This window comes from Zonotrichia leucophrys, chromosome 4, assembly GCF_028769735.1.
Source record: "Zonotrichia leucophrys gambelii isolate GWCS_2022_RI chromosome 4, RI_Zleu_2.0, whole genome shotgun sequence".
In the NCBI taxonomy this organism is placed as follows: domain Eukaryota; kingdom Metazoa; phylum Chordata; class Aves; order Passeriformes; family Passerellidae; genus Zonotrichia; species Zonotrichia leucophrys.
The window spans coordinates 43,908,112-43,978,090 of record NC_088173.1 but is presented as its reverse complement, the minus strand read 5'-3'; the positions used below and the strand labels follow the sequence as shown (position 1 = coordinate 43,978,090).

The window sequence follows — 69,979 nt, the reverse complement described above, 5'->3', positions numbered from 1 at the left end:
GCTGCACTGCTGAGCCTGTAGGGGCTGCAGGGCTGGCTGGTCTCCTGGCAGGAATCTCCAGGAATCTCTACTGCCTCACAGTGTTCCACAGCACCTTTCACCTCAGCCTTAGCACCAAATGGGTTTTTCCTGTGAGATGCCAGCATGTCTTCATGTTAAGGAGTCCCTTTTAAGTATAGAGCAAGGAAGTTCAATAATAGGGAGGATTTTGACAACTCACTTAAAAATACAGGCCCTCCAAGCAGGTAACTGAGTGATAATTTTACAAATGTGAATAGGCCCCCTCTCTTTTGTTTAAATCCTCACCTGAGCAGAGCAACATGGTGACATTTCTAGAAGCTATATTAATGTCCAGAAAGGAGGAGTTGTGAGTTGTCTTTCACTGAAGGTATGAAACCCAAGGTAAACTTTGCTCCCTCTGTACTGAGGTGAAGCCTCTCCTTTGGTTCAGTCACAGCAGAGATGCTTTGACCTCCTGCATCTGCAAAGTGTGCAGCAAACCCCACCTACTTCATGCAACACGTTTGGCAGTAAGACAAATGGATCAGAAAGGTGTTTGCAGTACTTAAAAAACAAACAAAACAAGTTTTAATACCATGAAAGCACTCACAAGCAGATATTTTCTGGTTGGTGTAAAACAGTACATGGTCTGAAGAAAAATCTGGTGATAAAGAACAAAAATCAGAAATACAAATCCTGAATTTAGAAGAGATCATTCGGGGCGGGGGGATGATGGCCTGTGTAATGGTTTTTTTTCTTAAACTGTCAACTTGATGAATCATGAAATCATAGGAGGTACTCAGATTTCATTAAAAAAAACCCCAAAACAATATGACAGTGGAGCCAATACTGAACTTTCACTGCATGAAAACAGTGCTGGTCACTTGCTCTGTGTGTCTCCACCACAATATTGGAAAGTTTTGCTTCTTCCTTCCTTTTACTGCTTGGGGTCTAAAATGTAGATACATTCCTTCACTTTCAGTAGTTGTGTGGCGGCAGATCTGTGTGGCATATAAATGACCCACTTCCTGGCCCTGTTTGGCACGAAGGTTCTGTCCCACTTAGTGTCACAGGAGCAGGTCTGGAGGGGATTTTAGTACAGCAGTAGCTGCTCTCCACGTGCAGACTGCGAGAGGCACTGCTTGTGTCAGAGAGCATATCCATAACTTTGTTTATTTCCCAGCTCTGGAAAGCTCAGTTCCCAGCCGCGGGCACCTGCCTCGCCTCAGAGCTCGGACAGCTGTCCTGTCCCTGGGAGCGCCGTGAGGCAGCTTGGAGCACAGGGACTCGCCTCCCTGTGTGAAGCACTTTGCCGCCTATAAAACAGTGCTGTGTTTAGCTAGACCGCTGTAAAACCTTTAAGGGTTCGTGGAGGAAAGCTCTAGCTGAGAACACTGTGTGAACATGAAACACCAGATATTTCACGTGCGCTCGGAGTGTGAAACGTGACGGTTTAATCCTCTTTAAACTGAATAGTTCAAATGTTGGCACCTTGATTACTGTTTGTCGAGCGTTTCTTTCCTCACATCTCTCTCTTCTCATAACTCTTTCCTCTGTACAGTACGTGGATTTGCTTTAAAGCAATCCCATGAGGATAAAACAACTTCCTGCAAAAATATTGAAAATCCATTACAGAAAGTATTTATTAAGGCAAAAGAGAAGTAGAAAACTTCCTTTGTGTGGGTGTTGTTTTGGAAATGTCTCTTGCTGCTTCTGGATAAACTCTTTTCATTCTATATACCCAAACTGAGTGTCAGAAACAAACAGAAAAAAAATCTAATTTTATAGAAAGATGTCCTTTATGTATTAAAACTTTGAAAGAAATTGGTAATAGGGGATATCAAGTGTTCAGCAATTACTGCAGCAAATTGGCTTTTTGTCTTATGTGGGTATGTGAGGGTTATTTTCTATTTTGTAATAATTCAGTCAGTGCGAGCAAAACACTGTCAGAGAGGGGGTTTGCCCAATAAGCTCTTCTAATTCATTTTCCCCTCTTACTGCTTCATTGTTCTGCTGTTTTGCTTCTGGTCCCCTGACAGCCGTGAGAAACATCATTTTACACATTTAAGTAGCTGTGCAAACTTTCTATCTCAGTAAATCCTGTGTCTTAGTTTTGTACTGCTGACCCTCATGCAGTCTGGTTTAGGCACAGTTACTGAAACCACACAAAATGTTTATGACGAGCTAAAAACTAAGAAAACCCCAGGAGACAACTGGTTTGGGTTTGGGTTTGCATTTTTTCTAGGATGAAGTCATATCCCAGCTCCACATCTTAAAGCCAGGAGTAGTAATGAAAGGCTCTTTTGCTTTGCTTTATTATAAATATAAAATTATATATACAAAATTGCAGAAAGAGTTTGGCATGTTGTGAAATATCTTGGCATGGAAAATATGGATGTGTGGGGAAATAAAAAGCAAAGAAAAGGAGTGGAATCACTTGGAGCAGAGGGGTGGCACAAATCAGTCAGAAAGCAAGTGCACCCTCTGAAGGCTGCTTTGGTTCAGAGGGTCTGAGCAGCCCTGCAGGCTTTACGGTGACCTTGTGAAGAGAGACAAATTTTCATTCCTTTCAGTTTCTATCATCTCTTCTAATCAGGACAGAAACAAATGGAGCTGTGGAAAAAACTAAGCTGCTGATTTCCATCTTTAAAATGGAAACGAACTGAGGAGCCAGCTGGTGAAAATATTCAAGGTGCAAATAGCTGACATCAGCTGTGGTGAGTGACACCCAGCACAGCTCTCATTGACACTGAGGTCAAGAGTCTTTTATTGCAACACGAGATTCAGTCATCTGTACTGCAGCCAGCGTTGGTACCAAACAAAATATAAATTCCTTGTTGAGATGACAACCCCTGGCCCATTCAGTGAGGCAAAGTGGGGAAAACAAAGGCAAATGTGCTGGTAAGAGTCCTTGGTAGAAACCTGAAGGGAAGGAATTGCAAAGAGCTTCTGAGAGGCTCAGAAATGTTTGCATCTGACCTGGTAAATTGCTTTACATTAATAATAGTCTGTTTCCTTTCTGGAACAGAGCAGTCTCCTGTGTTTGTGCTGATGACCAGGCTCTGGCTTCATTTGATAGGGTAACGTGTTCCTGCTCACTGTGTGAGAGCCTTCTGAGATCCCTGGATTTGGCCTCCTGCAGTTGAGCTCTTTGCCTTCCCTTGTCCAGGTTCCTGGTCATTCCCAGCTCACCATCAGCCTAGTTACTTTCATTCTTACTTAGAAGCAAGGCCTGATCTTCCCCATACTTACTTCTGCAGTCCTAAAAATGTCTAAGGAGTTTATTTTCTAGAAATGCAGTGTGGCCTGTGCAGCCTTTTTAAGGAAGGCTGCCATCCCAGCTAATTTAATGAGTAAGTCTTACAAAGTTGTTCTCTTCCTTGAAAAAGTTACTCACGTGATTAAAACACGTGGCCTTTCTCAGCAGTTCCTAATCGTGGTATACGCTTCACAAAAGGCCTGCTGACAGTACTCAGAGATCTGGGGCGGGGCAGAGTGTTCCCTTCCTGAAAGCTAAACTTTGTTACAAGAAAACTAAAGTGCCCAAATGCCAACACTAATACTGCTTTGCTGCTTCTACAAATGCTTTTGAGATAAAAAGGACAAAAGGTGAAGGTCAAGCACAAGTGATTAGCCTGAATGGTATCCTACTTCCAGCAGCATACAAATTTCACTGTGGCATCCTTTGTTTAAGTACTTTTGAGAACTAAATGCATTACTTCGTAAAAAGTATACAAGTGTCACTGAAAAACTCGAGAGGCATTGATACATCCCGGAATTACTTGCAGCAAGTGAAAAGTCTTGGAAGAGCCACAGGCATTGAGGTTCAAGAAATAATTTTATTGCAAATCCTTTTACTGTTTGCAGAGGTAGATTTTACTGTTGAGAATTGTTCTATAAAATGAACAATGGCCTTTTCCCTCTCTCACTCCCTCCCTCCCTCCCTCCATGTATTTTTTGAGTTGTAGACAACTGCAGTAATATCTCTGGTCATTAGTCCTTACACTAAAAATTCTTAGTTCTTGATATAGACTTACAAGCTTCCAGAAAGGGGAAAAAGCTCCCTGGAACTGAGAGCCTGAAAGAAAAAATGGCTTTTGGGCCACAAGTGAACACTGTGTGCTGCTGCACGTGAAACCACACTGACTACAGATGTCACTGCTGGATGGCTCCTACCTTTAAAGTCCCACTTATAAATACAGTTATAAATACTTAGGCCCAAGTTCACATTAAATGGCACGAGGGTGTCTTGGGCACAAGATGGAAGTAACTTTCTGTCCTGGATAGGAGAGATGGTCCTGAGGGGAAGAACTATGCTGGATGTCTGTTCATTTCCTTTGATGTAAGGGCTGTTACATAGGAGAAATTTGTCAGTGTTTGTCAGGGTTTACTACTAGGAAGACAGGAATAATTAGTCCTAATCTACAGGAGAGAAAATTTAAACTAGACAGTGAGAAAACCTTTCCTGTAATTAGAATGTAAAGAATCAATAGAAGAAAACTCATTAAATGCAGTATCCCCATCAAAAAGGTGGTGAAAGCTTTAAATTTTTCCGTGTTCTATTGATTCTCTTTAAAGGCTTGATAGATAAGTGTTTGTTCAGAGCAGGTTGAAGTTGAATTGTAGGTGCACATAGTGGAGCTGACTATGTTCATCTGAACTCAGTATTTATACATATGCATTCATGACAAGGAAATGCTGTGACTCAGTGGAACTTGATGTAACCTGTAACAGAGATGTTATGAGCTTTAGATCTAATAGTTCCAGCCCACAATGTGCTGGCTGCTTTCTTTTACTCTCCTGTTCATCTGTGCTTGATTGGAATGGGCCTTCAAGCTGCTATAATGTGGAATTTACTGTAGACATTATTTCAAGTTTTGTTGCAAAGTCAATAAAACAGTACAGGTTAGCTTACAAAGCACATGAAAACTAGATTTAACAGTAAAAGAAAAAACTACTTGTGTGGCAGAAGGACCTGCATAGGGCCATTAATCTGGATTTGTGATAGGATATATTTGCGAAAAGGGACTGTGAACTAAACCCAGCAGGACTGTAAAATGTTTTCCAAGTTCACTTTTTAAGTTGACTAGGAAGTTGAAAGATGATTGAAACAATCTGACAAGCCTTCAAGACATACTTTTTTTCAGAGCATGCATTGGCTTTTCAATTGTGTTGGTTTTGCCTATAAAATTGTGTAATCGGTTTTAAAAAGATCCTTTCTGCATTTTTCCTGGGTTTTTTCTCAGTTTGCAATTGCAGTAACAATTTCCCTGCAGGACTCTGGCCTATCACTTCCTTCTAGCCTTTGATTAGTGTCTAGGAAATGCCTACACCTAGTCACTTCTGTTTAAACAGAGCTGTCACAAACCATAGTAATACTCACAACCTTTACGAATTCAGACTTGCAGTGTCCTTGAGAGGAGATGAGTAAAAGCAATCCAGTGAGCCTTGAACAAAACCTGGGCACTGCCCCTGTAAATGCAGTTGGTGCTGACAAGGCAGGAGCACTTGATGCTGCACCTGGCTGTCCAGGGTGAGGGGTTCATCATTCATGAGTGATTCCTACAGACTCCCCATCCAAGTGCACCACCAGAGGGACATCAGCACAGACAGAAGGGAAGGAGAGAGTCGGTGGAGGTTTGGTAGAGCTGACTGTCCTGTGGGAGCAAGGGCACGGTTTGAGGGACAGCCCAGCTGTGCACCGTGCCAAGTCCAGGGTTGGCAGTGAGTTCTGGCAGAGATGAGAACACGGTGCACATCAGCTGATGCCTCAGACATTTGCCACTGCCTGTAGTGATTAAACTCTGGGGGCTCACGTTCACTCCAGCGTAGCAGGACCAGTTCAGACATAGCTTAATTAAATCACTGCTGTGTGCACACCGCTCAAGCAGTTTCTAAACTGATGTAATTAAATCCACCAGGGCAGAGTCTTTATTCAAACTTCTGCTCAAGTGCTTCATCTGTGATCAAAGAGATCATTTCTCCCTGCTGCCTGTGTGCCCTGGGCATCCATGGAGTGTAGCAGGGCATTCATATTTATTTGTTGCTATCCTGCCCTGTATCAGACTCGACTGTTTAGAAAAAAAATCAGCCAAGTCCCACTTACAGATCTAAGGCAACCTTATCTGTTAAGCTACTATCTGTTAGCATTGCTGTATGAAACCCCAGTAAAAGGCTGGAGGAGGAAATCTGGTAAAGATTGGACTGAACAATGTTGATAAGGCCATGACCCTGATATTGACATGTAAAACATGAATAAGATAAAATTATTTATTTAGTCTGCTTTGTATTTTTATAAAAAAAAATATGGCTAATTAAACCCAAAAGACAATTTGAACTGCCTCTGGGAAAAAGATATAACTATACAACAGCAGATATACATAAATATACATAGGAACAGTTTTATCTATGTATGTAATACTGGACTAACCTGTAGAACCCTTTTCCACTAAGGTCATGGAGCTTAATAGCTCAGGTAGATGCAAAGGAGGAGACATCTACTTTGATAATAACAAGACTCACAATTACCTCAAGCATGCTGATTAATTATTCAGTCATTAAAGTGCAGTATTAACTTTAGTGCTTCATTCCAGGTGATGGAAAAGGTGTCCTTATTATTTCGATATCTGCTGTATACTTCTTCCTTTTTGGCATCTGGTGTGATGCACGTTCAGAGCCTGGATGAGTCAGTGTCAGTTACCAAATTATACTTCACATGGCAGTATAGTCTGATATTGTTATGTAAATCCTGTGGTTTACCTAAGAGCTCATCTATCTGCAGAACACATATCCGTGTGTGCTAGAATTTTTAAGCAGTATTAAGATGTAAACATTTTTTCAAAAAAATCCAGTCCATTTATTTAAAAGCAAAACCTGTTGTCTTCTGTTGAGGAAAATAATGGTTTTTTCTTAGCTTTCTCATGTTTGATACACTTTGGGAAATGAGGAAAAAATGTCTCAGTTATGCTTCATTTAGTTTGAATTTGTTGATTCAGTAAATGTCATTTCCAAAAGTGTTTTCAAGCCTCACTGTCATAATGAAGCCAGACACTTTGCAGTTAATAACTCTGGAGTTATCTGGAAATGAAAACACTGGCTGTGACCTAAGAAAGCAGGACCTTCCTGCATTTCCTCCTGGTTGTTTCCATCAGCAAGAAGTCCTTACTGACAGTAGCATCTGTGCTTAAATATCTTTTTTTGTAATGTGTGTTCAGCTGGGAATACATAATTCGATAGATAAGGTACCAAAATCTCTAGCTGGACTTATGCCAGCCTTAACTCCTTCTGAGAAGATTCTGCTTGCATTTGTGAACTCTCTGCTTTGCACATAAAATGCTTTAAGACATGGGAGAATACAGACCCTAGATCATCTTAACGTAGGCTTGCTACAGAAGGCACCTCTGTCTACCAGAAAATGTCTACGGCATTATAATGCACTTGATTTAACAACTGTGTGGCAAAAGTCACAGCTTCCTGGGGAAAAAGAAAATTAGAAGTCATGCTTCTAACTCCTGACGCTGGCCAGAAGGCCTGCTTGTACCACAGAATAGCAGAACTAGGTTTCAGTGCGGCTTGAAAACACAGAGGATCCAAGAGATGTGAGGGAACCCTTCCATTCCATATCCAAAGTGGTGCTGTGTTTGAGGGGCACACTGCCTTTTAAAATGAGGTGGTATCAGTGAGAGCCATCAGATGTCTGGAAACCGCATGGCCTGTGAGTGAACATGAAGTGGGAGGAGTTGTTTGTCCCAGAAAAGAGTCAGCCTATTAGTGACAAAAAATAGCAAATGGGAAGTCTGCACAGTCACCTTCCCTTTAACCAGGGCAGAGATAGGGGTACCTGAATCATACCAAATGAAATTTAAGTTAAACATCATGGGCAAGTTGTGTAGCTGCAAGGACAATTAAGCATTGAATGAGTGGCCAGGGCAGATTGGTGGTGTTTCCAGCACAATGAGGAGCAGCCTAGACAAAAGGTGCTCAAGAGCAAGCGTATTCGTTTTTAGTTATTCTCCAGGCAGTCTCTTTTCCCAGGGCTCTCCCACTGATTCCCTGTGGATTTAACTACTTTGTCAGCACCCCACCTACGCTAGCTACCTTCAGAGGGCCTGACAGGTTACACATCCTGTGCAATTCTGGGCAACTTGCTTGGGTTTGGAATTTACTGCTTCTGTGTAGGATTGGAACACAACCTTGCGTGCCTTGCCACTGAAATATTACCTGTCCACTGATAGTAGTTCACCTAATAAAGGTGCAGCCTGCTCCACATCATGTGGCTTGCCTAGAACCTAAACCAGCAACACCGGCACTGTCCTCCCGCTGCCACCTGATTTGATCAGGACAAGTGCACGCAGCATTCTGCAAGGGCTGAAAACCAGACTAGAATCCCGAGATTCTCAGAGCCTGAGTACACAGCCTTGCCCAAGGACAGCTTCCTCCTTGCTAAGTGAGCATTGCTGACAGTCTGTTGGTGGTTTTCAGTGTGTCTGTTTCCTGCCCTGGAAGCTGCCCCTTTTTTGTGTTCTGTGGTCTGGCTGTGTCCAGTGCCTGATGATGGCTTTACTGACAGCTGCTACCAAACGCAGTGGGAAGCACAAAAGAGAAAATGGGTGTGTGTTCCAACAGCTGCTATCCAAAAAGCCTGATGGAGCTTAATGCACAGCAAGCACTTTGTACCCAGCTAGAGACAGTCTTTTTTCAGCCACGTTGCCTGACTAAACAAAAATCATCCCCTCTCCACGTAGTCCAACTGTTTCATAACAGCGTCTGTTTCAGCAAAACCCCCGTCCCTCCAACTGGTAACAGACCCTTGTTAGCAATGCAAGGTGTAACGCTGCTGCTCAGCTCCTGGGGCCTGTTTGACCAAGGCCTTCTGACTTATTCCAGGATGGGTGAGAAGCTAACCACTTGCTGTCCTCTCCACTCACCAAGATAGGGAGAGCCAGGTTAGCCATGATTCCTTACTGACGTGGCATTTCTGTTCATGCTTCCATTCACACACGGAGGATTATGATAATTTATAGCTAAAGCTCATGCCAGGTCTGCCTGGCTCTGGCCCCAGAATATATGGAAGTTTTTCTTGAAGCTAATGTTGGTGATGCATTATCAGTGACTGACCATTCAAATATCCCAGTCCCACAGGGTTTTTCTGCTTCCTCTAGTCTCTCACTTGTCATTTGTTTCTCCTGAAGGTCCCATGTACCAGGAGCTCTAATCCTCTAGGAAAATCTAAGTTCTCCCTGTAATCAGGAGTACAATAGTGTATAATCTTTAAGGCAGACAGCATACTCCCCATGCAAAGAAAGCACTTGCATTTACCATGTGAAGCCTGCAAGACAAGTTTTCCTTTAGCCACCTGATAAGTAGAGAGCTTTAGCATGGCTGTCAGAATTCCCTAAAGCAGAGGCTATAAAGAAGTAGTATTTGGCAAGAGCTGCTGTCATCTGCAAGACTGCCTCTTTGATCCTCCTTACACTTGTGTAATCATGCCAACATCTCTGCAAAACAGAGCTGTTGCGTAAAGGTGATCTCTCTCACTTGCTTTTTTCCTCTGATGGAAGTTTTGCTTGCCAGCTTCTATTTCTGTACAGTAAGAAAAGCCCTGCATCTCCTTCTCTACAGCCTCTACCTTTGTATTGCAGCAATTACCCATGTTACAGGTATTTTATTGATTTCTCACTACATTTCCAGTACCATATTGTACTGCTCAATAACTGAAAAATAATTAATGAAGTCAGGTAGGAAACCTGGTCCTGAGGAGTCACCCATTGGCAAGAGCTGACTTGGCAATGCCAAAAGCTGTGGCAAAACTCCAGGCTGTCTCTTCCAGGGACTGGTATTCATGTACTGCCAGTACATTCACATACCTTTCAGAACACTATCATTGAAGACATTTGTCAGAAAACATTAATAAAAATTCAGGCGTGTTTCCCATGTGTCAGGATTAACAGTATAAAAGTACAGGTGGAATACAGAATCAAACAGAAATTACTGTTTTACTTGAGACCCTCTGTACATCGGATGAAAGCTGAGGGAGATAAAAATATAGGTACAGCTAGCATGCAAGCTTTTGCTTCCAATTATGATCAAACTACCAAATCCTTTTGCTGTTTATGCTTCACTAGACTGTTTCTGAAAGGAGCAAGCTGTGTCCAAGCTGCTGAACTGAACTTATCTAGAAAGCATGAAATCAGAGCTTCCTGACATGTGCCTTTACAGTTAACATCCACCACAAAATTAGTACTTTCTTTAAGAACATGTGTTTTAAAGTGGGAGCATCTTTGAAACCTTTGATTAGGTATTTATAGAATCAAAACCAAACAGAAATTGGACACTCAAAGCACTGCCTGTATTCTGTGTTAGTGTAGCAGCCGGTAGAACAGGTCTTGGTTGACAACCAGAGCTCCTGTAAACTGACATGATGTTTGTCTTTTAAAGAAAACCAACTGCTGCACTGTCATCTACTGCTGTGGGAATTATGCAGAGAATCCTGCATTTTACACAACTCTGGATTATGTCCTTTTTAGGGGCAGATGGAACCCTTGCATTACCAGTACTTTAGATAAAAGGTGCCATTTAGAAAAGATCCATTGCTGGGCTCCCTTTCCTTTGGGACCTGCAACACAGCTCCGTGTTTCTATGAAGCAGTTGCTGGAGTATTCTGAACCAGAATTGGAATGTGGGAGCAAGTCCAGTATTAATTGTAAACATGGCATGAATTCAGTGGCCAGGGGCAGCAGACCAGGGCAAAAAGTTATCAGTTTGCATTTGACCTTAAATATTGGGCTTCCACAAGTGTGTCTATTTAACAGGTTTGTCCCCTAGTGGCGTATCTTATTCTTTGAACAGTCATTTATACCAGCGCACAGAGACGAGAAGGTTTATCCAGATCAAAGTGGTAACATGCACTCACTTAACCCTTCTGTCCTGCATAGTCATCAGTCCTTTTCCTTCTCTTGTTCTCAGTTTACATCTAAGATGACATTTTGGACAAGAGAGCTGAAGAAAAGATCATTATTCTTTGCAGCACAAGGGCCAGATTTTCCATTGCTTTCCACCATGCCAGGGAAAGACAGTTGTCTTCACTGTGGCTCAGGAGGAGCACAGAGCAGCCCAAGTGCTTTGTGCCCCCTCTTTGAGCCAGCTACAAGGACAGCAGGAGATGGGGTGGCAGGCCAGGTGTATGAAACCTAAACAAATGCCATCAGCTCTGGGCAGTATCATGTACATGTGCCCTCTGAATGCCAAAAAATCAGTAAGCACATAGAAATTTTCTCAGGACACCTGAGCTGTAGGATGGTTTTCCCTCAGCCATTCACAGAAAGGGACACAGCCTTAAGTTGATCTGCTTGGTTCAGCAGCATTAGCAGGCTCCCTCACTACACAAGAGCTCATCTCATTTCTCAAGAGCTCATCTCTCTTGGAACCAACAAGAAAATTCCTTGAATGCCAGAAAAACTAACTCTTGCTCTTTCTTGCCCAGGCAGTGCCTTTGGATCCAAATACAGTTTTAGCAAAGTAATTGAAGTGATAAATCAGGTAAACTCTGCAGCAGAGTGACTTGGGGATCATGTTGGTTATTACTGAACTGCATTGCAGCGCACAGGAAAGCAGCAAGCAGACCTGCTCTTTCACCCCGTGCTGCAGGTAAAGAACAGCCCAAGCCATATTTGACTAGCAGGAACCTCTACAGCAAAATTTAAAACTTAATGTAATTGTATTGTTGGGATGCTCTTCACACCAGTGTTGCAGTGCCAGAGGGAGGGAAAGAGAAGTTTTCCATTTATTTTTGAAACTATGGAAAACATCCACCAACATTAAGGGTGAGATTTGAAGTGTTTAAAGAATATAGACTTTGTAAGCAGTGCTGCTCCCCAGTGATGTTTGACATCTCAGATGGGAATCCTAAGGCTTAGGCAGGATCAGTCTTTTCCTTCTCCTGACAAAACTGGTCCAAAACTCTGTTTCCATTTTTCTGTCCTGTGTTCTCATGTAATGATAATTTGCAAGCTGTGGATATTCAGCTTTACTGAAGGGACAAACAAAAAGCTTTCTGCCGCAAAACAGTTTAAGCAGTTGGGAGGGAGAGCTCAGGCCTCATCTCTTCTCTGCAGAACACAGCCTAACTAATCATACTTTTTATTTAGAGGCATTTCAGCATCAGTATATCCTTTGGTTTTGACCTATTAAGGGAGGATAATACACATGGTCTGTGCACTCAACATATTTCACCACTTTAATGAGCTAATACACATTATTACCAACATCATATTTCTTGTTTTAATACCTTGATCCTGACAGTCTGAAGTATGTCTTTAATAGCGCAGAAACAGTCCTGCTGTGAGGGGAATGAGGCAGGGCAAAGCAAGCCTGAAACACGTAAGCCTGCTCCAGCTCACCAGCACCTTGTGCCAGCAGAGCACTGCAAGCTGAGTGTCACACAGGGCTTGGTTTCAGACAGGTGGCGGAGCTGGGAAGACAGAAATCTTCCCAGCATAACTCCCATTAACCTCTGTACCCGTTTCCAAAGGGAACTGTCATTTCCCTGTCGGTAAGTTTTCATCCAGGCTGTTGCTGACAAGCCATCAAAGCATTTAGCCAATCCTGCTCACACAACCAGTTGTACAGTCACAGGGGAGAGGACAGGAGCTAGACCTGAGAAGGCTTTTGGCCTCCTGCTGTGCTTAGATTATGATTTAATGCTAAAAAAGTTGGCATGGCAACCAAATACTTGGCAACAAAAGGCCAAGGAATGGGTCCAGAAGAGGGCCAAGCAAAAAGCACTGCCCAGATCTTCCACGGGCAGATCTGTGCCCTGCATACCCATCTTGTCAGCGCTTCTGTAGCAGCCAGGGTTACAGCAGAAGAAGGCATTATTAATAAGCTAGGCAGGTCTGCAATAAGTGAATAGCAAATTTCTCCAAAACACTTGAAATGGACCCTGGCGCCTCATTCAGGCTCCTTTTTCTCCATCCACCAATTGCCACACGTTGCCAGGAGACGGTCTTGCTCCACAGGAGGACTCGCCACTGGCTGCCATTGTGCTGTTTCTTTGTGTCCCCCTCCTCCCCTGTCCTGCTCTTGCTCTCTCCAATAACAGAAGCCTGGCAGTGCTCTGTTTCTCAGTTCTGACACAATAACTTATTTTAATTTGAAAGTTTTCAAAAGCTTTTTGGTTTCTCTGCAGTGATTAACTGAGCAAAATCCCCAGTCTGCACAACTCCAGGCTTGCGACACGCAGGCTGGAAAAGGGACATGAGTGCCTTAGAGGGTAGGCCTGATCTAAAGGGGGATTTGCATGGTGAAGACCACTTGTTTGCTGCATGAGCACCTTGGTATTAAGTCCAAGTATTAAGTCCAGGGTATTAAGTTTGGATGCCTGGTTAGGGTATGCAAGTTTCGTTTAGTCTCACTTGTGCTGGGAACTTACTGTAGTCCATTAAAGCATGCCCTTGGCTATTTAAATGTTCCCAGAGTGTTTTTGATCATATTGGGCCTCAGAAACCTCTTTTGCCTTTGGATACCAGCAAACTTAGTCCCATGCACATCAGAAAAGAAGCCAATGAAGCAACATTCTTCAGCCTTCCTGAGGCACTTCCCTTACACCCCTAAGGAAACCTTTTGAGTATAGACTCAGTGTGGGCCAATACAGCGTCACCTTCCCAAGTCTGCTGCTGCCAGTGCCAGTCTCTTGCTTCAGAGAGCCAGGCTGCTAAACAGATAAGTGAAGTTAAAGGTTAATCAGTTCCAGGGTTGGTTTGCCAAATACTGTGAGCCAAGGATCAGTTTATGCTGCCATTTGGCATCATCTTCCGTGGTCAGAACAAACTGAAAGGTGGCAGCTGAGGAGGAGACTGCTGCTGTGACAGAGACCTGGGCGCTGAAAGGCTCCAACACAACAGCGTGGCCAGGGTGTAACTAGAGAACGCAGTACTTCAGCTTCCTCGAGGACCTTGGAAAGCAGACAGAAAATGAGCAGGGATTTTAACGTGCTCTTTGCGGGGACTTAATGACACAGCCTGTCCCTGTGCCTGTGGGGAGGGCAATTCCTTTGCCTGTTATTCTCAGTGCTGTATCCAGACTGAAGCATCATCCTTTCTCTACCTGGATGAGAAATCCTTCACTGTCTGCAAGTAAATTAAACTGAGTGTCCAATCCCTATCACTCCAATACTTTTTCTAATTCCAGCATTCCTTTTCTCGGTCCGATACTTCACCATCCTACCTCTTTTCCCTCATAATATCAGAGATTTCCAGATGCTCTTAAACAGACACACATCAGCTCTCCCCCTCCATATCATTTAACACAGACAAACCGACACAAAGAAAATAATTTTAATTAAGTGGACGGGCTAATTAGACTAATGTATTTCATTTCACCAGAATTTCGCTGTTCCATTTCCAATTCACTCCGGCACCATGGGACACATTCCCCTCGTTTTTCCTTCCCATTGCTAGGAGCAGTGACAAATGAGTTACATCTTGTTGCTCTTCTGAGACTCCACAGTTGAAAAGGACATTGGAAAATAAAGCATCAACCTCACTGTTTCCAGCTTTCACAATCTGAACAGAGGATCTGTCTTGTGATCCAAGAGCACAGGAGTGGATTGCCTATCAGCAATCCCAGCTCCTTGCCTTGCTAGCTGAAGATAAACGGTTGAGAGGTTCCCTTGTACAAAACGGAAGGGGAATTTCAGAGTACTGGGGCAGCAGTGTGACTCTCCAGGGTGCCAGGTGACACAGTGCAGCTGACCAGTGTTGCGGTGCACTTAAGCTGTGTGGGGAGCACCAAGCTGCTCATTTCATCGTCTCTCACCATGCAGTCCTAATGACCATATTAGTAAACCAAATTAGTGGTGCTTATAAGCCTCACTTATAGATGTTTTGTTTGGAGAGCTCCATGAGATAATTGTAGCTTGTCCTGGTTCATGTGAACTTGCTTTCCAGCTCTGCTTTTATGAACATGTGGAACTACAGACTGAGATCTTTCATATACACCAGAGACAGACCATAGGCCTGGCGCTAACAAACTGCAGATCCCTCGGTGTATGGAAGGGTTATGTTTGCCTGTCACTGCCTGCCCATCCCTCTCCCTTTGTCCTTGATTAAAGGTACAAGCCACACACTGACTGACCAGCACGTGGACAGCCAGCAAAGTAAGTGCAAGGAGGTTCACAAGCACACACACATACAGCTGAGGCTTTGTTCTGGTCCTGTTTACTCACAGGGTGAACAACTGGGCATTGTTTCTGTTTGACAAATTGTAACTGTCCAGCTAAAAGAGATCTAGTTCCAGCTGGTTAGAGCTGCTTGCATGTCTTACCTCCTCCCCCTCCCTCTCCCATAACTCACGAATCCATCTTACCTAGGGACAGAAAGAACAAGTGCTAAGCTCCTTGTTAGATTCCTTCCCACTTTGAATTGACCCTGGCCTCCTCAGGGTCCCTTCTCCGACTGGCAGCAGAGGTAGGGTCCTTATGAAACATGGCTCAAAAGGTCAACTCACACCTCCAGGTGTCCCAAAGACCTTAGGGTCCTGCACTTATGTTACAGTTAGGAGCAGTGAAGAGTGACCCTTTCACAGTCCCCACCAAGTGCTCTCAGCTTGCCAGACACTGAACAGCAGACACTTGATAGTGTTGGAGCACAGCCACAGGAACCTCAGAGCTATTTACTACCTAATTACTTTTTTGCCTTGTGTAGCACCTGATGCAGAAGAGACTGACTGCCCACTGCACAACAGCAATGTCATGTACAACTCTTGATCCCAGTCTGAGAAAATGAGTATCAGAGCACTCTATTGTCAGAACAAAGCCACTCATTTTCTGTTTGACAAAGTAAGGCCAGAATGCCACTAAGTGCTGGATTTAAATCCTCTTTCCATCAAGTAAATTATGTTACCTTTTTCAAGACAACTTATACTACTACTTTAGAAGGACATTGAGGCTCGAGCAGAGCAGAAGAAACAGCTGTCTCAAGGACTGTCATCTCAAGTCTTCACAGGGTGGCAGAATCAGTTTGGTGCTAAGTGACATAAGATAGGTTAAAGATCTGCAAAGAGAACACAGTGATTCTAGAAATACAGAACCAAACTCAAATTCCTGGCTTAGTGAGGCTTAAAGTCTTACTCCTAAAGATATCAGTGTCATATGAACTCCACATGAACAGGTGCTTGCTAGCTTCACTCTTCAGTCAGAAAGGTGGATTCAGAAACTCTCTAATCCATTTTCCAATTTATCCTACTTATGTAGCATTTCAAAACTGGTTTCCATTTCAGTTTTTTCCTTTCTGAGGGAAGGGAAAAAGGCCAGTGTTCTTTACCTAGTGCTGAAATGCCTCTGAATAGAGACACACACAGAGGAAAGTCTTTGAGAGCATAATTAAAAGCTAAATTTGTCCCATCATTCAGAACCCTGATCTTTGACTCCTGACCAAAGAGTGGACCTGGACACTGAGTGCACGGTTCATGTGTATGTAGTTTGTATATGTAGTTAAACTAATGCAGTTCAAGTACTATACAACATGTCACAAAATTCAAATGTAATAAGCAGAACATAAACCCCAAAGTTCTTAATTTGTTTATCCCACCATCAGTACACAAGCCAAGGCTGAGTACCCTGTTAACATTTCTGCTGTACTGCATTTAATGGGCTGCTTTAACCTCCTTTGCATGCCAGCCTTGTGTGCTAGAACACTGATTTGCCATTCAGAAGGGGAAATTGTTCTTGTGGGCCCTGTGAAGGAAGGCATGCTCAGCTTCCTATCAGCAGATCTCATGATTGCCCCTCTCGCTTGTTCCTCCAGTTGCTAAGAATTCTGTAGATAAGCTTCACTTTATCTGAAGGGAGGAAGTTGCTGCTGGATGCAGAGTCAGGAAGGACAGCAGCCTGTTGCACACAGCAATAGCTTTAGAGGAACAGCCATTTTCCCCTGCGGATGGGAAAACAAGGCAGTTAACCACCCATGTGCCATGGCACCCATTCGGCCTGTACCGCTCCAGCAAACTGGAAGGAAAGGCCTTTTCCCTTATAATTTAAAGGGGTGAAATTAAATTAGTGAAGCTCATTGGTAGCCTGAGCTGACAGAAATCTTTAATGAAATTAGAGGCTGTGAGACAGGGACTCTGAATCTTGCACTGCAACAGGAATCGAGCCTTTTCCTCTGCTCTCAGCTCCCCATATAACCATAACTGGTTGGGCTTAGTGATTTGCCAAGAACACAGTGCCCAGGAGAACTGATAGCTGCCGGTCCAGTTCAGCTGCCAAGGGTCAAGAAAGCTGAAGAAAGCACTGTATGCTCTCAGGACTTGATCACACAGTTGTTTTAAGAGTCACTTGGGCTGTCTTTGCAGGGCGCTTGGAAAATTAAGGTGATCTGAAAGAATGCAGACAACTAGGACATTCTCTTTTCACATGTGCTCTGCTCAGTCATCCTTTCTTTTCCTCAAGTAGGACGTCTGAGAGCAAGTGATAGCACCTTGCACATGAGGCTGCCAAACCCTCAATATTTGTTAAAATTATACTTCTGGCAGATGGCTTCTGTGGCAGTAAAGCTTACAATGCCCATCTCTGGGCTCGGATTAAGTGGCAACATCTCCAAGCTACAAAGGTAGACAGTACCTCCTGGTTTCAGCTGCTAAGCAGATAATTTAGAAGGAATGAAAAAAAAGAGTAGAGCCTTCAAGCCTTCCAGTGGTTATCTCCCCATTAAACACTTCTTCCTGGGAGGGCTGAAACAAGCAAACAGATGCAAGGGCTCATGCCTCCTGACACCACAAGACAAGCCTCCCTGTACTGAAAAAGTGCTTTGCTGAATTCCAGCATAGTACAATGCAGGCAAGCAGCCCCAGTGCTGGCTCTCCCATAGGAACTGGAGCAAGTGGATCAGGATCTTGTGTACAGAGAGCAGCCACTTGAGTTTGGAAACAGTGACATTGAACCTCAGAAGCTGGGAGGACTTGAAATATCCCCAAGGATGCAACATGTGTGTATCCCAAGCCTTAGCCCCCTCTGCTCGTGTCTGCTGCTTTATGGGGGAGTTAGTTAACAGTTCATAGTTTGAAACGTCATGTTAATTTTTTATTGCTCTAGGATTAAAGTCCTCCAGGACTTGCTCACCTTAAGGAACCAAGGCCCATCGACTTAGTGTTTACACAACCAAAAATTTACCACTTGGCCAGCCTCTCAGAGGCCTTATATCTGCATATCCTGATAAGATAAGGATACATCAAAGGTGCGATTAACTCTCCAATTGCCTCTCTGAGCTCCTTTAGCTTTGTCCCTGAAGCATTGTTACTTTGAAGTGCAAGTCATTTGCTCGCCACTTACATAAGTCCTTCAGGGAAATCTCTACCTCGCGTGTTAGGTGCAGTCTGGCCGTCCCTCTGCCAGAGAAAAGTTACAGCAAAGTCCTACCTGCAGCCTGGAGGGAACAGCATGCCATAATCTCTTCTAAGCATGAACAGCCACCCTGCTGGGAAGTACAAGTCACCCACCCCACGGCTGGGGTGTCACCTCACTAGTCTCGAGGTGCAGTGCTCCCCCAAATGAGTTCTTCTCTTGAGAATAGCATTCTTTTTAACAGTTTAGAACAGATCTGAACTTATCACATCACTGAGCCCCCCTAGTGCAACACACTTGTATAACTGGTAGTCCCAGCTGCTCTCATTCCTGGAGCTCTTGGCTCTCAGTACAAAATCCTTATCTTTCATCCCTCCATAACAGTTTGTTGGATGTCCCAAGTGCTGTTGTGTAAAGGTTACTGGGTGCAGGGTGCTTGGACTAAAGTACAGGCATCTGTAGCCAAAGTTAAATGATTCCTCCCCAGACCTGGGACTCCATCCCGTAGGGAGCCACCTTTCTTGAGCCATAAGTGTGGATTGGAGCAGCAAAGCTTTCTTTGTGACTGTGATACAATCTTCACTTCTAAGGTCTTGATATGTTTTCTGGACAGGACATGGCTAAACAAACCTCACTGGCAGTCTTCTGGTTACACATGGTAGCATGTTATGTCTCATCCAGTGGTGTTTTAACTTACTCTGAAAGCAGAGTTTCCCAGTTAAGCATGGGTGAAGGATGTTTCATGCTTTCTGAACTCAGAGTCTCTCTGTACACATGCAATGAGAGACACAAACACCTGCTTATCTCAGTAAGTCCTCTTCATATTGATACATCCTCTTCATATTGATAGATAATCTAATCAAATATCTGGGGAAAATGGCCTGACAACAAAATCTTAAAATCTGCTGGAAGCTACAGAAAATTTTTATTTTCATCCTTTGAAACCACCTTGATATTTAACCATGCAGTGTTTGAGAGAGGCTTTTTTGGGGAGAGAGGAAGTTGCGTTTCCCTTCATGCACTGAGCACATGGGCACCAGAGGTGCAAAAAGCAAGATCCATTCCAGAGAGGGAAGGGAAAGGAGGGGGCAGTGAGAAGCATGGAGACAGACCGCGTAGGCAAAACAGGAAGTTCCTGCTGAAGAGGAAATGCTTCAATGCTATCTTAAAAACATTTTGCTATGAACCTCCATGCAGCTGTAGAGAGGTGAAAGAAAAGCAGTTTTCTGCAGATTCAGCAGTCTGAAGCTCACACGCTGCCACACACAGGCTGTTGTCCCTTTGTCCCTGTCCCTGTTACAGCAGCTGGAGAGAGGAACCAGGCTGCCAAGGAGCAACCTGAACACAGACACTTCCATTTCATGTGTGCAGGCTGCTTGTGTCCTTTCAGGTGGTTTCTAGAAGTAGATGAGGCATGCTCATAGTCCTTCAGTAGCACGTGCTCTTCTACTTTAGAAGCAGCTTGTCTGGTGAGCAGACAGCTACATCATGCAGCATCATTCCCAGTCTGGTTTTGGCTGTCAGGATCCCACACCGGGAAATATGGTTCAGCAGCAGCCTCAAAGGCCTCAGCAACACTTCACTTCATCAGCATATTAGTTTCCCCAGGACTCTCAGAAAGTCTTCTGCTGTATAGGTTTTAAGAGAAAATGAATCAATGGGATCACATGAACCTCTCTGAACAGTCCCAATCAGAAATGATGTACTGCTCATCTGCTTTACCTCATTTTAAAGCCTGTGTAACTAGAGAGGAAGCACACTCCTTTTTAAGGGCTAGGAGAAGGAAAGTGTGAGCAGTAAGAAAAGGCCAGAAGTGGCAAGTGTCTACATACAAAACAATGTTTGTGTATCAGGTTGTGGTGGCCACGTAAGTCACAGATACCACTAATGCCCTGCATGGTGGCAGCCACACAGCTCCTTCCTTCTGTGAATAACAATCTTTATGCCCTCAGACAGTCTTTCTCTGAGCATTTGAAGGTACTCTCCATGAATGACAGGATGAGAATCAATGAGCACTGTTCCTCCTAATTCTGACATCTCAAGAAATAATTGAAACCTCATGGACCTCAGTTGTAACTTCCCACTTAGTTTGTTAAATGCCAGGACGCCTCTTGTGCAAAAGCAAGTCAGCCTCTTAAAGCCAATTTAGATAATCCCATGATCCATGGCACAACAAACAGGCAGAATTTCAGAGTACAAAGATAGCCCTGTAGTCAACATCTCTGCAGCTGAAAGACTCTTTGTGTTGTGCACCCAGCATCATCTCTGAGTTTTCTCAGAAGCCAGTGTAAAGAGGCTCCCTCCAGCCTCCGTTCTGTAGAGGGTAAAGCTTTCTTCCCTCCTGTGCAGGGCTCCTCCAGCACAGAGGGCAGCTGCTGCAAGGCTCACACATGCCCAGACACACATCATCTACCTAAACTGCTTTTGTTGCTCTGGGGCTTCAGCAAAGCCTGTTATCCATTTTGCTGAGTAGTCTTCTTTTTCTTTCTAATAATGGTGAAAGGCAGTTTTCAGTTCGCTGTCAGTGGTGATCTCAAAATGACAGGCCAGCGAAACATTGCGTAGACCACAAAGGAGTGTTTTCCTTGGCAGCACGCCCAACTCTGTCATATTAATGCTCAGCCAAGAGCTATTGTCCTTGACAAGTGACTCTGCACTGGCAGAACAGGATCCACTGCTAAAGAGTTCTTCCCATGTGCTACACTGCTGGTGACTTCCAAGCTTTTAGGAAGGCTGAAATATCCGACAGTGCTGGAAAGCTCACATCCCCTAAACCCAGTTATTTACTTCCCAGAGTTATGGGGCAACGATTTGGTATTGGAGAAGAGAACCACTGCCACAAGGTAGCTACAGAATGGCACTGAAGGCACCCAGTAAGACACCCAGGCCAAACAGAACCAAGCAGGCTGGGGGACACTGAGGAAAGGGCATTCACACTGTGCAAGGGTAGACAGCCAAGGGAGCAGGGCAGGCAGTGCACAGCTGGCTCCTTTAGCAGCTGGCTTAGGGCAGGGGGTAGAAAGCACTTTGAAGACTACTAAAACCCCATGTTTTATCAACACTGAAATATCCTGACCATGCTCTGCTTTTGTAATACCCTCTCATTTGTGATCAAAGAGCAGGTTCCCAAATACAAGATGGAAACATTTTCTTCTGGTGATGAACAAATCCTTCTCGTCACAGAAACCCTCCTGCACAAAATTTTCCTTCCATTAATCTGTGACTTCCAATTAATAAATGCTTTGTTGTAAAGTTGTCAGCCCTCCTGAGTGGAGCAGAGCCCTATCAAACTGCTTAAATACTGACAGTAAGGATTTCCTTTAGAAAAAAGGAAATGAAAGAACATGATGTGAGTCACAGAAAACTTCCTCTGAGTAAGAACAGATCGGAAGGGGATTCTGGGGAGCCAGTGAGAGCCGAGAGCACAGCACTGGCACATTGGGCACTTCAGATAGCTTTTAGCTTCTGTCCAGGGCCTGCATGTCAGCAAGGCCTAGAGGAAGTCTGTGCATGCTAACTTTCACCTAGGAACAGAACTACCTGAGTGTGCCCACTTGTGTGTAAGAGAGATGACTTTCCCCAGCAAAAGGTGCAGCTTGGTTATGGCTGCTGTCTGAGCCCAAAAGGGAGGCGCAGCCAGCGTGGTGCACAGAAGAACCCCACTCACCTAGGGTGGCCTTGTAGGCCTGGAGCCACCTGGAAGGTGTTCCCGTGCTCAAGGAGATATTTGTGTTCCCCATTACTGAGAATGTGGTTAGCTTGAGGTCATGGCATGTTCTAGTCAGATAAATGCAGGAGCTAAAAGGACATCCATAGCTCCTATGCTGGCTGCTTCTGAGGAGAGAGATTTCACGGCCTGAAAAGTCAAATGATTCCAGCCTCCACTTATTTGTCTTTCTGGTGCCTTGTCTCACGCACAGGGGAATCTCACCCCTGTCACTTTCATTTTGCTTTTAAGACAGAAGAGGAAAGGACGCATTCTTTTCATTCTGTAAATCTTGGAACAGAACACTGTGTGTCTGTTTTATTTAATTGTTGATGTTATTATCTCTTTCTTATTTGGGATATTAGGCAAACCTTCCTTTCCCTGGTGAAAAAGCAAGAACACCCACTGCATGTCTAAAGCAAGAATATAAAAGAGAAGCTCCATAAATGGTTTTGCTCTGTTTTTGAGATGGAATCTGAAGAGGAGGTTCATGAATGAAGTCTGAGCTGTATGGAAATGCATTACACTTGTGGATTTTAAAGAGAAATCTGTGATTGCTCTGCTCTGCCACGGGTAGCTTTTTGGTGTTCTTTACATAGACCTTTTCTCTTTTCAGACTTAGACAAGGTTGTGCTTCCTTTCTCATCCCAGGGGATTGCCAGTGAGGTTTGAATAGAGTAATTTCTTTTCCTAAGTTCAGAAAGTGTTACATTTCTTTAACTGAGTCACCTATGCATGATCGGAGCTTTAAAGACACAATTTTGAAAGGTGGCTGGGGATTTGACTACTCAATTAAACCAAGAGAAACTGAATCTCCCAATCCTCTGAGGTGCTTTGGGAAAATCTCTTGCTAAATGTAGCAGCTTAATGATGATATAAAGATACATAAAGACATTTTCATCTCTTTTGAGTGAAAAATCAAGGGCTACTTCCACACATTGAAAACTTGACAGACATTAAAGAACATCACAAACTCCACAGAGGCAAATTTTACTCCATTCTTCTGGACTGCAGCTCAGTAGCCCTGTTGTTTCTTTCCTGAAGCATGGCTAAATTATAGGGCTAGGGCAGTATATCTGCTGTACTTTGGGGCTACCTTCCCACAGGAAGCATGGAGAATGGCACATCAGAGATCTGCAGCACACTGTTAGGGTACAGGAAGCGTTTGTCTGGGTCAGGTGGTTTGATTCAAGTTCACATCTCCGTATTTCCTTTTCTATTCATAAGTAAAATAACAATTGGCATTAGAACACTGACACGAAAGCTCTCAGAGCACTGAGGGCACCAGGTACCCCCGGTTCCCTAACCCTCTGCCCATAGGCCCAGCAATCCTACTTTGGTTCAGGCATTGCCTTCTCCTGTAGGTGCTGTGCAGTTGGTTCAGTGTTATTAGTCCTTGTCCTGGCTGGACAAACCTCAGGGTTTGTCTGACTGCTGTGGAATGGCTGGCGCAGTTTGAGTGCCACAGCTGCCTTCACAAGGCTGCTGTGCCCTGGGCCTGCTCTCTGGCCCCCTGTGCGCCTGTGCCCATGCCTGGGGCACGGCTGTGGATGGGGAGCTGGACATCCCAGCTCAGCTGCTGTCTGTGGATGGGGCTGGACATCCCAGCTCAGCTGCTGCCTGTGGATGGACATCCCAGCTCAGCTGCTGCTGCTGCTCCTTTGGGCAGGCGTGCTGAGTGCTGACCTGCCCCCCTCCCTGCAAGGGCTAACAGCAGAGGGCTTCAGTAAAACACTGAGCGCCAGGGTGTCCTGGGCACCAAGTGCCAGGTACCACTGCATGTACCAACACACTGCACGCCTAGGGTCAGCTCCAAGGCAGGTTTTGACTGCTCCGTAAATTGTCATCACACTTTGGTGACTGCTGCATCCAACATGAGTCTGTAATCACTGCAGAGGACTTAGCTGTCCTGTTGCTTCTTGCATATTGAAAGCTTTTTAGTTCACAGTTCTGTTTGGTGCAATATTTGTTTTTTTCACTAAGTCCCTTGATTTATTTCATTTAAAACTGTACACATGAGCCTGATGAGTCATGTGGTTGAGCAACATGGTGAGAATCAGAGCAATAGCTGGTGGGTTGTTCTGTTTATTGATAGGCTGTATGTCCCTTAGCGTGAGCTATAAACAGCAGATGACTTATGGAAAGAAAATTTGTGGAAAATGATGGATATTATCTACATAAAGGTAGTCTGTGACATTCAGAAAACATGATTTGCACAAATTCTGAAGCTGACACCATAGCAGAGGATTGCAAAACACATCCATCTGGTAGCTCCCTTATGTTTTTCTAGGCCTAATCTGTGAAGTGGTTTGGCTTCAGTGATAATACAATCCAGATGTTAGGCTACAGGGAGCAAAAGTATTTACTAAGCAGAATAATTCCCCTTTTTTTCTGTGATAAATTCACTAGATTCCCCTCACCTTGTGAGAACAGAACACACTATGCTGAACAGTAGCAGGAAGCTCTGCATCTTATTAAAGAGCTCACTTATACAAGTTGCTGACAGGCACCCAGTAATGGCATCAAGCTTTGTTTTTGCCAAGGATTCGAAAGGGGGAATTTGGATTCATTTTACCTCACAGGCCAAAGTTTTTTGAAATCTGGTGTATTCACTAAGCAGGACACAAGCTGGGATGATTTGCTGTGAGAGAGCATTTGCTCTGAGAGGCTGTCAGCAGCCAAGTGCTTAAGGGATGGGGGGAAGATTTGGGATTTATTTGCTTGGAAAACATTCATGAATTTATTTGCTTGGAGAATATCATACCTAATTGTTAAGGAAACTCCTTTTTATCCTGAAGCAGGCTAGCCAGCATGACTATTCATCTATAATCTTTCTACAGCACTTGGCTTTCACTCTAGATCATTCCATGAGTGCATTCTGCTGATGTTTACACAGTTGTAAATGCTGTAACACTGAGTCTGTTCATGAGTGAAACTGGGTGTTGCATCCTGGTGCCCTGATAATCCAGGTAACTGCTTCTTTGGCAGTGCATTTGCAGCTGGTTCTAAGTGGAGCTTGCTACAGAAAACATGGAAGTATATGGACCTGTGTTGCTGGAAGAACTCTGCTCAAAAGACGGCTGTTGGTGAACATTTAGGGGCATAGGCAATAAAGCAGCAGGAGTGGAAGGTTTTTTAAATAGTCTGAGACTTGCTGCAGACCTCTTGGTTTCTGTGCAGCTCAGTGCATACTGCCTTTCATGGCTCTTTTATGAGCATTGTTATCTTGAGTTCTGGGAGCTGAAGTTAATTGCAATACTGGTAGCCAAAGCTATTGCCCCAATAGGGAATGCACATAGGGAGAAATCCAAATCACACTCAGACTGTGGAAAGGATATCTCTGTTGCACTAAAACCAACAAGTTGCCCCAGGAAAATGCAGGCAGTGTGTTGATTTATCTTCCCACCTGTTGTCTATAGATTTCAGCCAATTTCTACCCAGTGGTTACTTTTAATCTATTCCCTGTATGGAAGGATTTTTGTCAAGGAAGCCAGACTAGTCACTGATTTTTCAGTGGCTTATTTTGTATAATTAAATCTTGTGCAGAGTTAAATACAGGAGCCCTTGCTACAAGGGAAGGTAATAGTTTTACAGACCTGGTCTGTAGAGAACTTAGTGGAGATGGCTTTCAATAAAAAGCATCTGGAAGGATGCCAACATTTAATTGAAAGGCCACCCCATGGAGCAAGGTGAATGCTGTAACAGGAGGGTGTGGATTGAGCCCTGCACTGGCCAGTGTGGCCATCAATGTCTCATCCTGTGACAGCAGTTTTCTGGCCCAAACAGGTACCTGCCCCAGCAAGGCTTTCCTGGCTCCTGCTGGGAATATTTTATGGAATGCTGTGAGGGGCTTCCCAGCTGCGTGCCTGCAGGCAGGCCTGCACTTGTAAGGGCTCCACGTGTCCAAAATGTCGTGGCTGGTGCCCTGCTGCTCTTTATGTCCAAGAGGAGCTTACAGGACCTGCCAGCAGCACCTTGGGGACGCATCAGAGTAACCCAAGTAACATCTGTGCAACCCTGAGCACCCCAGCTCTGCTGGAAAACCACGAGAACCAGGAAAACTGTGCTGCCTAGGTAGAGCTGGGAAGGTGATGGAAGTTCCCTAAGCAGCCTTTCATTGAGAAAATGGTTAAACAAGCTTCTACTGCCTGTGCTTCTAGGTAAGTGTTTTGGTTTGGCGTTGATTTAGGAGTCACAGCAGTGCTGATCCCTTTCCTTATCTGGTGTGGTAGGCATGAGCTCTGTAAGTGGCTTCTATGGTCAAGGGTGGGCACATGTTGGTGGCAGCAGCTCTCCTGGGAAAGAAACTGGAGCCTGGATCTAGGAGTATTGTGGAGCTTGGCAGGCAGCTGTTTGTCCCATGCAATGCAGTGCCTCGTGTTCCATTCCCAGCATGTTTCTGCTGGGGAGGTGACACCACCTGGTGCCAGCCTGCAGAGCTGCCTCCTTCTCTCCCTGGACACAGGCACCTGCTGAGAGCCTGTGCTGGCAGTGCTCTGAAGCTGGGACAGGGAAATTCAGGCATCAAGGACTCGAGTTTCTCTTAGCAGTGCGCCCATGGCTGGGTGGCAAGGCTGCACACAGAGTATGGGTTTCCTGAGTGCCTTCAGGAAATCCTGACCAGATTTGGCAGCTGGGAGATGAGCAAGCAAGTACTCCTGTGCTCTGCACCTGGCCTGGCACTTTGTAGAAGGTCATCAGGTCACCAGCAAATGAGAGACAACTGTCTCCTAATCCCAGAGATATAAAATCATGCCAAGGGGTGGGGAGAAAGGGGAAGAAGACTTCATGACTCCTTATTGCAGCTGTAAAAGATTTAAAAAAACAAAAACAAAACAAAACCCAAACAACCAAACATAAAAGCCCACTAACAAAAACAAAACAAAACAAACAAAACAACAAAAAAACCCCAAACAAAAACCCCATAACAAAACATCAACAACAACAGAAAAAACCCCACAACTCTCGCCCTCTCACCACAGTAACAGGTATTTCCCTTTTGTGGTGGCCTGGTAGATTTAGGGGTTTTCTGGAACACATTATTGGAAAGGGCTCCTTTACAGGCTACATCCTTAACTGCTAGAAAAAACAATCAGTGTAGCAGCAACTTAAATAACAGTGAGGCATAAAATCAGAAACAGACACTCAAGCTTGCTATAAAAACAGGCAATGAAGAAGCTCTGAAAACTATTGCTGTTTCTAGAGAATTTTTGTGAGCATAAACACCCAAGCTGAAGTGGAAGTGACCATGCAGAATCTTCAGCCATGAGAGGGCAGGTCCACATGAGAGAAACAAAAACCTGCCCTCATCATCAGCTGGGTCCTGGGGAGCTGCTCTGTGAGCAAAGACAGAATTGTGGGCAGTTTTGCTACATTCATGGTCTTTGATTTATGTTGGATAGAGCAATGCATTGCCATTTGCTTGCCAGCTTGTTATGACTTCTACCTGCATTTTCACAATCCTTCTGTAAGGTTTGGCATCTCTTTTTGCTCCGATAATATATATTGGGACAATCTGGAAACTTGTCTTTAAATGTCCAACTGGGTCTCCAGGACTGGTGAAATGTGACTGGCACTTCCTAGCATGAAGCAAACACATTAGCAAGCAGAAACAAAATGTCATACTCAGATATCTGTGGATTTCTTGGAGAGGAATCCAAGGTCTAGGCTGTTTGCTGGCAAAACTCAGCTAGAAAATTGGGATTGGAGGCAATTGTACCATTTCAGTGGCTCCAAAGTTATGTCACATTTCTTTACTGCCATACAGCTGCTGTAGGGCTGGTGGTGCTTTCAGAGATGCTTTTACCTTGCAGGCAGCCACAGACTGCATTTGGCAGAATCAGCCTCCGATAATGTTTAAGCACAGACCACAGCATGTGGCAAAAGAACTGTTTGCAACTGCCTGAAGAAAGCCATTAAAATAAGCAGCTGTTTATTCTGATGCCTAATGAGACAGCGGTTAGAGTGTTGCAATTTTGCACTTACTGAAACATTTAAGCCCTCTTCAAGGCAAATGACAGCAAACTGGGGTAATGTAAGTCTTGTGTTTATTTAGAGCTTGCCTTCAGGTGCCTCCTTAGAGCTTGTGCAGCTCAGAAGAGTACGACTGCCCCAGAGGGAGAACAAGTGGAACCACCCGGCAGTAAAGCCTAGGGGGCATTTCTGTCAGGTACTGCAACAACAGCTGTTGTTCTAAACATCAGGTTTTGCTGCTGTTAACCTGGAACTCCTCGGTTTTTGGATTATTTTGACCAAAAAATTGATGCGTGGAGGTAGAGATACTTGCTTTAAAAAAAAAAAAAAAAACAAAGTTCTTGGGTTTGGGGGATGAGAGTTGGGTAGAAGATGATTGCAATTAGTTCAGTGGAATTCATAATAATGAAAGATGGTGCTCTAGAACAGACCTGCTCAGACTCACCTATTGGAGGGTGGGGTATTTTTTTTGTTTTGTGTATTTTTTTGGGGGGGGTTGTTTGTTTGTTTGATTGTTTGTTTAGGGGTTGGGGGCTTTCTCTGTTGTTTTTGGGGGTGTTGTTTTGTTTTGGTGGATTTTTTTCTGATTTACTAAAGGACTAATATTTTAGGAAGCATGCTAGAGTTAATTGCTTGTTAGAAACTTAAGGTCAGTGGCCCCTGTTATGGTTTAACTGGCAGTGGTTTAAACAGATCCTAGCAAAATGAAGCAGTGCTTTAATTGTGGCTGACGCTTTTAAGTTTAAATGAAGCTTTGTTTCCTAAGGTCATTATGGTACCAAGTGCAATTTCTCTTCTAAGGAAGCTGGGTCCAGGGATATTTTAGATTACCCTGAAAAGATTCTCATTTAGACTACAGGAATAAAAACACATATCTGCCAAAGGGTTTGCCCCAGGCCATCTGAATTTAGCTTCATTATTTTAGCAGAGCCAACTTCCTTAAGGAAATGTGATTCATGATGGAGACTTTCATTGGAGGGTATTTGTAGCTAACATAAAAGCTGCTTATGTACACATGTACATATAAATTGCAGAATATCCAAATAAATCCTGATGTGAGTTTACAGCACTTGGAATAAATGCAGTGATGCCAAACTCTTGAGGGAAGAAGGGGACTTGAATACTTCATCAGTGTTTGAAGTGGGTCTGCAGCATCTGTGCATCATGGGCTTCCTTAAAGAAATTGATGTGGTGTCATCCATGTCATAAGTAATGGTCAAAATTTTAGGACTTAATATGCAGGGATTTGAAATCTTCAAAAACTTAGACAGTGATGACAGAACAGTGTTCCTGCATATATCAGCTCATCTCTAAATTCAACATGTCACAAGAAGGTGTGCAGAAACATCTCAACAAAAATTTCCCAAAGCAGTCCAAGTAAAAGTGTGCTTCATTTCAGATGTGCACCAGCCTCGTTCTGCTGGCCTCTGTAGCGGGTTGGACAGCAGCTAATATTCCTTCTGGGAACGTGCTGACACCTGCTCAGGATGAAGCTGATACACCTCACTTACTGCCTGAAGTAAAAAATACTACGCAGAGTAATTACCCCAACAAGTGTGTCAGAAATAGATACTTGGAAATAATACTGTCATGCCAGTATTTCATTACTTTGAACATTCTGTCACTCCCCCCAGAGTTCTCCTAGCAAGGTAGGCCAGCCCAGGCCCTGCAGTGATCGTGTTTAGCAGCAGCATAAGGAGAAGTGACAGCCACCGTTCCCTCCCACGTTATTCAGTGCAGCAACACACCCAAACTGAACTGGAATACATACACACATTCACTGGATGATGTCTGTATCGCATTAACAAGCTTTGACACTAATGCTAATGCTTCACTAGAAGAAACATGACAAGGGGGCTGGTTCGGTGTGCATTCAGCACTGAAAGATTTCTAGCACACACAGTGAGACTTCTGTTGCTGCCTGTCAGCTTTGGCTGTCTCAAATCCTTGCTCAGTCATAGGGGAGGTGCAGCCAGCAGTGCTGCCTTCCCTCCCTTGGCTGCACGGGCGTCCTGGTGCAGAGACCGATGATTTGTGTACAGGCACGGACATTTAATCCTCAGGACTGTTTCCTTCGGGGTCTCCCTCGGCAGACGCTGCAGAGGAGAGCAGAAACGGGGGCTGTGGCTTTGCCGAGCGGTCGAACGGGACAACAAAGCCAACACTCCTGACGCTGCAGAGCTTGCAGAGAGTTTGGAGCGAGGGAAGTCGTTGCCGTCTCGTACATGGCAACCCGACCTAATCGCCGCAGCACAGCATCACCGAGATGAAGCGGCGAGAGCATCGGTTTTAAAAGCACTAAACCGCGCCCGAGCCGGGGTGTCTCGGAGCGGCGGCACCGCGGGCGGGAGGGCGCGCCCAAGGCGGACGGGCCCCTCCCACCGGGAGCAGGTGCTCGGCAGCGAGCCGGCCGGGATGGACGGGAGCCGGGAGCGAAGAACGGGAGCCGGGAGAGAAGAACGGGAGCCGGGAGCGAAAGGAAAGGAGTCGGCCGCGAAGAACGGGAGCCGGGAGCGAAGGAAGGGAGGCGGCAGCGAAGGAAAGGAGCCTGGAGCGAAGGAAGGAAGGGAGAGAGCCGGCAGCGGACACGCGTCCTTGGGCGGCGAAGCGGGGCTGCGCGGGACAGGGACCGCTCGGGTCAGACAGCGGCTCCCCGGGCGCGGCGTCGCCAGCGGGACGGTCCTGCCGCGCTTCGGGGACTGAAATAAAGCTCAGGCTCGTGTCAGCCAGGGAGCCCTCGGTCACAGGCACCTTTGCGTTTGCAGAGCTTGGGGGAGCTGATGCAGACCTGGCTGACAGCTGACGGCACGCCCGGCTAGAAGATGCTTCTCAGCTCTCCGACAGGCTGGGAGAGGGGGAAACAGACACCGCACAAGGCCACTGGGCCCTGGCAGCTCCTTCCCAGCCTGCGCTTTCTGACTGCCAGAGATTTTAGGGACTGCCTGTCTCAGAGAATGGTCAGAGAAACAGAGGTTTCCTGTGACTGGGTGCAACACACCACCTCGGCAAGATGGTAAAATCACCCCGGTTTCAGGTAACCATGTCCATATTGAGGTTTTTTTAACGCCAACGGCGCTTCTTGCCAACAAGTTCTTAATATCTCCCAGCACCATATCCATCAGCCCAAACTGGTCCACAGCTACAGCTGTCATTAGAGAGGTGAATTTCTGCTTTGTAGTGCCCTGCAATGAGCGCTGCAGTGAGGAGGGTGATGCTCCAGCTGATGCTCAGGCATAGGCCTCCTTACCCGTGGCAGGGATGTGGCCCCGCTTCCAGCTGGACTTTGGGGCTGAGCCAGAGAGAACCACCCAGGTCTCAGCTACACGGAATACTAAATGTGCACAGCTGGAATTAAAGCACTTGCACCCTCCAGGACTAAGTGGCTGTCCCTCAATCACATGACTGAGGGTCAGAATTGTGATATGTTCTCTTCCCGGGCCAGAATTGTGATATGTTCTTGTCCAGGGCTGGAATTGTGATATATTCTCTCCTGTTTCTGATTTCTTTGCAGGCTGTGGAGATGCACATACAGCCCTGGCACAGCCACGCCGAGTTCCTTTCTGCTGTGCCGGCTGGGAAGCTGTCCGACAGAGCCACGGGTGCTCCGGCAGCTGGTGAGTGGCTTCCTGGAGATGCGCAGGGCACACAGTCCTTCACACAGGACTTTTTCCCTTGGGCTCCGAGCTTCCACTCTCAGTTGTTGCAGTGAGCCGTAGGCAGCTGCTGTGGACAGCAGGGCTTTGTCAGCCACATTTCTTCCTCTGTCTGTGACACTGCCACTGCCAGGACAAACCCGTGACCGAGGCAGGAGCTGACCCACACAGACTTCCCACTTGCTCCCCATTTCCTGGGTGGGTGCCCACTCCTCCTTATCTCCTGGAGGAACAGATTGCGATGGATTAGCTCCATTTTTTCCAGAGAACCTTTGATCCTCCAGGAGGAAAGTTTTGCCCAGCTCATAATTGTGGCCTGGTGGGGCCGGGCTTCCCACGTCTCCGCAATGCCAGGTGCCCTGCCTGCCCCTCTGTCCTGGTGCCCGCTGCAGAAGGCTCCTTGCAGGCAGCCCTGGCACGCTGCCCTCCCTGTGAAGCTGGCACAGCCCAGGGCACTGTGATGCGGGAAACTCAGACCTGCCAGTCTGGTCTGTGCCTGCCGGGACATTTGGGTTTTCCTCCAGCCTTTTTTTATTTTGGTTTGGGTTTGTCTGTTTGCTTGTATTTCTAGGTTTGCTAGTGTTAGCTTGGTGATTGCTTTAGCTCCTGTTGCAGTTTCTGCAGTGCAGGTCCCTAGGGGATCCCCACTCTGGGAGTTTAAGGGATGAGGTCCATCCCTGTGTCCCCAGATGTGCTGTGATCAAGCTCCCTCACCCCCGGGGCGTGACGGTGAGGCTTTGCCTGGGGTAACTCTTGTCCCCACAAGATGTAACCACCCCGCTGTGACGGTTCTTGCTCCCAGCACCCGATGACCGTCTCATAGGGAGACTTGTTCCCGAGGCTTTTTCCAAGGCTTGTGCCCGGCTGATGCTCCATTCCCGGAGCAGCAGGGAAGAGCAGTGATGCCTCTCATAAGGAATCGTGAGTGAACCGAGCACGGCAGAGCCGAACCGAGCTTGGCCGAACCGAGCTTGGCCGAACCCGGCAAGTGGCACTGAGTTCGGCCGAACCCGGCCTGCTGCTCTCGTGCCCATTAATTAGCTTGAGTGCGGTCATAGCCTAATGAGCTCCTGCCCGACCCCGCTCTGCCGTCCGTGTCTGTGCCACGGCCGGGCCGCCCGCGGGACGCGGCATCAGGAGAGCCCCGAGCTGGGCGAGTTTAACGTGAGGCGGCGCCGCTTTCCCGCCCTCAGGGAGCCGAGCCGAACGGAGCCGAACGGAGCGAGCGACTCCGAATTCGGCCGAACCGAGCCGAGTTCAGCCGAAGGCACGAGCAGCTCCGAATTGAGCCGAACCGAACGGAGTTGGGCCGAACCAAAACAAGCTCAGCCGAAGGCAGCGAGTGGCTTCGACTTCAGCCGAACCGAGCCGAATCTAACCGAAAACAAAGCTTACGGGTCAGGGATGGTTTGTTAAGGAATGCAGTAAAGAAAGGGACGTGACAGAAGTAGGGAAGATGGGATTTACTGGAGGGTAAAGGGGAGCCAAGGCAGTTTTGGGGTAAGAAGTTCAGCAGGCTGAGACAGCACAGGGAGGGCAAGAGGGAAGCAGAAGCAGGGAAATCAACAGGGAAAATGCCTTGATCCAAAAGTCCATCACAGGCGCTCATTAACGGGCACGAGAGCAGGAGGCTGGGTTCCGCCAAGCTCGATTCGATTCGGCTCAGTTCGGCTGAGTTCGAACCACGAACTGGTCTGGTGTGAAATGCGACCCGGCTGCCCCCTCTCCACGCCGGGCCTCTGACAGCAGCGGCCGTTCGGGAACGGGGAAGAGCTGGTATCGCTTCTCGCCGGGAATGATCAGGGACCAAACCTGGCTGCCACGGGTCCCGTTCCGGGAGCGGGCGGGGCCCTACAGGGACACAGGGAGCCGTAACTCGGGAAGCGCCGCCGTGGGGCCGCAGCACCGGCTCGGCTGCGTTGGGATGCGCTCGGGGGCGCTGCCTGCAGTACCGGGACGCGTCCCGCAGGGGGCTCCTCGGCGGGGGCTGCGCCGCGGGGCGGGGCCGGGGCGGAGCGCTGGGGGCGAGCCCCGCCCGGGGCCGGAACCGTGCGCGCCCCGCGGCCTTTTCTGGGAGGGCGGCGGGGCCCTGACGGGGCTGTGGTTTGGCAGCGCCTCGGGGAGACGGGCACGGTCCCCGCGGCCGTGACTGGGCTGTAACGGGGAGCCGGACGCTGCCCGGCCGTGTGGTCGGGGCTGGCCGCTGGCAGAGGGGCCGGGGTCCTCGCCCTTTCCGGGCTGCGCTGTGCGCTTGGGGAGACCTGTGGGTGTCTGCGGGCACGGACGAGGCGTTCCGGAGCTCGGGCCCAGGGTGAGTACGTGCTCTCCCACCTCGGGGCTGTCCCGAACTGCGGTTCCCAGCCCGGGGGCAGAAGCAGCCGTGCCGGGGCTGTGCCGGCAGCTCAGGGCTGCCCCGGCCTGGGGCCTATCCCGCGGCAAAGTGTGAGATGGCAGAGAAGGGAGTCGAGGGTGCTCTGGAACTTGGAGCCTACACCAGTGTTTTCCAAACATACTCGCAGGGATTCAGCTGCGGGGAGGCTGCAGAGAAGGCTGCCCGGCACTGCTCCCCAAAATGGACCCTCCCCGAATGGGGTCTCGCAGAGGATGGAGCAATTGCAGCCACCGGGTCATTGCTGTGAAATTCGGTCAGTCTGGGGAAGGCTTTCCTGACTGTCCCTGTCTCCGAGCCAGCTGTGCCTTGTCCAGCGGCCCTGCCTGGGCAGCCCGGCTCGGCACAGCTGGGTCCCTGCTCCCAGGCTCACCGGAGGGAGGCAGAGCCACCAAAGGAAGGGGCAGGTGGGGCCTGCAGCCACGGCAGGGGGAGGAAGAGGAGGCAAAGCCTCTACACCCGCCCTGGGCCCAGGAGAAGCTTCTGAGAGGCACCGGGGGCTCGTGTTTGTCCAGAAAGCTCAGGAGCTCCAGGGAGACTCAGGGGGCTGCCCCGGCCCCTGCAGCGCTGTGAGAAAAGGGGCAGTGAGGGTGCACAGGGGTCGGCTGCAGTCCTTAGAAGCACGGTCAGCTTTCAGCACTGCGTTGTGCTGCCTGCAGGGACCTGTGGTGTGCATTGGGAGCTCCTGCTGGGGCAAAAGCTTTGTCTTCCAAGGGGCAAAGCTGCAGCCTCTTCCTCACCAGGGACTGCCTCCATACAGGAAGCAGCACAGGGGACTGGCCAAGGGGCTCAGCCTGGGCACGGCCCCAGCAGGAGCAGCCCTGGGCACACTGGCACAGGAGGATGAGCCCAGGTGAGGAGCACGGCCCCAGCGTGGCACCAAGAGAGGCTGGCACAGGAGGATGAGCCCACGTGAGTGCTCTGACCTGGGCAGCTTTGGGGAAGGTTGCGGGATCAGGCAGGAAGGAAGGAATGCCTCGATTCACATGACCTGAGGAAGCTGTGCCGGGCTATGGCTGAGGGGAACGCGCTGTGCTGGTTCCGGTGCTGGCCCTGCTGTGGGCCCCTTTGGGGCTGGCAGCAGGCTGCAGCAGGGCCAGGGTCACGGCTGTGCCTCTGCACTGTGCTTGGCTGTTCCTTGGGAAGAACATGGTTGTGCTGTGGTTTCTGGTTGTGTGGCCTGTCCTGTCCTGGCGTGGTTTGGGGCTGCACTGGCAGTGCTCCTGGACAGGGCCCTGGCTGCAGGGGGGCTGGGACAGGAACTGGGGCTGGGATTCAGCTGTGCCTGACAATGGTGGGAGCCGTCACTGCGAAGGGAGCAGGGAGAAGGGGCTGCACCAGAGCTGCCCGGGGGTGGCTTCTCCTCACACCATCAGCAGCCACCCAGGGCTGCTGCTGCTTTGGCTTCTGGTCCCAGACGGGCTGGGGACGATCCTGCCCCGCTCCCCCTCCCGGGGGACTTCTGGTTGTTCCGGGCCCTTCGTGTCCGGTGTCATTTGCTCCTTAGTGCTGGCCTTGGCTCGGCGTTGTTTGAGGGACGCGCCCTGAGGCGTGTTCAGGCTGGGATCGGGGTCGTGCTGTGCCTGGCCCAGTGGTGTTTGTTAGGATGGGCAGCACAGTCTGTGGCTCCCCAGTCCTGCTCTGGGGCAGGGTGAGGGTGGCTGGGGGAAGGTGCTGGGCCAGGCCAGGCTCAGCCCCAGGCTCTGTTCTCACAGTGCCCCTCACTGAGCAGGGGGCTTCCAGCAATCTGTGCCTCCTCCTCTGCTCTTCTGGGGCTGAGCCCTGAGCTCTCCCGTTGAGATTTCTGCCTCCCTGTCCTCGGTGCACGGTCTGTGCCCAAAGCAGGGGCAGCAGGGAGGGAAGGGCTGCCCCTGCCTGGGAGGGGGGACGGGCATCTCGTGTGGGGCTGTGCTGCGCACCCCGGGCATGCTGAGTGACCCCCTTTCTGCAGAGACAGAGGAGACGCTGCTGCAACTGCACCACGTCCCTGCAGAGCCCCCGCCTCCCTTCTGCTCTCAGGGCTGGGACTGGGAGCCGCCTCCGTGCAGACAGAGAGCGGCCCCTGGTCTGGCTTCGCTCCCCGAGGGAAGAGGCTGCTCAGAGCTCCTGATGAGGGACATGCACGCCTGCGCCTGGCTGGGAATCCGGGGTGCACCAGTTCCAGATCCAGCCACGAGAGGTTCCTGCTGCAGCTGCAGGTGAGCTCAGCTCTCGCTCAGGGATGCCTGTGCCTGTGACAGCTCCAGCTGATGGACGCTGGACAAGAGCTGTTCCTGGTGCTCGCAGCTCCTGCTGATGGACCCCTGCTGACTTATTGCTCAGGAAATCTGAGGGCCCAGGTGATGTCTGTTCCTTCTGCTTGTTTCACTTGCAGGTGTTACCCAGTCCAGCTTGCTGAACCTCCAGCTCTGGCTGTGGCGTGTTCTTCATTCCAGCTCTGGAACTGAGATGCTGCAGTTGGTGGCTGCTCCAGTTCCTTCCAGCTCTGCCTTAATAACTCCTGCTTTTAGTTACAAGCCACTTTAAAACTCCAGCTAATTGCAGTTATCTGGGCTTTTGGCCAAGTTGTCCATGACTCACTGTCATCAATTACATATAACTATTAACTTTGTTATAACTATTAATTGTCATAAAGTTATTGTGTAAATAAAAGTCATAACTGTTGTAGTGGTTGTGCACCATAAACAGTTGGATGTGGAAAAGGGGCTGAAAAGTGCTTTTCTTTCCTGAGACTGTCTCAGACCCCTAAAACAGCCTGGGGCGTGCTGGTGTCCCTATGTTTGGGGACCAAGGCAACCGGACCCCTCCTCCAGAGAAGGGTCCTCATCCCCAGCCCTCCCCCCCAAAGGCCCTCCCCAGCCTCTGCTCTGGGGGCTGAAAGCAGCCAGCTGAGCTGCTGTTTCCATGTTTCTGGGAAGTGCCCCTTGGTCATTTTTCTGAGTCCCAGAAACACTGGACTAGACCTGCATTTTCAAGAAAAGAAAATGCAAGACTTACTTTACTTTTTCTGAGCTTCACAAACATTGGGCTGTGCTTCTGGGACCCAAAATCATCCCCCAGAGCTTGGTTTCAAGGCCCAAAAAAATGCAATATTTAGTGTCTGTTCTCAAAAGGTGAAAATAAGACTAAATTTTTGCCTATAGACCCAAACCCACTGGATTTAGTCTCTGTTTTCCACTGTGAAAAATGCAGGACTTTGTCCCTTTCTGAGCTCCAAACCTGATCCCCTCAGCGTGTTCCAAGCACCCAAAACATGGCACGGGGCAGTCGAGAGCCAGCACTGCAGCTCTGTTTGTGACCCCGTGTGTGATGTAGCAGCAGGCAGCTGGACGGGTATTGCCCACCCCTACCCCATATCCAGTTTATGGGAAATGCTTGGGACCTGGGATGGAGGCACCCTCCGTGCCCGGTCCTGTGTCTCTGCGGGGCAGCGCTGGCAGATGTGGGGAATCGCTGTATTCAGGCTCATTTCAGCTGCAACACCTCCCACCCCGCCCGGAAACACAGCCCGGCCGGGTACACCCGCTCCCAGGGGAACATCCCTCCCTCACAGCCCGCACTGCTCCAGGCCCACCATGGCCCCGACGCCCCAAAAACTCCTCCACGATGAGCCTCCCGCCTGTCCCCCACCCTCCGCCAGAGGAAACCGCCGGGAGCGCCGGGCCCCGCCGGCCCGAGCACAGGGGTGGGACTGTCCCCGGTGCCCCTCGGCCCCAGAACTCCCTGCCCCACCCGTGGCAGGGCAGCTTCTGTCCCCACCGGTCCGGGGAGGCTCGGGCCGCGGAGTGCCTCAGCCCCGGCAAGGCCCCCGGCCGATACCGACAGGAGCTGAACCAGAACCGCCAGTCCCGTTCCCGGCCCCGCCTTGGAGCCCCGGGCTCCGCGCCCGGAGCGGCCCCGGTTCGGCCCAGCTGCGAGGGGCGGGGCCGCGAGCGAACCCGCAAAGGGGGGGCGGGCTCAGGGCGGGGCCAGAGGGCACAAGGGGCGGGGGCTGACAGAACATGGGGCGGTGCCAGGGGCGGGACTGGGCGGCACAGGGGGCAGTGCCTGATAGAACATGGGGCGGTACCAGGCATCGCAGGGGGCGGAAGCGGGGGCGGGGCCAGCGATGGGGCCATGTGGCACAAAGGACGGAACCAGGGGCGGGCCCAGCTCAGGTGCGCGGGGCCCCAGCGCGGCTGCGCGGGGCGGGGCCGAGGCGATTTAGACCCCGGAAATCACCTCGGCCGCCATTTGCTCACTCAGAGCAAGGTGCGGACGGGAGCTCCCTGTGCGGGCTCCGCAGGTAAGGCGCGGAGGCTTCGGCCTCCCCTTCTGTCCCTCTCTTCCTCTTCCCTCTCTTCCTCTTCCCTGCTTCCTTCTCCGCGTATTCCCTTTCTTTCTCTCCCTTCCCTCTCCCCCTGAAACGCTCCTTTCCTCTCCTCCCAAACCCGACCCCCCCCATTCCTTCCCGTTCTGTCCCTTCCCCGCTCCTCCCTTCTATTTCTCCTCTCTCCACCGTCCCTCTTCTGCCCCTCGGCCTTTCCGTTCCTCTCCCGCTTCCCTCCTCACTCCGACCCCTCTCCCTCCCCGTCCTCACTCACCACCCCCATCTCTCCTGTCTCCCCGTCCTCCCCTCTCCTCCTTCCCTCGCACCGCGGGGCTCGGGGTGCCGGGCAATAATAAAGCCCTGAGGGCCGGAGCCCGGCGCCCCCGCCCTCGCTGGGGTCCCCACACGGGGCCGGAGCCGCTCTGCGGGTTCCCCCATTGCAGTGCAACACAGCGCCCCACACCGCCGGGGCTCCGGCTGTCCCTACATCACACTGGGGGGGTCCTGGGGTGGGGGGTCCGTGTAACAGGGGCCCCCTCACTAGCAGGGGATCCCTGGGGGGGGGGTCGGGGAGAGCCCCCTTTGGAGGAGGGGTTCGGGGAGGGGCGGGGCCTGGGGGTAGCTCCCCCTCCAGGCCCCGCCCCCTCACCCGGACCGCTCCTCCGGACGGGGCCCCGGGGGAGGGAGGGGGGCGCGTCACTCTGCAGTGTGAATGCACATTAAAAAAAAAAGCCCGACACACGACCGTCCCCAGGGGTCCTCCCTCCTCTTCCCCCGGTCCTGAGGACGGGGTCCCCGGGAGGGGGCGGGGCCCCACCCGGGGGAGGGGCCTGGAGGGGGAGCTACCCCCCGGGCCCGCCCCCCCGGTCCATAAATCCCCGCGGATCGACGCCGGTCCCGCTTTCTGCGGGGCATGCTCAGCTCGGGATGCAGTGGGAGCGTCGGTCGGAGCGCTGTGCGGAGAGTCGGATCGGGGGCTGCTGCTCCTACCCGGGGTCCAAGACGCTCAGGTAGGAACAGGATCTGGGCCCGGGGATTCGGGTCCTGGTCCTGCCGGTATTTCCTGTGGGAACCGGACCGAGCCACTTCTACCTCGGCGGGCAGGGTGCGCGTACTGGCGCCAGAGGATCAAGGCGGGATTGGGGCTGGGATCGGGACCGGCATCGCCGCGTTCGGAAAGAACCACTCCGGGACAGGCGCTACCGCTCCGGCTGCGGCGAGCGCAGGGCTGGGTCCTGCCGGGGCTCCGGCTCCGGCTGCGGCAACAGGGAGCCCGTGCCCGCCAGGAGGATGAGGCTTCCTGGGAGCAGCCTCTGGATCGCGCTGGAAGCGGGAAGGACACGGACACCGCCCGTACCGGCCCCAGGACCCCATCGGTATCGCCGCCCGCCCCGCGGGGCGCCCCCTGGCGGACACGGCGCCGCCCCGCAGCCCCCCGGCCCGGTAACCCCACGAGCCCCGCACTCCCCTACGAGCCGCAGCGCCCCAGCCCCTTCTCCGTGCCCGCACCCCCGGGGCTGCAGCGCCCCGGCCGGGAGCAGCCGCTCTGGGACGGCCGCTGGGGCCGAGGCGCTGCTGCTCCCGCTCCCATTGTGCCTGGTGTGGGACTGGAGCCGCAGGGAAACGCTAGGGAAAAACCCCCAGTGTTAAAAACCAGTGACAACTGTTTGTTCTTTATTTCCAGAGCCGTGAGGATCACCAAGTCAAATGCTGAGAAGTGACCAGCCCAGCTGCACATCGAACACAGAATTTTGGTCCTCTCAGCACCCTGCTCAGCACCTGAGCCAATCCCAGGGCTGTTCCAAAGGTCCTGCATGGGATGGGAATGACTGCTGCCAGTAAGAGACTTCCTCTGCAAATGCAGCTCCTTCCCTTCTGCTAATGCTGCTTTACACACCAGCCCCTGCAATGGCTGCAGGGCAGAACTGGCTGGCACTCAACATGTCAGCACCAAACTCTTCCCCATAACCCTGATTTTTCTGCCCTTCTCAGGATTTACCCAGCAGCTGTAAATGTGCTCACACAACGTCCCTTTGTTTCCCCAGGAAGAAGGGAACCAGACAATTCCTGAGGGTTCCTCTGGAGAGTGGCAGGGGCGTTTCCTGCAGGTGAGCGCTGCCAGGCCAAAGCCATGGTGGCTGCTGAGGCCGGGGCTGTTTCTGGGCCCAGAGGCCTCGGTGTCTCCTGCTCGCTGCCAGCTGTGCTCCTTGGTGTTCCCTCAGGGTGTCCCAGCTGGCTGGGAGCGCAGGGCAGGAGGAGCCAGAAGCTCCTGAAGGCAAGCAGCCCCTCGTGTCTGTGGGATCTGCAGGAGGAGCTGTGCCTGCACCGTGGCTCCTGGGCCAGGGGCTGCTCTGAGCAGGCACGTGGAAATGCTCCAGCCCACACAGAGCACCAAGAGCCCAGGAGGAGCCCAAGGAGCAGCTGGCATTACCTGGGAATGGAGGCACGGCCCGTTTGCACAGGGGCTCACACAGCAATTCCCGGTTCAGAGCTCCCACACAGCTGCTGGCTCTGTCCCAGCCACCCCAAATCCTTCCCTCCTGCCCAGCCTGAGGCCACCATCCATCAGCAGCACTGAAGCCAAGGCAATCTTCCCCCACAGATATTAAATCCCAGGCAGGAGCCCTCAGAGATACCTGAAAATCAGTGGGATGCAGTTTGGAGTTTTTCAGGGATCCAGCTGCAAGTGCACAAGTGGTGGAGAGCTTTCACAGGTGGGTCCCACTGGAGGTGTGCTGAAGACAGGGATGTGCATCCCTTTCCTGAGAGAAAAGAATTTGGAGAGGCCACTGCTGAGGCTCTGAAAGGAGCTGAGCTTCAGCAGGGAGAGATGTCCCCCCCTGGGCACAGGGGCTGCCCCAGCACAGGCTGGGAGCACATCTGCCACTGCCTTCTCCTGCTTTAAACACCAACTGAATGTTCTCCATCCTGGAGCTCAGGGGGTGAAACCAGCTCAATTCCAGGCAGCTCTGTCCAGTGACCCCAGGGACACTATTGGGGTGAGGGTTAGAAACAGCCAGTTCTATGGAATATAGCCCTGTCCTTGTCCCTGTGCTGCTGAGCTTCCTTGGGAGCTCTGCTGGCTCCTGGCACAGCTGCTGTCCAAGGCAGCAGCTCTGCATGGGAATGCCCACACTCCATGGGGCACTGGGAGGTTACTGCAGTGGGAATGGAGCAGGGAATTTGGGGCTCTGGGTATAATTCATCACAACTAGCACAGCTGACAGGGAACCCCAAATCTGGGCCCCACACAGAGAACAATCTTTGTCCTGCCCTGTCAGCTCAAACCCCTGGGCTGGGAAGTTTTGGGAATTAAATGTATGAAATTATACAAATCACAGCAAGTGGCATCACCCAGAGGGACAATCCTGGTCCCAGACAATTCCTCCACAATCCACTATGGGGGAAACACCCTGTGCCTGCCAGGAGCTCTGACTCTGCTTTCCCTACCAGCTCCTGAGCAGTGTCAGGGCCACCATGAGAGCTTTAGAATCCAAATAAACCCCACATCCCACACAGTCATAATCCAAATAAAGAAATGCATTCTTGTCATCAAAGCTCAAAACTGTGTTAGGAGTTCTGACAACAAGTTAATGGGATTCCCAGGAACCTCATTAATGCTCTTGGTTTCATTTTCGTGTTTTTAATCCCTCAGTGGGCAGCCTGTACAACTTATCCTGGGATTTAGAGGTTGAGCAGGGTTGGCTTTGGATTGACCTTCACCTCTGGCTCCAGGCTGTGCAAACACACCTTGTGCCAGGGTGGGTGAGCTCCTCACCTCAGCTTTTCCCTTCTAAATATCCCTTACTTATTTCCCTGTAGATGAACTCAGACTTTGTCCCAAACCATCCACTCCTCACCTCCATGTGGCCTCCAAGTGTCCATTCTGCTCCTCACAGGTGCCCTGGTGACACCACGTTGGTCCCTTTGCCCTTCTCCAGCCTGAGGCTGCTCCTCTGCTCGCTCTCTCCAGCCTCATCCCACAGGGATCCTCTTGTCCCTTCCCTGCTGGCTGCTGCCAAGGAAGGAGGACACAGTGAGTCCCAGGGCTGCCCCCTCAGCCCTGGAGAGTCCTGGGTGTGGGCCCGAGGGGCCTCGGATTTCCCAGGGGAATTGTCTGCTGGGCTCCCTTCAATGACCTCAGCAATTCCCTCACAAATGCCACCTCACTCCCCCTGACATCCCCTCACATTGCATTTTCCTACACAAACAGTTCTTGTATCCCCTCTGGATTACACCAGGTTTTCAGCTACATGAATGGCATCACCTGTGCCCACTGCTCGTTATTCACCCAACCAAAATCAAGAGCAAATGTTGGTTGGGCTTTAAGAATTTGAAATAAGTTTAAATCAAAATAAATCACCTTTTTCTTCTGGGTTTTTTTCCCTTTGGATGCTGGACTTCCCTCTGAGGATGTGTGCTGAGCTCTGGTGGAGGGGCCTGTCAGGCTGAATGGCTGAGTTTGTGTTCTTCTCACTGGGGCATCAGAAATTGCCCCAATCCCTTTCCCAGGCTGTTCCCAGGCTGTTCCCAGGCTGTGGCAGCACAGGCAGACTCAGCTCTCAGCACTCCCTGCTCCAAACACAACTCTGGCCTCCACTGCAATCTGTCTCTGCTGGGAGGTTTTCTCCTAGAGAAATCAAAGAATTGCTCATGGCAATTGGGAGAATGAATTTCCACAAAGGAGTAAGGAATAAAATCCTGCTCTAGGAGCCCCTGGGATCTGCAGGACTGATAAGGGAAGGGACATTCACTCCCTGCAGTGCCCACAGCCCACCTGCAGCACCAGCACAGGCTGCCAGCTGGGCTCTGCCAGCCCCTCTCTGTCACCCTCCCTGTGCTGCTCCCTCTCAGTGCCCTGGGCAATCCAGCCCTGGATTGAGCAGCCCAAAGCTCTGGCTGGCAGCCCAGGGACAAAGGGACACTGCCAGGGATGAGGCACATTCCCAGCAAACGCTCCCAACAGAGCACACAGGCACCCCTGGAGCTCCTGGGTGGGGCTGGCAGGAGGGCACAGCCCCGGGGGGGTGGCAGTGGCAGTGGCAGCAGCAAAGTGCCACGGTCTGGTGGCACAGCAGAGACACCAAGGGCAGCAGTGCCCATGGGAGGGGCACAATTAATGCTGCTCCCTGTGCTGCCCCATCCCAGCAGGAAAGCTCCAGGGGGGATGGAAACTCCTCCCCTGCCCCCAGCCCCAGGTAAGCACTGCTCAGTTTCACACACCCAGCTCTCACCTCCAGCTGCTCTGGGGCTGCTGCCACATCCCTGCCAAGGTGCCAAGGCCACTTGGGACAGGGCTCCCTCTGTGTCCCAGGGGATGGCAGGGACCAGGGTGCTCCAGCAAGGACAGCCTGAAACCAGAGCAGATGTCTCAGGGTCAGCAACGGGCTGGGGACAGGAGCTCTAAACCCAGATTGCTGAAAACAGCCCCCAAAATGTTCTATGATCACACCTTTAAAATGGCTCCAAAGGGCAGCAGCTCCACTGCCAGACCAGCACCTGCACCATTCCCTGTGCCAGCCCTGGCTCACTGAAAAACAAAACAAATCAGCCATCACCCAGGCCTTGTTTGCAGAATTCCTGACCCAAACCCTCACCTTTCCTGCCCAGCACTGAGGGAAATCTGACACAGCATTATAAATAACCTTTGCTGAGAGCAGCCATCACCCCAGTCCCCCAGCCTTGGCAAGATTTGCAGTGAATGGACCTAAGTTCTAATCCTGAACCTAAATTCCTGTCAGTTTTTGTTAGAAAGATACTGAACAGTAAATCATGCAACAGAATTGAAAAACTGCACAAGGAAAAACAAGGCCCAGAGCAAACTCAACCACCCCCATCACTGCTGCACCCCAGTTTTGGGAGAAATGCTGATATCATTTCTAAATACTCCCCTTCCCTCCCACTCAGTCTCCAGCCCAAAGCCCACTTCTCACAGACACAAACTGAGCAAGCCTGAGGCATTGTTCCCAGCAGCAGATGCAATTCCTGAACTCCCTTTTCCCTGGATTGCTCTTCTAAGCACTTGCAGGAAACTCACCTGAGCCCAGAGACTGTTGTGCTTTCCCAGAGGGAAACAGAGCCCGATGGGCCCCAGCTCTGGCACCACATTGCCCTTGTTCCTGCTGACCTGGGAGGCCACAGGTGAGCCCAGTCCCTCAGAGCCCATCCCTGGCACCAGGAGAGCTGGAGCTGTTCCCAGATTCCAGGGCCCTGCAGGGCTGAGCTCTGTGCCCGCACCATCCCTCATTCTCCTCCCACTGCTCCCAAACCCTCCCAGCCCTGCCCCTACATCCGTGCCAGGCCAGGCCCTGCCCCAGCCCCAGCCGAGGCTGTCACCCAGCCCTGCAGCAGCTGCCACCCTGGCAGGGCTGGGAATGCACCGAGAGCTCCTGAGCCCAGAGCAGTCCTGGGGGCACAGGCAGTGCCCAAGCTGCCCCTCAGGGCACAGCAGTCCTGGGGAAGGCATGCCCAAGCGCCCTGGCACGCAGCCCTGGGCACAGCATGCCAATGCCCCTCAGGGCACAGCAGTCCTGAGGGCACAGGCAGTGCCCAAGCTGCCCCTCAGGGCACAGCCAGCACCACAGCTCCCTCAGCCCCAGGGAACTCTGGCATTTGTCCCTTCACCTCTGCCCTTGTCCAGCAGACACAGCTGGGGCTGGGCTGTCAGGAATGGCATTCCCATGGCAGTCAGTCCCAGCAGAGAGGAAAAGAGGAGCCCTGTGTCCCTCTGACTTACCCCACAGCGTGGGCAGGAGCAGAGCCCTCCAGTGCAGAGCCCTGGCGCTGAAGCCTCTTGCCTTTGGCTGCCCAAACACCAAAGCTTTTGGCAAAGATGGGAGGAGTTTGATGATTTTTGCTGCCCTGAAAGAGAGGAGAAAAAGAAAATTAAGTCCACTGTGGAAGTCAAAGGATCCCAGCTCTCATACTTCTGCCCTGATTGCTCCCTATGGGGTTTTATCCATGAGAGGTGACACCAATTCAAGCACCAACGTGTCCTTTCCCAGCATTTTTACTCCTGACTATTTCAGACAATAAAAGGATGCTCATTTTTCATATTGCATTCTCTGCCTAATTTGAACAGAACCATTTTTATCCCAGACCCCACGTGTCAGCCATTCCATCCTTTACCACTGGATTTGGCAGAAAGGCAGGGACACCTGGGATGCTGCATCACAAGAAATCCCAAAGAGAATCCCCCCCAAAACCTCACAGACAAAGGTTTTTGCTTTTGGGACACAAGAAAGGCCTTTGACCATTGGCATCTACGTGCAAAGCTCACACTGAGCACTTGGTTTTAAGGATGTTGCACTTGAAGTTGCAGACATGGAATTGCTTTGGGATTTGGCATTTCCTGCACCCACACAAACACATTAAAGGAATGAAGTGCAGAGTCCTGAAGTTTGGTTATTCCAATCCTGTTTTGGTAGTGCCACTTGACACACCAAAATCCACAGCAACACTTCAAAAAATGAAAAGCAACTTTCACCCCCACATCCCCCTTCCTTTAGATTTTGCAGGTTTGGGGTCCTCTTAAGAACAGGTTAAAGGAAAGAAGAAGAAAAGCCCAGGACCTGCTACCAGCCAGTGCACCAACCACCTGTTTTCCACAGATTCCCCTCACAGCTGAGGGCTTCTCTAAGAAAGCTTCAGTTCCCCCTTACCACAATCACCTGCAGCACTCACTGCCAGCCCCAAAGGCCAGTGCCCATCTCTGAGCTATCCCAGGGAGCTCAGTCCCTCTCTGTGGGACAGAACCTGCTCTGGGCCCCAGAGCTGACTCCAATCCCTGCTGGCTGAACTGTCCAGCTGTAGGATCCAGCTGGATGCTGCAGGGCAGAGTGTGTGACCCTGTGTGAAAGCCAGACTCCAAAGGCAGCCCCTGATGCCCCAGCACTGCTGCTGGAAGCGCTGGCAGCCCGTGGCACAGATGGGATGGAGCCTTCCCACAGCTCTGTGCCCTGGCACCGAGGGTGGCACAGCAGAGAGGCCACTGGAAGTGAAACCAAGGCTGCATTTCCATGGGCACTGATGGCACTGAAAGCCCCAGCCCAGAGCTGCTCCTGCCCAGCACAGCAGCTCCAAGTGCTGCTGCAGGCCCAGGCTCGGAGGGAGCCCTGCAGCTGTGACAGCAACGCAGCCACAGCAATTCCCAGGCACAGAGAGATCCATCCCCAGCTGCTCCAACAACTGAACCTCTGGCTCAGTCAGGGCTGTCCCTGCTCCGGGCAGGAGGAGCCACACAGCCCCGAGCCCGCGCTCACACCCTGCCCTGCAGCAGGAAACAAGGGGTTCATGAACCTTTGGGGACACATCTGTCCCCAGAGGGGTCTGACAAACATCCAGCAGTGTGGATCTTTAATGAAGACAGCTTGTGCCTATCCTTGCAACAGACTCACCCATGTTATTGCCTCAAAGTCTCTGTTTTAATGTATTTTGCTATTCCAAGTGTTTAAACAAGACTGACCATGAGCTCTGCACCCTTGCCACGCTCCAAGCCCTAAGGAAGAGCTGGATATCCTCACACCCATCCAATCTGAGGGAGCTGCTGCAGCATTTAAAACATTTAAAAGCCACCCCTGCCCCGAGGGTGCCAGCCCAGCACTGGATATGGGAGAGCGAGCAGACAACAGCCACTGCAGCCTCTGCACTCTCAGCACTCCAGCTGCACTGCCCTCATTGCTCAGCCACTCTCAGCTCTGTTCCCAGGACTCCCAGCAGGAACCTGAGGGCCCTTTCCAGATGCAAATCCCCAAAGAACCACTGCTCTCCTCTCTGCCCACCCTCCTGCCCCAGCTTTTACCCCTTTGATCGCCACCACCCACCCAGGACACAGAGGAGGCTCTCGGGTGCCAGCTGAGACCCAAATCGTTCCAGGCGCCTCAGGAAATAAATACAAATAAACTCGTCCCTTCTAGGGTAACAAAATGTCTCGGTGCCCAGTTCCTGTTTCCTAAGGCAAAACACACGGAGCAGGGGAAATGGCAAGTCCCAAACCCAACAAAACCCGGTTTGCCATCGGTTTCCATCAGGACTGCTCAGGTGGCACCACAGGAAGAAATAAAGTATATTGGTTTAATCCACAAGATGGCACGAAGGTTAAAACCAAGCAAAAGAACATCTAAACTCCAAGGACTGTTTGAACATGTATAAACTCTAATGAATATGCACACAGCACTGCAATGGAACAGAATCTAGAGAACACGGTTTAAAGTGACCGGGTACTCCTGGCAAACAGCCAAGCACCCCAGCCCTGCCTTTTATCCCTTAACAAACGTGTAAAAATTCTAAAGAGTGAACTTTGTTTCTCACACAATGAAGCGCTGCCCCTGCAGCCGGGACGAGCCCCAGCTTTATTCCACGGAACGCGATCCCAGAGAGCCGCAGGCCGGGACAGCCCCGTCCCACCCACAGCGGGTCCCGCGCAGCAGCAGCGCCCAAAGCAGCCCCGTCCTGCTGAGGGCGCCCCCGGCCCCGGTGCCCCCGGCCCCGCTCCCTCCGCTCCGGCCGCTCACCTGAGGGCACCGCCCGCCGCCTCCCGCCGCCGCTGCCGAGCCGAGGGCATTGGCCCCGCTCCTGGCTCCGAGGCCGCGTTCTGCGCTGCAGGGCGCGCTCCGGGGGACGCGGGCCCGGGCAGGGACAGGGTGGCCCGGGCCGAGGCGGCTGTGCCAGCGCTCTGTCCCCTCACGGGGCTCAGGCCGGGGAGCGGGGCCCGGCGACCGGCCGCCATTGCGGAGCAGAGTCAGGGACGGCCGAAGAGCCGAGTGCGGCCGAGTGGAGCCGAGAACAGCCGAGTGTGGCCGAGAACAGCCGAGCGTACCCGAAGGGCCGACTCGGGCCGCGATTTGCCGAATCGATCCGAGTTTAGCTGAGGTGAACTGAACGGAACGGGACGCAATCGCGTTCAGCCGAACCAAACTAGATAAGCGGAACCGAACTAGAAAAGCCGAACCAACGCGAGATCAGCCGAACCATCCTGAACATTACGAGGTCGGTCGAACCGAACCGAGCTGAGCTCCGAGTCCGGCCGAATCGAGCCGAGCTCGGCCGAACCCGGCCTGCTGCTCTCGTGCCCATTAATTAGCGCGAGTGCAGCCCCAGCCTAATGAGCACTGAAAACGCGTCACAGACACACCAGCCACCCTCCTGACACTGATGCTCCCAGGGCTTTTCCTTTTTCCAGGGTCCAGAACTCACCCAAAGGAGTGAGAAAATGCTGTCGGCATAAGGAGCTGCACAGTTCTTGGGAATGTCCTCGCTGGACAAGTGACACAAAGGGCACAGGGAGCATTTAATGCAAACCAAGTGACAAAAAGCCACCTTTAGGTCAGTGAGAGGCTGAATCCCTGTAAGGAAATCCACTGAAACAATAAGCTAAGCGATGGAAAGTCAGGATTTGGCTGTGGTATGAAATGTTATCATCTTATCCCAAATAGTCACAGAACAAGATAAAGGGAGGCATTTTAAATCCTAAGCTTATGAAGTGTAAGTGCAAATGAGATCAAATGCACAAATTCAGGTAAGATATGGACTGTAATCACTGTTTCTGTAGTCAATGGCTTCGTGTTTGAACCTGAATGACCCCCCCTCCTCTGTCACCTGGGTGTCCTTGCTGTGTTTCCTTGAGTGTCCCAGAATACCTTGGAAGAGATTCTTCCCCTGCTCCTGCCTGTATTTGTCAGAAATGGTTCATTTAGACAGCACAGCACTCACAAAGAACCAGCCCCGCAGGAGTCACAGCACCATTGCACTCACCCTGAAATCCTGGCCAACAGCACCAGCTCTGTGCCCTATCCCCAAACTTCTGTCTGCCCAAAGTTTTCAGTCCCAATTCAGCAAGACAAGACAATTGAAAAGGATTCAAGTCTTGACATCAGATGGTGACAAAAACGGCCTATTTAATTCTTACCTCAACCATGAGTTATTGTTATTTCTGCCCTCTGTGCTCCCTTGTCCCTACCCATTCTCCTGGGCAGGATTATAAACTGTACTTTGAAATAACACACTTGCTGCAACCTGAGGAGCTTCAATATCAGCACCTTGACCTTTACTTTCTGAATTCCCATCCCAGTAACAGGATTTCGGGCAGTGTAAAGTTTTACAATTTGATTTACTCCATACAATTTCGAGGCCACATATTCTGCACATCCCTTTCCTCCCTCACAAGCATTTGTTACCTGCACGAGACAAAGGCAGTGAGGTAAGGCACAGACGCCAGGTAAAGACAACCAGGTAGCGCAGGAGGACAGAGAGCTGTGCACAGCTTTATTTTATTTACATCTCTGTAACTGCAGCTCTAAGATGGAGCACAGCTCAGCCAGGAAGGACCTGGCAGGGGCTGCAGTGCCCTGCGTGGGGCTGGGCTGGAGCCAAACTGCATCCCTGGGAGGCCGTGGGCCCAGCCCTCCCTGGCTGTGACACGCGGCCTCTCACTGAGCACCTCCATTCCCCGTCAAACAGAACACTCAGGAAGGAACACAATCAACAATTCCAAGTACAGAAACCACTGAGGTGCCTTTCAGGACCCCACAGTGTTCAGTCAGTTCTTACTTTGCAGTGCACAAGGTATTTCAGCAATAAATTCCCTGTCATTGCTAAGAGCTCAGCAGCTCCTCAGTGGGAGGGTTTCCAGTTATGTTTTTCTAACAGCAGCTCAAAGCTTAAGCAGTTTCAGCATCCATCAGCCTGAATCCCATGGATTTCAGGCATCTTGCATGGATGTTTTATAACTTAAATGGAAATCCTACCTGCAGTCTTAAATACATAAATATCTTCTGCCACTTGGCTCTACTGAAAAGCTTTCTGCTGATATAACACAACATTTCTTTAACAGAGGGATAACCATATTCCTAGTTTGCACATTTTCTATCAGCACATTGGTTATTGCAGTATTTTTCTACGCCAGCCTCTTGGTGCCAGGTCACACATGAGCAGGATTTAAAGCCTTGGGCTTTTCAGGGGAGTTTTTGCCCAAGTTCCAAGTCAGAGCCAGCATCTGCAGTTTGGGCAGTGTGCATCTCCGTGGGTGCTTGCAGCCCGCACCCCAGCGCTGCAGGGGTTAATTGTGAGGGGACACCTCTCCCACGGGGCACTGTCACTGCTCAGTCCCAGCCCAGAAGGCAGCAGGACTGTCCTTCAGCAGCCCAGGCGTTCCAGGGGCATTCCCAGTGCTCTCCAGGGCCGTCCCCTCACACCGTGGTCTCTGTTTTCTGAACGCTCCGACTGCGCAGGTGCTGCTGGATCAGCCTCTTCTCTCGTGTGTACCTGAGAGGGAGAAGGCATTGAAATAACCTCTGCAAACCTTCAGCCCAAATTCCAACCAGCTGCTCACACGTGGGTCCATTCCCAACCTTTGTGGCCCTGTCCCACTTTCCCAATGCAGGCAAGTCTGGTATTTTCTAAATGTTTCCTGACACTTGGATTCAAGGTGATTATCAGCCCTTCATGCAGTAACAGATCTGTGGCTGCTGCAGCCTCTTGGTGCTCCTGGACTCAGGAGAGGCTCACAAATATGGCAGCTCCTCTGGCTTGTACCTGTGGGACAATCCCCCTTTTTGCCAGGGGCATTTCCATCACTCACCTCAAGTTTTAAGGGGACATCAGGCATTGATGTGGCTGAAATGCTACAGAACCAAAATGGTACCACGTGTGGTACTGCATTTACCCTTTCCAAGGGAACAGCAGCAAGTACTGACCGATCCAGCCGAAAGCCCAGAAAGCAAACAGCAAACAAAATAAAGAGAAGCTACCCTGAGGGTCCAAATTTTCTGAAGACTCCACTCTGTGTGTAGTCAGTGTTAATTATGGAATCTTTAAGAGCAGCCGGATAGGGAAAGGATTACAAACCCTCCCAATCCCTGCAGCCTTCCCATCACAGTGTTCCACCTGCACTCTACTACATCCATATGTTCTCCTCATGAGCCAATTATACAGATTGCCCTGGACTCTGTGACACCTCATTTTGTGTCTGTTTACCTTGCAGTTGTCTGTTGAATCTCCTGCTTCTCCTCTTCATTTATTCTGTGCAGAATGGATTCCAAGAAGGGAAGATGGAATGAAATGTACTGAGCCACCTAGCAAGGAGAAGACAAGAAAGGCACTACTGACTGTGGTCACCGAGGAAAACTCCACGAGCTATGAGAAGTGAGGATATACATACATCACTGCTGATCTCTTCCACATCCCTATCCATGAGAAAGAACTTGGCAACCTTCTGAGAGGGCCCCTGCAGCAGCCTGTGCAGCAAGGGAACATCTCTACTCCTCAGCTGCTTCTTTTCTGGAATGTATAAGCAGTGTCACAAAACACAGAACCAACCACAGGGGCTCCATCTACCACCTGCAGTCACGAGCCTTTGTTCCTGACAAGGATCCCATACTGACTCGAGTGCAATGACCAGATACCTAACAGGTCCCTGATGTTGTGCCATTTAAAATACCTTCTCCCCCAGTTCCCTCCTATTCTCTAGGTGTTCCCTTTAATAAAGATCAAATCTCCCTTTTCCTCGAAAAGTAAACTGCTATGGAAGTAACCCTTTTCCACTGACCAGTGAGTACTTTGAACTCAGCATACGCAATGCAAAGCTGTCAGCTGAAATACACACAATTATTCAGCTTTTCCTCTCCAGAGGAGACATCTCTGAAGGGTCCCTGAGAAGGCAAAATGCCACAGCACACACACAGTGCACAAACAAGGACAGAGGCCTGGCACAAGTCCTGTTACTCCAAGGGACACATTCCACACACACAGAATGATCAGAGCTGAAGTGCTCAGGCAGCAGTGGCTGGCTTACCTCCAGATGCATGGATAACGTAAAGTGCAAATTCATGGGGGCTGTTTTCTATCTGTGAAAAAAAAGAAATTCCATTCAGACTCACAGACCTTCCCAGCACTTCCCTCTCAGCACATTTTCCCTGTGTGTCTCAGCTCAGAGATTTGGATCAAAGCCTGAGACAGGGATCCTGTCTGTACAAGAGTTAAAGATAGTGGATCTGGATAAAGCAGAAAGCTGTGCTGCCACATTCACTGTCCCTGTGCCAGCCCTAACCCTCGTGTTCCCATGTGCCCAAACCAGAAACACACTGCAAACCCAGATCTGTCCTGCCTGCTTTCCTTGCAGCATCCTTAACTGCTTCCTAGAGCTTATTCTCCCCTCACACGTGGATCTGCTGTTTGTGCTGCCATCAAGGTAAACCTCTGTGACCTACCCTCGTGCCTGACAGCCACATTCAGAGAACAGCACAGCTTTTGAACACTTTCTTTGCAGTGTATTCCCTACAACTCTACTCCCTGCTCTGTAATTCCCTTCCTTGCTACTCCTAGAAGCTGTTTTCCTTCCAAGACACTCACAAGTCTTACTAACCACTCAAAGTAACTCTGTAATAGTGAAGTCTCCAGACAAGTTAAATGGGAAGTTTAAGACCATTAAAGTATTAATTAAACACTAAGCATGAAAAATCAAGATATTTGAGAAATATGCAGCAATAAGGGCAAAGCTGCTTCTGACCACATACGACATTGTTGGTGGGAGATGGTTCCAAGGAAATTAAAAAAAAAAGTCGTTTCAGGCAGCATGGCACTGGCCTCGAGCAGTACTCGTAGCTGTAACCTTCCCATCTTTCCACACGCCCGGCTCCCAGGGAAAGCGCGTCCCAGACGGGCGCTGGGATAATCGCTGCTGTTTCAGGCGAGCCGCAGTTCCCGGGCTGTCCGCGGGAGGGCAGCACCGCCAGGGTTAAAATTGTCCGTCTGGGTTTTTTACACTTCTCTCCATGCACTGTCCTCGCCCAGCTATTCCACATCTTTCCCGCAGTGCTGGAGCGAGTGCACATGGGAATGAACGCTTCCAGAACACGGCCACGCTTCCTCCTGCCAGCAGACTTACCTTAAACTTCCGAAGCAACTGCTCTATCACTTGTCTGGTTCTCATCTGGCTGTTGATTCTTATTTTGGTTTCTGACCCAAAAGCCGGAGTGAAAACGGATGTCTGGGAACAAGAGCAGCCACACCACGGCCTGAGCCTGAGGCACACCTCACCGGGCAGGGCTCCCTGTCCCTCAGGTGACAAAGTCAAGCCTAAAATTTCCTACCTCGTGGTTGTAGAAGTGGCCATTGATAGAGAACCTGTGAGTTTCTACTTCTGTCCTGGTGATGGTGGGGAGCTTGGTCCTCCTGCGCACGGCTGCGGCATCGCTGCTGCTGCGGGGCAGGGTGGCACAGTCGAGCTCCTGCTCCCTCCTGGACCTGAGAGTGTGACTTTCATAGCATGGATAACCTGGACAGAAGAGAACCCGCGTCCTGTGCAGCTGCCAGCACCCCCAGAGGAGGGAGGCTCTCAGGGAAGGGCTTAATTTACTGTTTACTATTTGTTATTTTTGGGGGGTGGAGCAGGAAGGGAACAAGGCAGAGGCATATGATGAAGAACAGGCTGCTTGCAGGGGTTGCAGTTTGCTGATTTGCTCCCTCGGGAATGATTTCTTGGATGAAAGCACAGCTCATTGCCACTGGCTGTTCACCAAGTCACGTGCACAGCCCTAAGCAGCCCTAGGTGGGTGTTTCCCCAGCTTGCAGGGCATGTGACACACAGCAAAGAGATTTCCCTTGGCTGGCAGGGAAAGGCTGATGTGTGAGGGGCCTTTTGCACTGTCACAGAACACAGAATTTTTGGTTAACCTGAGAGCACCGACACTAACTTTGCTGGAGATCTGGCTGCTCCTCAGTAGATTTCAGTGTATCCCCGCTGATGTGATGGAGGTCATCAAACTCTCCCCAGCGAGTCATTCCCCTGAAAGACAAACACGGAGTTACCATTGACTGCTCCTCAGTAACTCAGTGACTGAAGTTTATCCTGTGGCCAGGGGTCATGTCATACATTCCTATCCCTGCTCAACATACAGACTTCAGCATGGTAATTTTAGTGTAAGTCATAACAACTTCATATTAAAATATGGTATGACCAGGGATCCCAAATGTAACACATCTAATGTAAAACCTGTTGAACATCAACCAGGACACAACCTAAACAACTTGCAGTAATTCCTGATCTGTTTTACAGCAACATCCTAGATTAATCACACTCAGACTACCAGGCAGACACACAAAACACACATATTGTTGTTTAATAGTTACAGAACAGAGTTACACAGGTTACACTTATGCTGTCCAAACCAGCTGTGTACGAGAGCAGGAAGTTCCATCCAGCCTTTCAGATGTCAATATTAAATCATGCTAACTCAAACTTATGCCCAAACTCTTCAGCATAAGGTCTTCATCCAGTTATTGCTCTGACTGAGAATAAACCAAATTGTAGTGCAATGTTAAAATTAATTTCATATGTATATGTGTGTGTATATATATATATGTATATGTATTCCCAACAATACTCAGCTAGCCCCAATTTACATGCCAAACAAGATCTTGGTTGTATTGCACACATTTACCAAGTTCCTTTAAGATCAGACAGCCAAGCTGCTCTGCATACCTTAAAGCATGTCAGGGCAGCCCCACGTTTCTGGGATCATGAGTGAATGTTTACTTTAGCATACAGATTTCCACCAGCCAGAAGTTTTTAAAGAACTGCCCTGCAGGCCACGTGCAACCCACACCAGCAGACCTGGTCGAGGTAAACTGAGAGCCAGATTTGCCTAAAACTCAGGTTCTTTCCTAGTTACTCCTGTCAAAATTTATCCCTGAATTTCAGCAGCCAGAGATGGGGAAGAAGACTTTACTGGAACTCCACAGCTGCAAAGGTGGCAGAATTAAATCCCCAGTTCAGTTCCAACATGCCTCACATGCAACCTAAGACAATAAGTCATTAGAAAAATAAACTCTGCAATACTCAATTTATCAGGGAGTCATCCAGGGTGAACATTGGCTCTGTCTCTGCATCACAAGATTCAGATTCAGCTTATGAAATTCACCAACCAAGGCTGGGGAAACAGCATACAAAACAAAGGAGAAGTACACTGAGTACCTGTATCAGCTGAGCACAACACACTGGGACATAAAATGCCAGTTTATGGAACAGCTGGTCTGTGGGTATTTTAAGGGGTTTTTAGACCAAATTTTGCACAGACAAAGCCAGTATCCGTTCCCGGACTTGAACTTCACCTGAGCAGCAATGGTTGCAGACCTCACATACCTGTAAGCTGGGACAGACAATCCCTCAGCACTACCCGCTAGATTCTGGCTTCATGCTCCAGTGTGTGCACCAACACGAGGCCTCTCAGGGGCTACCAGTATCAGGTGCACATGGAAACACAGGGGGATTGTTTGGCTCTTTTCCTATACATTTATATACACCAATTTCCCAGTCCTTGTATAGGAATTGTCAGTTGCCATGAAAAAGAGCAGCCTCCTTCCAGCTCCTCAGGCTGAGGGCCAAACAAACAAAGGTGCTACAAACACACACTTTCCTGCCCAGCAGAGGCTGCTCAAAGGCTCTGCTGTCCAGCAACCACCATGGCCTTTGGGGAATCTGGGATATCCAGGGCAGCCAGCCACAGCCATTGAAGCCACAACACGAGCTATCTTGCAATGCTAGCCTCCCTAGGGAAGTCCACCATTACCTTTTACTGGGGAAAAAGCTCACATTCTCTGTTGACTTCAGGGTTACAAAAGAGGGTATTTGCTTCTCATCCTGAATCTTTAATCTGATAGGATGCCGTACGCCCCAGAATATCGACAGGATTCCTTCAATGAAGGGGGTGCTTCCTTCCTGCTGGAGAAAAACAGGGAAATAGTCAGTGCTGCATAATAATGGAGTAAAAATAATCAACTAATAATAACCTGTCTCCCCTCAAAGTAACAGGACTACAATGAAATCTCTGAGGCTGGCACAGCCCTGGAACAGATTACCTGGAGAATGTGTAACCTCAGTTTTGAGCAATTTCCAAAACAGCCAAAGCTGCAGGCTGACCTGATCAGTTCAGGAAACCAGTTCTGGTTTATTACATTAGATGGAACCTGTCGTGCAATAACAACACCACAGCGAGTGGAGCTGGAGTCCAGGGCTGGGAGGAGAAGGGAGCACTAATTTGTGACGTCCAGATTAGTGGAGTTTCTCACCCCTAAATCCTTACCTGATTATATGTCAGTTGCAGATTCTCTTGATCTGAATAGTAAGAGTTATAATTCTTCAGAAGAGAACTGAGCTGCTCTCTAGAATGAAGATCACAATGAAAAAGAAATGTTTTTAACATCTCTGTAAAATGCAGGTAGTACATGGCAGGGTAACACCCCATAACTGTGCTACCCTCCGCACCCTTGTATAGGTTTATTAATGATCCATACATTATTTTCTGAGAGAAAAGTTTTGCCAGGTTACTGGGTTGCTCATAAGTTGCTCCTTTAATGACCCAGAAGAAATTAATTAGTCAGCCTCACATGACATTAATAATGCTGCCCCAGCATAGCTTGTACTTTGCACCTCTGTAGCAGTCATGAGGAGGAAGCAAACAGAACAACATCCCCATGCACCAGTGCTGCAGGTTGCTTTAACTAGGCTGCACTTGGTTTTCCCTGCATGCTGGCTTCCATTCAGTCCTCATACTGCTGCAGATACTTTTCCTATCTCCAAACACTTACAGGGTGTCTAACATTTCTATTTCCCTCCGTCTGAAACAAAACAGCTTTGCACCATGTCTTTGCTGAGAGGAGAAAGATAGGAGATGAGGAGAACCTCTGCCGAGAACAAGGAGCCATGGAGACAAAGCCAGCTGCAGCTCAGGCTATGAAGGGCTGAGCAATGACAGAAGTATTGAAATGCATTTAGAGGCCATGAGAATGAAACACCCTTCCCCACACCATTTAAAGATGGCTCAGACTGTAATTCAGGCAAGCAATTCCCAGCAGCAGAGGTGGTTAACCATGGGGAACAACTGCATGGAAGTGTACAAATCCTTCCTTGTGGACTAAGGATTACAATGGTTTCATGTCACACCTCTCAGTGAGGTGTGAGGACACTGAATTTGGTTCCAAATACTGCCTGTTATTTCCATGTTTGTGGGAGCTGCTGGAACAGCAGGCCCACAGACGGAACACACAGCACCTGCAAACTCTGCAGCACACGTATCTTAGAGAGCTGCTGGAGCTGTTCACAACTCATGTACCATCAGAAACACTATTACAATTCCTCCACCAGTTTTACATAAAGAGGTGCCTCAGAGAACTGACAGCTCAGCATGGGGACAGGCCCCAGGAATGTGGCTTTCCCCAGGGCCCAGGTGTGCACACACCGGAGAGGAACCAGGGACAGCCAGGGGGGCAGGTAACACGTCCAGGCTGTGCTTGGGGCACAGGGCCAAGCAGAGATGAACGTGGAGAGCTTTCCCTGGCACACCTATCCCTCTCTCTCCACTTAATAAACAGGACAGTGTCCTGTTGCTTCAGACAGCCTTTTCCCATGGTGAGAAGGGAAAAGATCAACTGGGCTTTTCAAACTTTTTTTTTTTCAACCTAGCACATAACACAAGGACAGGGGCTGCAGCACTAAACTCAAGGTTCATTGCATTCCCTGCTAATTCTGTGGATGTAAATTATTTATTTTACATTATTGCAACTCCACACACAAAAAATATTTTTAACTAGCTTTATCAACTGGATTCTAAACAAGGATTCTCAACATTATCTTACTTTGTTCTTTAATCCTCAGAATACTGGTGGCAAAAGCCCTTCTTTGCACTGGGTTGAGATAGCTCATTCCAGGTTCTTTGTGTCTCTGTGAGGGACCACATTCAGACCATCCCACCAAAAGGAAATGCAAGGAGGTTTGGATGTGAATCAGAAGCAAGCCCAGCTCTGATCACAGAACTGGCTACAGACAAGTGAAAGCAAGATGAAGCACGCCTTGGCCTCGTACACAGGCAAGCTCCAGATGCAGCTCAGGATTACTAGGCAAGTAGGAGATAGATCTGCAGTTCTGTCTGACAGATGTTGTGACAGACCTGCTGATCCTGCTCCAGAGGTGCTTCAAACTCAAGTCTCTGCACTTCACAGCATTTGGCAATCATTTATTGACAGCTGTTATCTCACAGGTTTTTTCCAAGTAGGAAGTTGGGAAGGTGAGCTCCCTGAAGATGGATTAGAAATACTTAAGGACTTGGGGCACACTCTGAGGCTCACCTATTACTCTTAGTCCATGTTGACTGCAAAGGCAAATAAAATCATAGACTAACAGCAGCTAGTGGTCTGGTAAGGGTCATCTCTGAAGCAGATTCGGTTTCTCAGACCAAGCCCTCAAGATTTCCAGAGTTTCTTGCCTTGTCTAGAAAAACTTGCCATTACCTTTCTCAGGAGTGTGCATAAGTAGATTTTTCAGGTTTCAGCCTTGCATTAGTGCAACCAACAGTGACAAACCACACAAGCAATTAGAAAAGCCCTGAGGGAGAGATTACCAGCAGCTCACTCTGACTTGTTTGTCCTTGTGTAAGAAACATAAGAGAAAAAAAACCATTTTCCTTCTTTTTGCCCCAGAAGGGAATATGTGCACCAGCCCAGTTCCAGGAGTGGCCTTACTGTAGCATGTCTTCCTGCTGCCCTAACCTAGAGACAGATGCCATCACTGGTGAGTTTGGTGTCTGGAAAATCAGCAGCTGTTGTGACAACAGCCAAACACAGCCATTAACAGAAACCAAAGCCAAGTAACTGGCAGAACAACTCAGCCCAAAAACATAACATGCACTGCAGATTCACCACTTTATCCAGTAGCAAATGCAGGATACAAAGGAGCTGCAAGGTCAGGTGCCCCAGTGGTGAACCACAACAGAGCCCAGGCTGCTCTCTGGAAACACCAACCCAGGACAGCTCACCTGTGCTCTCTCCTGCTCAAGCCCTACACACAATCCCTGAATATTTATGGCAGTTTTGCTGGAGAGGCAGCAGTTCATCCAGCCAAATCATCCCACAACCTTTGGTCAGCCTTTTGATCCAGCCATTGTGCAATTCCCAAACAGCAAGCTTGCCCCATCAGCAAGATTGCAGGATAGAACTGGAAGAGAAGCAGTGCAACAGCAGATTCAAGGCAGAGATGAGGGATGACAGCCTGGAAATTGCATTGGAAGCAAGCCTGAGTGCATATGGAATGTCAGTGGTTCTTGAAACACTTATTTCCCTTGATGCAAGGTGAAGAAAGTTTAAACCATGGCTGTCATGCAGAAAGGTCTCAACTGGGATGCACATTTCACCACAGGAACAGGCAAGTACATAGAGGAATCAAGCCCCAGAGACTCTAGTTCACCTGGTACATTTCCAAAGGCTTCTGCATGCCAAGTTTACACACATGAATTACCTCTGACACAAAAGCACTGTGTCCCAAACTAACAGCAGCATAAAGGGAACAACTCTTGAAGAGAAAGGGAGTGATGCATCTGCTGCCTTTGTGCTCCGGGCAAATCCCTGACAGTCTTCCTTGGAAAGGGAGAAACCAGCATTTCCCAGGCCACACAGGAAAGTATAAGGAGTCAGGAACAGATCTCTCCTACAGTACAATAAATTGCATTGCAGACCCATCCCTGGCTGAGTCCACAGGTAATTTCTTTCCCATGGGAAGACTAAGAGCCATGGAAATGAAGAAGGGGGAGAGAAGAAAGGCTCCTTCCAGCTCATGAGCTCTTGTCACCAGGCAAAAAACAATTCCCTAAGAAAGAGGATGGAGCTAAAGGCCAGGTGGCTCAGAGTTTGGGCCAGCAGAAGAAAAATTCCTTCCAGGGAGACTGAACTGTGGAAAAGCATCCCACAAATGACAGTTAGACTGCAATTCTGAGCTTTTTCTACAAATAGGTGAAAGAGACACTTCCTCTGACCACAGCAGAGAGCTAGCAGCCCAAAAGTCTTTCTGCACAGATACACTGCCATCCAGGGCTGCCGAACCCCAGGCTGCAGACAAGCTGAGCTCAACGCTGGAACTTAGGGCCAATTCCAACAGATCTCCAAGACAAGAAGGTCTTCTTCCCTAACTTGTAATTTTATTTCAGAATCCCCTAGAGGGGCTGTTCTCCTTAAGGAACAAATCCCACAGACCCTAAGGCTTAATGCTCTGTTCTTTTGATTCCATGTGAAGGCCAGCTCTGCTCTGTAGACAGCTTAAACTAAGTGGTAGGGATTGCTGTGGCTACAGACTCAGTTGTCTACAGGATCCCCTGTCAAGGAATACATGTGGAATCACTTGAAAGAAAGCAGCAAACTCATTAAATATTCGGGATTTTAATAATTTACCTGGTTACGAACTTCTCTTCATTGATGAAAACAGAAGGCAGATGCTGTGCCTTCATAGTCACTTTCTTCATTTACTCAGAAGAGATGAATCTAAGCAAAAGGTGAAAAAAAGTAAATACATCCACTACTGCTACTACAAAAGATGGAATAGTAATCAGGCACAAAGCTTTAGTTGGCTGAGTGACACAGGCTGGGACAGTCAAGCTGAGGGCTCACTACACAATATTTTGACTACTTCATACTTAGCCTTAATACCCAAGTATTTCCCACTCATAGTAAAAAAAGCCATATGCCATTCCCATCAAGTGTATAACAGCACCTTAAATCCCAAGCACTACATCTACCAGGACTTTCTCAAGCAGTTTTAGGAGTTGTTCAACTCCAGGATTATGCTGGAGTTGTTAGCAGTCTGAGATACTGGCCAGGATCCGTGTGTCCACTATGGACAGAGCATGACCCAGGGACAGCAAAACACACTGCGACTCTGACAACCACCCCATCCAGATTCCTAAAACTAGGCAAGGGAAGGAGTGGTGATGGTTAGCAGTGTCCTGCAGCACACAAAGAAAGCAAAGAGAGAACCAGACAGTAATTTCAGGGAGGTAGCAGTACAATTAACAGGTTTCCACGTTGGGATTCAAGCCTGTTATGCAGGCAATGAGCCAGAGCCACGAGACTTCAACAATGCATTCCTCAATAAACTTAATTATGGAGTCTAGGCTCTTTCCTTCACCCTCAGGTACTAGAATAAAAGGAAGACTGAGGAGTTAACTGAACAAGTGGCATCACACATGGCTGGGGAAAAAAACCTCAGAGAATCCCATGAAAAGCAGTAACATCTCCAAAGACTGCACTGGAAGTTGATCATTCCACTTCCATTTCTCTTATTTGGGCAAGATGACAGAGGAATTCGACTCACAGCACTCAATGTCCATTGTCCCTTATGCCAGGGGATTGACTTGAATCTGATTTCAGACTGCATTGGATAGGGCCTGGTCAAAGATGTCTGAAAAGTGGTTGATTGTCTATAGTCCCCATGACAAGCAGCCTTCCAAAGACTGATTTAGGGAACATTCAACCTTGAACAGATCATGGCTGGGCGAAGAGTAAACACCTCACCTCTGTATACTGCAGTACTGAGCTGCTTTTTCAGATGCCACCTATTTTCCAAAATCATAGATAAATAGTTTCTAAAAAACAACATATGTGGACAAGTGAGAACTTTTGCATATAAAAAACCCATGACATTCACCCTACAAAATATATAGGAAGTAATTTCATAACCCCTAAAAAAACCAGGGTGCACCCCCCTAAAACCAGGGTGCACTACCAAAATGAGCTTTACCTGAGCAGCTGGTGTTTCTAGCAGTGCTCTGTCAGGAGCTCACTAAAAGGAGGAGCAGTCCCTTTGTCCTTTGGGTGACATCCATCAAGACAAAAACATACCTGCAAGCCGAACAAGCCCAGGGACTTCTGTACAGACATGAGTTTGTGTGTGAAGAATACACTGCTATATACCACTGCTTGGGTTTTCCCTCCAAAATGACTTCAGTAACCACTGGCCACACCTTGAAATCTGATTTTATGGGATTTACTTAAGACCTCTAAGTGAAGCAGCTGCCGGTGTCAGTGTAATTTCAAGCCCTTTTTACAAGATGCAGAGGAGTTTATGTACTTTGGCACCTGAATAACTGAACGTACACCTCAGCACCTGTCAGGAAACAGCAGTAGATGGCCAAGTCACCTCTATTAACTGTAGAGCAGTGACACTGGAGAGCTCCAGCACTGCTTCACTGCTTGTGGCTCCACTCTTTTCTACACTGTTTGGCCTTAAAATGATTAATCTGAAGGAAAAAGCTGATCTCTGCATATAGAGAGAAGTGACCTTTACACACACACACAAGAGAGATGAACACTGTGTTTTGCTACGCACTGGATGGCTCCTAGTAAATTATTTGCCTTAAACACCCCAAACAGATTTTAAATCAGCCAGGTGCCATTAAAATGCTAAAAATAAAACTAACTGGAAGAGTGGGTGGTGACGGGGACAATTCTTCACCAAAGCCCTTCTCTCCCTCACAGCTGCATTATCCAGGACAGAGCCTTCTCTGCTGTGGCTGGGGGAGAAGCACAACTCCCACTGTTCTCCTCAGTTACGTGACCTGCTGTGCTTATCAGCCTTGCACCAAACACTTCCACAGCACCAGCTCACTGCAGAGGTGAACCTCTTCTCCCTGGACCCTTCCCATGGGCACATTCTGGCTTATTTTTAGCCAAGACCCAAACCTGTGGGCTGCCATGGCTCAGTGCCTTACCCAGCAGCAGTACCTGACACAACAGATGCCAGGATGTTTGCACTGGCGCTCCCTAAACACACAAAGCTGGGACATTTCCCATCACCTCCTGCTATCCTGCTCTTTCCATGCCACTTCCCTGCAGCCCTTTTGAGGAAGCAAACTGAAGTGAAATGCCTTCTCCACTGCTCCCTTTGATTTGAACTAACCAAACCATGCTGATTTTCCAGCCACTCCAGCCATATCTGCCTGTGCCATTTATCCAAAGCCTTCTCCTGACTTACTTGGTATCACACAGGTGTCTTTACCATTATGTTAAACAGGATTAGAAGGGCAGAATTTCTTCAGGTAGGTTAGGAAAGTGGGATCTTGGCTGGACTAAACTGCTAGCCTGAGACTTAGTCAAGTAGATACCTAATGCTTGGAAGAAGACTGACTGAAGCCTGAAATATGTAGTGAAGGACAGAAAGGAAAGCAAAGGAAAAATCAGGAGGACATGAAAACTGGGGGAGCTGCAAACTGAGCATCTCTAGAGGAGGACTGCAACTATTGGAGGAGTCTAGGAAAAGCAAAGGAAAAACAGACCAGTGCACATTTCAAAGCTGCAAGAGCATCAGCACATCAGGGCACAAGGCAAATCTCACAAAGGTAATGAGCTGTATTGTAGTAAACCCCTCAGGTTTAGCCAGGGCCCCTTGGAGAATAGAATGCTGACACAGCAGCAAAGAAGTTTCCTGTCTCCAGGGACATCCGCCTTGTACCTTATCCCTATAGCCATGTAAGGCAATATTGTGTTAAACCCTACTATTGGTCACTTATGGTCACTCTAACACCTTTGCCATTGGTCAGGATTGGATCCAGGCCAAGGGTATAAAAGTAGCATACTGTACCCCTACTAACTCGGAAGAAGAAGAGCTGAGACCCTTCACGGACCCCTACAATAAAGCCATACTCGTGGAACAGCCAGCGTCTTCTGCTTCTCCTCTCTCTACCGTCTGCTGAAGCCTTAGGCCAAGGGAAAAGCTACCTAGCAAGCAAAGCTGAAATCACAAGAGCTGCCTAATCACTAAGAGCTGAATATCTCCCTGCTTGCTAGGGGCTAACCCGCGGCCTTAGTCTGAGAGCGAGCTGGCTTCTAGCACCCAGTCCCCTTGGGGACTGAGCTCTGGAGCTGTAACAGCTTGCATAGGATAAGACCAAGCAAGGCTCATTTACTGTACTTTCCTGTAAGATTCATATCTTACCTGAAATAGGTTTTTTTTCCCCCTCAAAGAAAAAGTCCAAGTGTCAGTGCAGAGGCAAATAAGAGGACTTACTCCCTTTTATTCAGTACAGTGATATTTAAGTCATTTACTTAAGGGGACAGACCAGGCACAGTAGAGTGCAGGAATGACAAAGCAGAAGTTAAGAGCAAATGGTTACACAGATTTTTAGACAAGGATAAAAAAAGGAAGAAGCAGAGGAGAACAGGAAGGAGAGGGACACCCAGGATCCAGAACTGAACCAAGCAGGAGCAGCAAGGCAGCAGCTCAGTTTGTGGAAGAGCCTGGATGTGCTTTCTGGTGCATCCATATCTGAAGACAGGGCCCGCAGAGTGCAGTGCACTGTGCACAGCCTCTGCCCCTGCTAGAGAAACTGAAACCCCAAAGCTCAGCAAAGACCCCCAGGTATTTTAACCCAGCGCTCCCCAAAGCCCTTCCAAACCCACAGGAAGTCAGGATAGGGCAAATCTCTTCTATTTCTTTTACAGAAACCACAAGGCTCAGCTGCCTGTTAACTCAGCTATCCACTACACGCACATAAAATATTTTGTACACAGGCACAACACCATGTCCAGCTGAGTCATCTTCTAAACTCACAAGTGGCTGGTATTTAGCAAATTTTTCGACCCTGATTGGTTTCTATAAAGATGAATTCAAGATTTGCTCTGATAGATAAACTCAATATCAGCAGAATAATTTTACTAGTCACATACACTAGTTGTGGGACTTCACGTTCCCCTTTTTTGTTCTTTTTGTTTACTTTAGATGTCCCTACCACCAAAGAAAAAAGTGGTAATTTAAAAAAAGTACTTATCCTGAACAACTGTGTTTTCCCCGCTAAAAAAAGGGGGCTTTGTTTTTTTTCCTCGGGCTTTCAGATTTCTTCACACCTTATTTTAATAATTAGCTGCTCAGTACAAAGCATTAAGAGCACTCCTTGAGTACAAATCACAGCATAAGCCCTCTGCTCAGGCAGGCTCGGAATGGGATTTGACAAAACCAGCAGTAAATTGGATTATGTGAATATGGCCCCTTAACTTTCCCAGGCACACCGCAGGACGCGCGCACGCTCCCTCCCCTCGGGCATTGCCAGAGCGGGGCTCGCACACATCCCCTTCAAACACTGTGTTCCCCCATTTTAGGAGAAGTTACTTTGTGCCCGCAGCCGAGCGGCACGGTCCGTTTCCAGCCGCCGAAAAGAGCGCACAAGGTCACCGCTGTCGCTCCCCGGTCACTCCCGGAGCGAATGAAGGGCACGGCGGGCTCCTGGCCACGGGCACAGGCGGAGCGGCACTACCTGTGACGGCCCGCCCAGCCTCAGCCGGCTCTCACACAGCCTTTGGGAGCTCCTGTCCTTCCCCCGGCACCCCCATGCCCCAAAGGAGTGTGCCCGGAGTTCGGGTGGCTGCAAGCACACCTCGCTTCCCCCGAGAGCGCCGCAGAGCTGCCCCAGCCGCCCTCGGCACTCACCTGGCCGGGCGATCGGAGCAGGAGAAGCGCAGCAGGAGCCTCACACGCCTTTCCCTGAGCCGCGAACGGGGCATGGCAGCATGGCCAGCGCGGACAGCCGCCTCCGCTGCTGCTGCTCGGGACCCACCGGGCTGGTAATTATTGTTTTGCTTAACAAACTGGGAATGCTGGAAGCCCAGGACACTCCCCGCACCTCGGTGCACGTCGGGAATATTTACCTACCACTTTCTCCAAGCGCTGACAGGAGCCCGCCCTTAGTCACGGTTCCACCTCCAGGAGGCTCCGGTTAACGCTTTAATCACTAACTTGACCAAGGGAGGCAACCTGCGACTCCCTGGAATCGTCTGGTGGACATGCCGTGAAACATCCTGCCCCCAAAACACTTGTTAGGCTTCTTCTGTTTCCTAATCCATCGGATAAAGCAGGCTTTCCCTCACATACATACATGCCCATCCTCAGTGCTTGGGGGAATAACTGGTACAACTCATCAGATCGTGCCCCAGTGTAGATACACAGATTTAGAAGGTTATGACAAATTGTGACAGCACAGCTTGATCCCTTAACCCCACACAGTTCTTTTTGCTGAACTGTATAATACCCTTATGAACATTACTGGGCAAGAGCTGCATCTTCAGGAAGGAAAACATGGCCTCTTACTTTAATTGCTCAGCAGTAAATTGCATAAGCAGATGCTTAAGCTAGAAAAAAGAGTTGAACCAAGACACACCTTCACCATTCCTACTGTTTGCCCATCTGTTTCCAGCAAATAATTCATTCACCAGATCAGCCCCAAAAGCAGAAGTTATTGGGCCACATGAGGAGAAGTTATTGGGCCAGAGAGGAGCATGAAAAACGCCAAACCTGAATTTGCCTTCACACCCATCTTATTGCACTGATTCATATCAAGTTCCTTTTGCTTTATATAATTTGATGTTAGGGAGAGGCAGACCAGACTCAAATACTGAAATATTTGATTCCTGATCGCATCCTGTCCTGTGGCATACTTCTGTCCAGAGACGGACACACTGCCAAACACACACCACAGCAAGTCTGATGTTTGGGATTAAAGTTTGTGTTGCAGTTTCTGGCTTTGCACCTTGAAAATGTTGACACAAAGATTTAATTGCTATTTACAACATTGAGAGTCACTGAAAACAGGAGGGAGGCAGCATGCAAGGTTTTTTAACTCAGTTCACAAGAGCATAGAAGCTCTGTGCTGGGGCTTGCAGGTTTGTGCCAAGCTCAGTCTCTGGAGCTGCTCTATCTCAAGTGAGACAGTTTAGCACAAACCCACACAGCTTCCCAACTGCTGTAAAATCAGAGGTTTGGTTTTTCCTCTCCCAGCTTCAGTTACTTGAGTGTGCTGCCTGACGCTCTGGGATCAGAGAGCTGGTGCAGAGAGCAATAGCAGCCTGACTCCTTGAAGTCTCTAACCCAAGATAACATCAAATACCTGTTTTTGACAAGTCTGCCACCCTGCTGGACACTCACACTGTGAAGCTGTTGGGAACCAGGAGATACCTGGGTATTTTTATGACTGAAGGCCAGACAATTGACTTACAACAGCAAAATGTGATGTTAACCCTCTCATTCCCCCAAGGATAAATCAGGCTTCATCCTGACCCCAAACTTTTCAACTTAAAAAGCAAAAAAACCCTCAGGTTTCTAGGGATAGCTCTTTTCTTTTTCCTTTTTTTTTTTTTAAGTTTCTAACCAAGTTTTGAAAACCCAATGCTTAAAATACTTAGATTCATGCAAAGATGTCTCAGTAAGACACTAATACTATAAAGCAAAGAAACCTCTAATTGTAATAAAAAACTGCGATTCCCATTTCCAGTAACACCAGGTGTGTTGGTCCTTACCTTGGCCTGGGCAACGTGGCTCTGCTTTGTTTCTAGCTCTCTCTCACCCTTGAACTCTTCCTACCACTGGGCAAGTTCTGACCCTATCTGAGTCACACAAAATTACCTGGTGAGTACTTGGGAAGGACTGGTCAGCGCGGGCTGGGAGCAGGTGTGGGGAGGGGAAAAAAGTCCTCAGGGCCACAGAGCAGGAACTACTTTACTGTCAACTCCAAGAAACAGAAATCCTTGATCCCTTTCATAGAAATTCAATCATCAATGCACAGAGACAATTATTTTTTCCTCTTTCATAATCAGCATAGTTTGCATGCCCTGAAAATCTATGAACAAGTCACAGCTTGGTAATAATGTTTCACCTTTTGAGTGAAAGGGTAACAATAATTTCTTTAGAGCAGGCAGGGAATATGATGATCCCGGAGTCTTTACGGACTTTGTTAAACTTCTGCTCCTTGCATGATTAATAACTAAGTAATTTTAGGTTAATAAGTAATTGAAGGTTGCAGTTGAGCTACTTCATGACTTGGCCTCCAACCATCAACAAACACACTGCTGAAGATAGAAGAGAACCTCTAACAGGAAAAACAGAGATTCCTGTTCTATTTTTGTAGTAGACAATCACAATAAGCAGGCTGCCATGGCAGCATCACACACACTTGCTGCACTTCAGTGGAAGGACTTTGATAAACACAAAGTATTCCTTTGTTTTACAGTGAGAAGGAAAATCCCTAATCCTGTTTGCAAACACCTCTTTCTAGACAATTCATTAGCTTCAAGCACAGAAAATTCTTCCAGGATTTTCTGAGCTAGCTACTCTAATGCAAAAGGAGAGCCTCATCTGAAAAGACATGAATTTAACTCAAAAAACAAGTGATCAATCCTTTCATTCTCATTACAAATGCTACCAGAGGGGTGGCATGATCATAGGAACAAATCAAGGAATTAAAACCTGAATTTAGGCTACATAGGGCCTCCCACTCCTTAGCAAGATTATTTTCTGTCATCAGAACCAAGTGCCAACAGCAGTACTTGTGTGCCAGGACACGTTCTGGAGCCACGACTGATAAGCACAGAAAGCAGAAAGTAGATAACAGATGCTAGCTCAGACACTGAAATATATTACAGAAATGAAAATCACACAAAGGCTTGTGCTCTGCCATAGCCATAATCCCTCACTCACACCATTTGGTGGATTTGAGGGCCATGAGCTTTTAAGGAACAGAAAAGAAGCAGAGCTGAAGTTAGCAGCAGCACACCCACTAAAGTTTATGTTTTTAAATATCACATCAAGAGCTGGAGCTTACCAAACGCTGACCTTTGCCTGCATGGAGAGCAGCTTGCAGGTGTCACTGTTATTATCTCATGAGGCACTGCTGGATGGGCAGGTCTGGCCTAAGCACCTGCAGCACCTTTAGTCATGCCTCGTGGCTGTCACTGCCTACCCACACCCATGAAGTCACCCATTTAATAGTACAGGACTTCATAGAGGTACACCCAGATTCTTACTGCCTGGAGCCACAAAATATCCTAGAGGGCAGACCCAGAGGGGACTGCCCTGTCCCAAAGAGCTACAGCAATACATCTTGTCACTCCCATTGGAGCTCAGGCAGGAGTAAAATCACCACATCACACCCAGCCACCTTGCACAGCCCTTAAAAACTGTGACTGGGCCACGATCAAGGTTTTCAGATGTGCATTTTTCTTAAGTCCATAAAACATAATTTGTCCATTTTCTTTTTCTGTAGGTCATGCTATATATATGGATTTTTCTGTCTTCAAAATACAAAACCCTGGGTCTCCCTTACTTTTGACAGGTGCTATCAAGACCCTCCCAATCCTCACACAACAACCACCCACCAATGCATTACAGGATCCTTTTATGCTCAGTCACTCCTCTGACCAGTTGAGGCCATGTGACTGTGTCCCCTGACTCCTTTTTCCCATTAACAATGACTTTTCCTCAATTTTTCCTTCAGACAGGTGAGTCATGATGAGGACTGTCTCCTATTTTCTATTTCTTTTAAAAATGTCTGTCCAGAGCTCCCCTCAATTGAGCAGTCACTTCCTAGAGTTCTGGGGAAGATTCAGATCTTAATCCTGAACTGAAATTGTTACCATAATTCCTGGAAGGGCAGACTCACCTGCTACAGCTGGGGCATCCTTCCAAAATAGTCTGTCATTTTTCCTGATACTTCCATTCAGATGAGGTGTAAATATGCATTTTCAGTATGAAAGGTATTACACACCAAAGCCTCTCCTGTACAGACAAGAGGACAGTTTGTCCCTGCAGCAAAACACGCTGAAATAAGCATCGGTAATCCTTAAATTTGTACCAATTAGTGCAACAAAAGGGTGAGAAACAGCTGTCTCTTCTTGTAGCTCTGCCTGAGCAGCAGGGGATCAGAGGCTGGTGGGCACGGGGCAATGGCAGCACTGGCAGTGTGCCTGAGCAGCCCACGCTCCTGCCCTCACGGCCCCTGAGCTCTGCAGGCATTCTTCACATTTCTGCAGGGCACAC

The 69,979-nt window shown here is 49.1% G+C and overlaps 2 protein-coding genes across 16 annotated transcripts; both read right to left on the bottom strand.

Moving 5' to 3' along the window:
- Nucleotides 1–29,888: 29,888 nt before the first annotated feature.
- Nucleotides 29,889–48,111, bottom strand: LOC135446930 (uncharacterized). Of its 10 annotated transcripts, none has more exons than XR_010439933.1 (7): nt 47,880–48,111; nt 45,104–45,228; nt 43,820–43,897; nt 43,602–43,718; nt 42,228–42,382; nt 41,004–41,129; nt 29,889–30,112 (listed from the first exon to the last, which is right to left on the bottom strand). XR_010439933.1 is itself a non-coding variant. In XM_064711511.1 (6 exons), the coding sequence occupies exons 1-5, from the start codon at nt 48,092–48,094 to the stop codon at nt 42,261–42,263; spliced, it is 657 nt and encodes a 218-aa protein (XP_064567581.1). In that variant the 5' UTR covers nt 48,095–48,111; the 3' UTR covers nt 40,031–41,129; nt 42,228–42,260. The 10 variants fall into 10 exon arrangements, 5 of the variants coding, with proteins under 5 accessions (XP_064567581.1, XP_064567582.1, XP_064567583.1 ...); XR_010439934.1 differs by lacking the exon at nt 29,889–30,112 and adding an exon at nt 42,731–42,997 and having other exon boundaries at nt 40,031–41,129; XR_010439935.1 differs by lacking the exon at nt 29,889–30,112 and adding an exon at nt 42,731–42,997 and having other exon boundaries at nt 40,031–41,129; nt 42,228–42,379.
- A 1,491-nt stretch (nt 48,112–49,602) lies between these two features.
- LOC135446929 (ras association domain-containing protein 6-like) lies at nt 49,603–69,678 on the bottom strand. 6 transcript variants are annotated; one of them, XM_064711509.1, is made up of 12 exons: nt 65,603–65,771; nt 61,922–62,022; nt 60,577–60,666; nt 56,445–56,523; nt 55,932–56,083; nt 54,057–54,148; nt 53,454–53,638; nt 53,249–53,350; nt 52,157–52,208; nt 51,524–51,642; nt 51,340–51,437; nt 49,603–50,628 (listed from the first exon to the last, which is right to left on the bottom strand). In XM_064711509.1, exons 3-12 carry the CDS (start codon nt 60,645–60,647, stop codon nt 50,553–50,555), a joined length of 1,026 nt encoding a protein of 341 aa, XP_064567579.1. In that variant the 5' UTR covers nt 60,648–60,666; nt 61,922–62,022; nt 65,603–65,771; the 3' UTR covers nt 49,603–50,552. The 6 variants fall into 6 exon arrangements, with proteins under 6 accessions (XP_064567579.1, XP_064567575.1, XP_064567578.1 ...); XM_064711505.1 differs by lacking the exons at nt 61,922–62,022; nt 65,603–65,771 and adding an exon at nt 69,603–69,678; XM_064711508.1 differs by lacking the exon at nt 61,922–62,022 and having other exon boundaries at nt 65,603–65,870.
- Nucleotides 69,679–69,979: the final 301 nt, after the last annotated feature.

Bases quoted from the DNA above. Each gene is read 5' to 3' on its own strand.
- LOC135446930 (XM_064711511.1), bottom strand. From the start codon at position 48,094: ATGGCGGCCGGTCGCCGGGCCCCGCTCCCCGGCCTGAGCCCCGTGAGG. The intron at 43,719-43,819 runs GTGTGATCATAG...CTCTGGTTTCAG, and splicing joins CCTTTGGAGCCATTTTAAAG to GCTGTCCTTGCTGGAGCACC. The intron at 42,383-43,601 runs GTGAGAGCTGGG...CTTCCTTGGCAG, and splicing joins CAGCCCCAGAGCAGCTGGAG to CAGCCAGCAGGGAAGGGACA.
- LOC135446929 (XM_064711504.1), bottom strand. From the start codon at position 65,676: ATGCCCCGTTCGCGGCTCAGGGAAAGGCGTGTGAGGCTCCTGCTGCGC. The intron at 53,351-53,453 runs GTAGGAAATTTT...TCTTGTTCCCAG, and splicing joins GCCACTTCTACAACCACGAG to ACATCCGTTTTCACTCCGGC. The intron at 51,438-51,523 runs GTATGTATATCC...TCTCCTTGCTAG, and splicing joins TGGAAGAGATCAGCAGTGAT to GTGGCTCAGTACATTTCATT.